General features: G+C 42.6%; 6 protein-coding genes and 1 non-coding gene across 8 annotated transcripts; 2 read left to right on the top strand and 5 right to left on the bottom strand.

The window, feature by feature from the left end:
- Window positions 1–2,044: 2,044 nt before the first annotated feature.
- On the bottom strand, window positions 2,045–2,204 carry LOC116902518. The gene has a single exon (XR_004388127.1). It is a non-coding gene; the product is annotated as a U1 spliceosomal RNA (small nuclear RNA).
- Window positions 2,205–8,827: 6,623 nt separating this feature from the next.
- On the bottom strand, window positions 8,828–15,460 carry LOC116900673 (cystatin-8). Its single transcript, XM_032902377.1, has 4 exons — window positions 15,355–15,460; window positions 14,036–14,354; window positions 9,682–9,795; window positions 8,828–8,982 (listed from the first exon to the last, which is right to left on the bottom strand). Exons 2-4 carry the CDS (start codon window positions 14,264–14,266, stop codon window positions 8,899–8,901), a joined length of 429 nt encoding a protein of 142 aa, XP_032758268.1. The 5' UTR covers window positions 14,267–14,354; window positions 15,355–15,460; the 3' UTR covers window positions 8,828–8,898.
- Window positions 15,461–21,018: 5,558 nt separating this feature from the next.
- On the bottom strand, window positions 21,019–24,860 carry LOC116900672 (cystatin-12). Its single transcript, XM_032902376.1, has 3 exons — window positions 24,636–24,860; window positions 21,981–22,091; window positions 21,019–21,226 (listed from the first exon to the last, which is right to left on the bottom strand). The coding sequence occupies exons 1-3, from the start codon at window positions 24,828–24,830 to the stop codon at window positions 21,146–21,148; spliced, it is 387 nt and encodes a 128-aa protein (XP_032758267.1). The 5' UTR covers window positions 24,831–24,860; the 3' UTR covers window positions 21,019–21,145.
- Window positions 24,861–28,454: 3,594 nt separating this feature from the next.
- LOC116900671 (cystatin-14) lies at window positions 28,455–35,274 on the bottom strand. The gene is made up of 3 exons (XM_032902375.1): window positions 35,038–35,274; window positions 32,092–32,202; window positions 28,455–28,646 (listed from the first exon to the last, which is right to left on the bottom strand). The coding sequence occupies exons 1-3, from the start codon at window positions 35,251–35,253 to the stop codon at window positions 28,566–28,568; spliced, it is 408 nt and encodes a 135-aa protein (XP_032758266.1). The 5' UTR covers window positions 35,254–35,274; the 3' UTR covers window positions 28,455–28,565.
- Window positions 35,275–40,914: 5,640 nt separating this feature from the next.
- Window positions 40,915–41,459, top strand: LOC116900670 (zinc finger protein 431-like; the record flags this gene model as incomplete). Its single annotated transcript, XM_032902374.1, has 1 exon — window positions 40,915–41,459. A coding segment is annotated over exon 1 (468 nt), but the record flags the coding sequence as incomplete, so codon positions are not given.
- A 4,214-nt stretch (window positions 41,460–45,673) lies between these two features.
- On the top strand, window positions 45,674–48,342 carry Cst11 (cystatin 11). Its single transcript, XM_032902373.1, has 3 exons — window positions 45,674–45,914; window positions 46,662–46,766; window positions 48,244–48,342. Exons 1-3 carry the CDS (start codon window positions 45,687–45,689, stop codon window positions 48,328–48,330), a joined length of 420 nt encoding a protein of 139 aa, XP_032758264.1. The 5' UTR covers window positions 45,674–45,686; the 3' UTR covers window positions 48,331–48,342.
- Window positions 48,343–54,667: 6,325 nt separating this feature from the next.
- Window positions 54,668–59,810, bottom strand: Cstl1 (cystatin like 1). Of its 2 annotated transcripts, XM_032902371.1 has the most exons (4): window positions 59,777–59,810; window positions 59,055–59,397; window positions 55,336–55,446; window positions 54,668–54,825 (listed from the first exon to the last, which is right to left on the bottom strand). In XM_032902371.1, the coding sequence occupies exons 2-4, from the start codon at window positions 59,280–59,282 to the stop codon at window positions 54,742–54,744; spliced, it is 423 nt and encodes a 140-aa protein (XP_032758262.1). In that variant the 5' UTR covers window positions 59,283–59,397; window positions 59,777–59,810; the 3' UTR covers window positions 54,668–54,741. The 2 variants fall into 2 exon arrangements, with proteins under 2 accessions (XP_032758262.1, XP_032758263.1); XM_032902372.1 differs by lacking the exon at window positions 59,777–59,810 and having other exon boundaries at window positions 54,731–54,825; window positions 59,211–59,423.
- Between the last annotated feature and the right edge of the window lie 1,138 nt (window positions 59,811–60,948).

The raw sequence follows: 60,948 nt of genomic DNA, 5'->3' as shown, positions 1-60,948 counted from the left end.
GGATGTAGATCTCTCCTGAGAGACACAGCCAGAATACAGCAAACACATAGGCAAATGCCAGCAGCAAACCACTGAACTGAGAACGGGACCCCTGTTGAAGGAATCAGAGAAAGGACTGGAAGAGCTTGATGGGGCTCGAGACACCATATGAACAACAATGCCAACCAAGCAGAACTTCGAGGGACTAAGCCACTACCCAAAGACTATACATGGACTGACCCTGGGCTCCAACCTCATAGGTAGCAATGAATAGCTTAGTAAGGGCACCAGTAGAAGGGGAAGCCCTTGGTCCTGCCAAGACTTAACCCCCAGTGAGGGTGATTGTTGGGGGAGGGTGGTAATGGGGGGAGTATGGGGAGGGGAATACCCATATAGAAGGGGAGGGGGAGGGGTTAAGGGGATGTTGGCCCGGAAACCGGGAAAGGGAATAACATTCGAAATGTAAATAAGAAATACTCAAGTTAATAAAGAAAAAGAGGAAAAAAGTAAATAAATTCGTAACCCAGAATTTAAAAAAAAAAAAAAAAAAGTGGGCTGGGCAGGAACCAACAGCAATGTTCACAAAGTAAAAGCCAATACCCTCACCAGCTGAGTCAGCAAGTTTGACTTACCACATAGAGTTTAGATGAAGGGTCAAAACATACTGTGAGCAATTGGTAGTCAATGTTTCTTTTGTTGTTGTTGTTTTTTGGTTTTTTTGTTTTGTTTTGTTTTTTTGGGGAGCTGGGGACCGAACCCAGGGCCTTGTGCTTCCTAGGCAAGCGTTCTACCACTGAGGTAAATCCCCAACCCTAGTCAATGTTTCTTAATGCATCAAAAAGAATTAAAGAAAATACAGCAGGAGAAAGTAAATAGTGGCTGTAAACATAGCTTTTATTCCTCTGGTGTAATCGTCATCTCGGAGGCTTACTGCCACTGTCTGCTAACCTAGGCCTAGCCCTGGAAGCTTCCAGTCTGTGTACAATCTTATTTAGGTCTACAGCGTTTTCAGCCTCTGAGACTTACTGCTGACTAAGTTCACCCTTTCTGGCTCTTTTTAACTCTGGCTGGCTGGGCAACTCAGCTCTTCTGGCTCAAAATCCCACTCCATGCTGACGGATTCAAACTGGCTTCTTTCAGCTTCTGACTTCTGCTTGGCCTCATACTAACTTTAAGCACTGTGTTCTAATCTTCTGACTTCTCATTCTCTGGCTTATTCCCCTGTATCTAACTTGTTCTCTCTCTGCAACCTGTCTCTGTAAAACTATCCTGGTAAAACTGCTCTCTCTCTCTCTCTCTCTCCCTCCTCCTCCTCCTCCTCCTCCTCTCTTAAGTAGCCTCTGTTTTCTTGCTGTTCTGGTGAGAGCTGTTCATATCATATTCAGTCGAATCTTTTTATGATTCATCACTTTGTCTGCCTCTCAATTAGATATTACTTTCAAACATAGGTGCTTCCTTCTACAAATTAACTTTACCTCATTGTTTGGGATTAGAGGTATGTACTAAGGGCTCATCTGTATTTCAGCCAGAGTAGCCATGTTGCTGGATTAAAATCCCTCTACAGTTGAATGCTTTTATTAAAATTTCCCAGCTGCGTTCAAACCGGGAAGAGAGTACAGCCTAGTGAATTTTATAGGGAACAGGATAGGGTTAAGCTTTAGGTTAGTTGGTCAGGCCATGATTGGCATCCCATCCAACCAAAAAAGGCATGGAAGCATGCTGTCTTATACAACCCAGTGCAAAGTTTTGAATCGGAAAGACAATTGGTTTTGTCTTCCCGAGAGAGATGTGTTTCAAAGGCATCAGATAAATTAAAACCCTGAGTTAGGGTTCCTACTGCTGTAATGAAACACCAAGACCAAAAGCAACCTGGGTGGAAAGAGTATGTTTAGTTTATGCCTCCACTTCACTGTTTATTATTGCAACAAGTCAAGACAGGAACTCAAGCAGGGCTAGAATCTGGAGGCAGGAGCTGATGCAGAGGCCATAGAGGGTTGCTACTTAGTGGCTTGCTTCACATGACTTGTTCAGCCCACTTTCTTTTTCTTCTTTTTATTTCTTCTTCCAGGGGAAAGCGAGAACGCAGACCCCCACTACCACAAATTATGCAGTCGAGTTTCCCGCATTTGGGGAAATGGCAGGGGTCAGCACATCCGGAGTGCAATGGATAAGCCTCGCCCTGGGAAAACCACCTTCGTGATCATGGTATCTCCCCTGCCAAGTATCAGCCCACTTTCTTATAGACCTCAGGACCACCAGCCCAGGGATGGCAACCCCCACAATGGCCTGGCCCCTCCCCCACCAATCACTAATCGAGAAAATGCCCGACAGTCAGATCTCATGGAAGCATTTTCTCAATTGAGAGTCTTCCATTTCTATGACTCTATCTTGTGTCAAGTTAATATAAAACAGGGATCTGTAAGTACCTGGTCTTCATAGGCTGAGACAAAACAGCATCACCAATGTTAAACCCTGTCAAAGGGGAACGATGTAGAAATGGCGAGTCAGTAGTGTGGTGGAGTCTAAGGTGGAGTCTGGGCCCTGGTCTTTCCTATGTTTTTGCCGTCTTTCTGTTTCTGTTTTGTTTTGTTTTGTTTTGTTTCTCTTTCTTTCTTCTTTTGTACTTTCATTTTTATTTTTGAAAACAGGGTTTCTGTGTAGCTCTGGTTATCCCAGAACTCTCTTTCTCCGTAAATTAAGCTAACATCAAACTTAGAAAGCCACCTGCCTCTGCCCCCCAAATGCTGGGATTGAAGGATGTGTGCCACCCCACCTAACCCTTCTTTCTTAATTTCTCTTTGTCTCCAGCCCCTCCATTTCTTTACATGAGCAACTGAAACATTTCCATTTTTATATAAAATGTGGAGCGATGCATGAAAACAAGACCTATCGTTTCTTCTTAGCAGGGCACTATGGGGAATTTTCTCCTTTGCAAATGTTAAAGCTCCTGACACGAGTCATTGCTATTTATGTCTACCTCTCCACATAGGTCAATCCCCTCTGATGACAGAAACTAGGGCTCTAGATCAGCAAGCTGCCATTCTTCTCAACCAGCTCTATAGAGCAGACTAGATTATATGATTTATAAACCCATCTGGACACAGAATACAATCATAGAACCCATCTTAACAATGGGGCAAATTCTGAGAACTCTATCTTTAGGTGATCTCATTGTGTGAACATTCTAAAAAACCTGGGGTTTGTCAGTCCATTACCCATGGTACATGTCAATGATGAGGCAATCAGATGTGTGAGGTGGCTGTCAGTGTCACAAGGCAGGCCATTTTACCTAAATTTCCTTTTAACAAATGGGAGACTCTGAAGTAATGGTAACCTACTAAATGCAGAAACCAGTGGCAGTCATTCACCCCATTATTGAGTATGCACAAGACCAGGGCCAGCATCACTACAAACATGAGTACAATGAGTGTGTGGTGTTACAAGGTTCTGAAAAGCTATTATCACTAAACAGGAGAAAATTTTCAGCTTCATTAAAGTGACTAAAGAGACGACCATTCCATGTGGGGTCTACCGTATACATAAACATCTGTATGTGGTGCATGAATGAACTCTAGTTCATTTGTTCTTCTAGATAGACTCAAAATCTTGCTACAGGTATTGCTGAGTTGAGAAAAATCCTTAGAAATGTTCATTTTATCATGAACTTCCTTCACTAGAAAGAGGCAAGAGGGTCAGGAGGGGTCCACGCTCTAGGACTTCAGAGCATTCTCTGACCTGCAGACTGGATCATCTTTTAAGGGTGAAGCTCACCCCACAAAGTCAATTTGCTCACCTTAGCTCTACAGGGCAATGTACTGGTCTACAAAAAAAATGCTATCCACCCATTTTTTTACCAACAAAATGAGGCTGCAAGTGGATGTGTAGAGCCCCTCCAATCTGTCTGCTGAGGGCCCTGTTTAACATCAGCAAGGATGTAGTAATCTATGTTCACTGACTTCTGTGAGAGACCTGAAGTTTTTGGCCAGGAGGGCAAGCATGGTTATAAAAACAAGGTGTACTGTTCTGTCCATGATGAAGTAAATCTACCTGTCAGAAAATCTAGGGAGGGAATGTATCTGCCACTGCCACTGTATGGGGAGAGAAGAGGGCTGTGACAAGAAAAGGGTATCTGCATGATTTCCCTCCAGTGACCACCTTTCTGACACCTGCCTCAGATTTGCATTCCTGGTAAGAATGATACAACGGCATATGCTGTAGATATTCAACTGTGGAACACATTGGTCAGTACACTTCCCATCATCCAGCCAGAATCTTCTGTTCTTTGGCCAGAATCTTTACAAGTCTCAGTTTTGCCCTTGACCTTGCCCTACTTGTGCGTTGTAAAACAAAATGAAGCAAAAACAAAACAAAACAAAAACCACTATGTCACCTCAAGAATAAAAATGACTACAGAACAAACATTTCAACTTTGAATAGGACAAGGACTCCTGTTGCAATGGGAGGATGTAGCAGAAACCAAGATTCTTTTCCTGCCCACTCTGCCATCTGTCCACATCGCCTTCCCCAATTGCATCATTAACTCATGGGTGCAAATATACACAGATAGCTGTAACTCAGACTCAGAACCCCACCCTCACCTGAAGGGCACTAGAAGCTGTTCAGTACCCCAGAACTAGAGCTGTTCACTATACCCCTTTCCCAAGCCCCAGTTTCCCTACCTGGGCCAAGCATATATGATGCTCCTGAAAGATGTCAGAAAGTTCTGGGTGTTGAGGAACTTGGTCAAAAATCAGGAAGCTAGAAAAAGAATTGAGACCTTATCTCACACCTTATGAGCTAATTTTGACCTGGCTTTTGAGGTATTTGCCCTGAACACATGAAAATCCTGTGCTTGAGGTTCCCACAGAACCTTCCCACTGGTCAGCCTTAACTCTCATCACTTGGCCTGAATCAGCCATCTTCTGTAGCCAGGATAGTCCTCCAGCAGCCACAAAGCCTGTGACCCACAGCCTGACCTGCCTGTAAGATATGCTGGTCCAATTGTGCCTCAGAACTTGTGGGAACGGACAACCAATAACTGGTCTAACTTGAGGCCCATGCCATGAGAGGGAGTCCATGCCTGACACTTCCTAGATAGCCAGGATCTGTAAGCTGGAAGGCTCAGTGACCTGTGGTTGAACCAAACACAACAAGGAAAAAAGTCAATGAAATGATTCCTAATGCTTTACTACTGTTCTATTGGGATCTGTGCTCAGCCCATCATCATCAGAGAGGCTTCCTCTAGTAGTTGATGAGAACAGAGACCCACAGCCAAACATTAGGTAGACCTCAGGGAACCCTGCAGAAGAAGAGGGGAAAGATTGTAGGGGTGAGACAGGTTGTGGATACCATGAGAACATGGAGAAGAAAGCGATAATCATGAAGCCTGCATGGGTCTGGGCTAGGCCCTCTGCATACATGCTGTTGTTTAGCCTGGAGATTTTTGTTAAGACTCCTAACAATGAGAATGAGGGTATCTCTCTTTTCCTGTTCCTGGTCTTTCTTTTCTTTTGCTGGGTTGCCTCATGAAGCCTCTATATAAGGGTGTATGCTTAGTCTCATGATCTTGTCATGAAAAGTTGGGTTAATTTCACTGGGAGGCCTGCTTTTTTCTGAAGGGAGCAGTGGATCTGGGGAGAAGGGAGGTGGAGGGGAACTTGGAGAGAAGCACGGAAGGCTTCAGTTGGGATGTATTATATGAGACAAGAATAACTTTTTTAAAAAAGGGAAAAAAAGAAGTTTGGCTAATGATATAGACAAAGTCAACAAAGCAATTTTGAAATTAAACAATTATTATAACCCAACTGACAGGATGTTGCTAAATTTTACAGAATAACTGCAAGATATGTACTATCATAATATGGCACATTCTCAATCATAAATCAGGACCCCAAAATGATTCTCACGCAAGTTCTAAAAAAATCTAAACATCAATGGACAATTTCAACAAAATAGCCACTCTTTATTTTGAAGTATCCTGATGATTTTGCAGCTGGGAGAAAGCTAATAGGTGAAATCAAAACCTTGTGAGATTGGGAATATTCCATGTGGCACCAGCAGATCCCATACAGACTGTAATGTTTATTAAGCAAACAGCAGAGGTTTGGAGTTCCGGCCTTTTGAATTCTGCCCTCTGTTGTCCTAGAGATCATTTCCATGATTTTAAGGTCTCCCAATACATTGTCTTTCCTTTGGTGACAGTGCAAATTATTTTTATAATTACAATTATGAAGAATTACGTGTCTTTTTATATGTAATTCACTGTTCTTCCTTGCTTACCGCCTCTAGCTCTGTATAGCATGTGGGTACATTTGAGACATTGGCTACCATGTAATCTTCAGAGAAATACCTTAAAGAGGCCATTCTTTAATAACCAGTGTAACTAAGTAAAATTTGATGTTAAAGAGAGGAGAAGTGGAGGGGAGTCTGTGAAGGACTGGGACGGGAAGCAGCATTTGGGATGTAAATAAATTAGTAAATGAATAAAAAAAGATACTTAGATGCTTTTCTTTCTCCTTTCATCTTGATTTTTACTTCCTTGTCTATCTGTTTATTTTGCTGCCCTAGTAGTTGAGGAATAGAGATACAATGGTGATTCCCCTATAGCACCAACAGCAGGTGACTTCTTAGTACATGTGTCACATGTGCCCTAAAAATCACAGTAGCTTTTAAAACAGATTCTATTTCTACTCTTATTTTATGGACCAAATTCTGAAGTGCATTGAACTTGAATCTGTCCACTGCAGACATATTAGAACAGAAACTGTTTTTATCATTACAAATTGTACTATCTAAAAACATGTAACAGTTTTTCTAAAAAGCAAAATCCTATAAAAACAATAAGCAATTATCTCTATAAAATAATTATGGTAGGGATGTCTTTGTTCCTTGTTCTTTGGGCTGCATACTCTTTGAGTTCACCAACATTGGAGCAGTTCCTATGAATAACTTAGATTTCAGACTTCAGATTCCATGTTTATATTAAATGTAGGTAGGCAATTTCATTTTGTAAATTTGGTTTTTATTTATTTATAAAGCAGAACTGAAAAACTGTTTCCTTTGAAGGAGGAAAGAAAAACACACTTTTATTATATTATTGTGTTATCATTATAGATACAATTTCTATTTCACAAACATCTCATGCCCTTCCTTGCTTATTCTCTGGTTTTTAAGATGAGAAAGTTTTCAGCCATCCATGGTAATGCTATTTAATGGAGACGTGGTCAGTTTCACAAAGCAGCCCATGAACCACGTTACTGCTGTGGCAATGACAATCTTCTGGAATTTTCACTGTTGAATCTTTTAGTCATCTGAATCTGGATCTTTTTAAACTGCCAACATGGCTCAGCAAAATGTATTACCTGACTTATGATTGTACAATGGCAGTTTAAGAAGACAGAAATACTCAGACTGACCCTAGCAGACTATAGCTCTGAATTCCTTGTTTATTTTAATTTTGCTTTATATCATATGTAGACATACCCTTCTCTCTGAATTTGAAAATATACATTTATATATATATATATATATTAAATAAGTAACTTTGAAAAATTATCTCTACTATTTTTCAGATTATAAAATATTCATATCACACACACCCATTTCACTGCATATGCCCATCTTTGAACCTTTTCAAATTTATGGCCTTCTAAATTAATCGTTGTTATATATTTAGTAATATGTAAAAACACATGCAAAAACATATAACAGTGTATGTAACTACCAAAAAAAGAAGGAGGAGGAGGAGGAAGAGGAGGAGGAAGAAGAAGAGGAGGAGGAAGAGGAGGAGGAGGAGGAGGAGGAGGAGAGAAGGAAATAGATGTGTCACTCAAAACAGTGGGTTTCATCCCCATAACTACAGAAATGAAATAAAAATGAAAAGGACATTTAATTTTTTTAAATGGTGGTAAAATATAACACAAAATTTATCATCTTAACCAGTCAAGCAAAATAACGTTAACTTCGTTATTTTGAAATTATTACCAATTAGAAATGTGGTTTTTTGGACTTATTTTTATTTTCTGGTTATGAGAGTTTTGCCTACATACTTGTGTGTGTGTACATGCATGGTCATGCTCAATGTGCAGCACTGCACATATAGTATCCATAGAAACCAAAAGAGGATGTTGAGGTGTTGAATTCTCTAGGCCTGGAGTTCAGATGGTTTTGTGAGTTGCCATTGGGTTCTGGCAATCCAACTTAGGCCCTCCAAAAAAAAAAAAGTAGCAAGTGCTCTTAATCACTGAGCCACCTATCCAACCTCAGTATGTTACTTTCTGCCAAGGAACTCTACCTCCTGCCATCACCCATGCTTGCCCACTTCTATCTTTCCCACTCCCTTTCTTCTGTCCTCACTCTCTGCGGAATTCTCTTTCTCCCCACACATGCACAAACACATTCAGACAACAGAGTTCACTTCTGTCTCTCACTTTCTCTTTCTGACCATTTCCCACATCAAAAGAAAGAACAAATGTCCTCCAATTCATAAATCACTGTCCGCCCCAGGGATGGGCTGCTCCCCCTGACACAATATCACACCTAGAACTCTTAGATAGAAAGAAGCCTCAGGTCCAGTGAGGCATCTACAAGAAATCTGTTGAACAATACTCACCAGGTTCAGGTCTCTGTAAGGGATTATTACTGAAAGAAAATAAATTCTTTCTTCCATTGGCCATGGAAAACAAGTGTAGTCCACATTCTGGTGGACCTTCAATCTGGCTGCAGCTGAGGATTTATCTTTGGCGCCTGAGCAGAGCCCGTATTTTACCCCTTCCCTATATTATAAACCTAAGAAATAAAAAAGCAAGTGGACAGGAGCACACATGAGGAAAGTGTGTTGGTGACAGACTTGAACCAGATGTTGCTCTTTATTACAGAGAAAAGCAGACCCAGAAGTGGGAGGCGCACTCCAAGACACCCTTAGACATCTTTGCATTCTTTGCTCAACAGGTCGAACTCACCATTCCAGGGAAGTGCTCCTACCAGAAAGCTGCAACTTAATTTCTGAAAAAGACAGCAGCAAAGAACATCAGTAGCATGTCAAGAGAAAAGGAACTGCCCTGTTCTTAGGCATCAACCTAGGAATATGCTAGAAGACATGTTACCAACTGTCCTAAAACTTCTAGGAGCCAAGCAGGAGATATAAACATAAAATAATCACCATCTACCAAGCAACAATAAATGACAAAGCAGATAGGTGAGATGGCCTCAGGACATGCTGAGGGCTGACATATTTGTCCTTTCGGGTACCTACTACTGCCTGGATGTGATAGCCCCTTTAAATCTTGAGTGTGCACAGAAAGCTTGAGATGCTGTCTGTTCTAGATATTGCCTAATCCTTAGCATTTGGAATAAGCCTGCTGCAGATAAATAGTACCTGTGCTCTAAGTGAGGATGGCTATCTCCCAACAGACTTCCTTCATACCTGCACAGCATGAGTGAGTCCTCACCAGCTGGACTAGTCTCAGTCTGAGAGGACAGACTTTCAGAAAACATATTTCAATAGTTTCTCCTGCATCAAAAGTCCAGAGCTGATGGGAGCCTTGCGGTTGGGGGTGACTTTGATGATATGCTGCATCTTCTAGGCTGATGGTGGCAAAGTGGGCTTTCTGGAACCCCACATGGCAGGCAATCCAGACCCCCTAGGAAGTCAGGGCAGCCTTGAAGTTTTGATAACCCTAGATGGGATTTGAAGTCACTTACCTTTTCCAGTTTGGGATTTTTTTGAGGGATGCAGTTTTCAGTATTGTTTGAAGGTTTTCTGCAATTGCTGCGGGAGATCTGAACATCAATGTGGTATTCCATGCGGTCTGTGATCTGTCAATAAACAATGGGGCAATTTGGGTTAAAAATGTTTTGAGAAATATGCAAATCCTTCTCTCTGTGACCTTTCTACTTTTCTCTCTCCACAGACATGTGGTCAGGGAAAGGACAGTACCATTGCTGAATTCCATTGTTGCAAAGATTTGCATTATAGAATGGTACTTGAAGTGAAACACTGTTAAAAGCCACCTGAAGGCAGGTCCTTCTAAGGTCATCTCCTGTTTCAGAGTCTAGAACATAGGTTCCCAACCTGGGGGTCATGACCCATGTGAGGGTAAACTGACCCTTTCACAGGGGTTGCCTAAGACCATCACAAAACACCAATATTTACATTACAATTCATAGCAATAGCAAAATTATAGTTACAAAGTAGCAAATGAGGAACTGTATTAAAGGGTAACAGCATTAGAAAGGTCGAGAACTGCTGGTCTAGACCCAAAAAAGAGCAAGGCAGAAAGGGAAAGGCAGTTCCCAGAATCAGTCCCAATGAAGATAGCCCCTAGGCATAAGGGCCCAAGTGCTTTTCCCATATGCCCCATTCAGAGCTCTGTGAATTTTCCATGTTTGGAACCTCTCTGGACTAAATCCCTCACTCCGGCTCAGCACAGGGGCTTTAGTGTGGGTTTAATGAAAGAAATGGATATCAACTCATTCATTAGTATTTGAATTCACCAAAGGTTCCTTCTGATGTTCATTTAAACCTCTGTGTTTGCTTTGAAAGGACTACAGAAGTTATTTGGATCTTTATCAGGTCTCTCTACAAACCTCTATTAGGTCAAATTTATTTTTGCTGTGCTCTAAACATTAGCAAAAGTGACTCTGGCCTGTGTTAGAGGAAAGAACCTGGCCACAAGATACCATCCCTGACACAGCTACACATTGGGTTTGGGAGTTAGTGATGGACTTGAGAAAGCTGACAATACTGTGGAACAGATAGTCTTGTTCATGAAATCCTTATCTGAAAATCTGAACTCATACATACTCCAAAATATGAAACTTTTAAATAATCAACAGGATGCCATGAGTAGAAAATTTCACAAGTGACCTTATGCCACAGGTTTCAGTCATGATCCAAGTACATCCTCTAAACATTTATTTTATAGCCATAGATTAGCACAGCTCATAGCCTGGGCCAGAGACACTTCTGTCTACAGTGACTGAGAGCTAATAGAGACCCATCAGTGTGCTGAGAATAAATGGTTCTTCAGTACTCAGCCCTAAACAGGACGACTACATCACCCCTACAAAAGCTTAGGGAATGTCAAGGAAAACACAGAAAGAAAGTAGGAGCCAGAGGAAAGGGAGGAGTGTTGTGAAGTGTTATCTTCTGGATGTGACAGTCACAGCTATTGTACCCATGAACTCATAGCAGTCGTAGCTACCAGCACAAGGCTAGGTCCATTCATATTCTGTCATGTAGAGCTCATAAGGTCCCACCCCTCCCTGGAGAGCTATGGGCAGTTAATGGCTAATAGAAGAGGAAGCATATTCCTCGGAGGTGTAACTTCTGCTAAGTTGTCTTTGCTCCAACAACTCTCCATCCTTGTTTATACTCAGTAGGACCCAAGAACAAAAAGGGATGAAGATAGGAAGGGCATTGAAGGAGGAGCAAAAATGATAATGGGGGATACAATCAAAGTACATTATACACACATATGAGGTTGTAAAACAATAAACAGAAAAAATTAATGCAGGCATAGTAAAAATAGTGTGCAGTTACCTTCATGCTATATGTATGAGATGTGTATGGACAATAAAGTCATTTGGTTTTCGATTTGGAACCTGTTTCCAAAATATCTTCTAACATGTGGACAAATATTACAAAATCCAAAAGACCTGAAATTCATCTTGTCCCCAGCATTTGAGGTAGGAGCTCCTCAATCTGTAATGGTTTTTTGCCAACTCTTAGCATGCTGGCTCTGCTCGCCTCAAGTTTTAAAGTCTCTGCAGAGCGGGAAGAACTCAGAGAATCCTCAGTCCTCAGTAAGGGTGTCACTCCCTTTTTATTTCCAAGGGCAAAAAAGGCACAGAGAAAATGAGTGTGCATCTTGTAACTGATTCTGTTTTTTGAAAGAAAACAGTCAGCACTAGGGCTTGCATGACATGCCCATCAGGCTCACACATCTGCCATCTTTGCTAAGCCAGCCTGGAATAGTGAGGGCTTTCTTATTGTTGGATACAAAGAAAGGAGAACTAGCCAAGAGGCTAGACCATGCTGTCATGTGGATATCCTGGCTGTATCTTCCACGACTTCTTTTTTAAAATATGTTAACCGGGATGCTATTTTTAAAACTCAAATTTTGGAGCTTAGGACATAGCAAAAGATATGGGTGGATCATCATGAAGATGCTTGGTTCAACCGCCAACACAACAACAACAATAACAATGACGGAGAAAGAAAAAGAACCTTGAAACTCAAATTTAATCACAAGGCTCCTAAGGGCTTCCTAACTTAATATGTGTGTGTTCCTACAACAAGTTAAAAATCGTGATCCTCTCTTAAAGCCAGGCATGGCACTGTGCCATACTGGAAGCCTCTCTGAAGGAGTCTAGAGTGCCTGGCTGCACTCTCCACCCTCTCATCCCTGATCCTTCCTGCTTTCCTCTCAAAGCAGATGCTATCAGTATTGTTCCCAAATACTGTGCCAGGTTCCTGTGGTTATTGCCTGAGACTTCCTGTTTCAAACAGGGACCAAGGGCTCCTGTAGCAGCTCTCAACCATGGACAGAAGGGAACTGGGAGATGCCCAATCACCCACATGGTGGACCCTGCTCTGAGTGCACTCTGTATATCTTCCCAAGGTCAGGAAGATCAATTCTATCACTCTTATTAACTCACCCTTGTGTCAACCGCCTACTACTGCCCTGTCTCCCTTCTGCTCTACCTCTCCAGTGCTTCCTGGATGGCATCCAAAATATACTACCTGATTTCAAATCCTACCATGGTTCTCTGTTTCTGGGGAGATGCACCTCCCAACAGCCTCCCCTACACCATTAACTCTTGCTCTGACTTCAGGCCATATCGTCAGGGTCACCCTGGAAAGTGACAGCTCTTTCCAACACTATGTACTAACATCATCTGGAAGAGTTGAACACCTACTGACTCCTGGATTCCACTCAAAGACTCTCATTTTATTATATTTGGTGTGTTCAGGAGGGTATTTACACATTCTGTGGGGGGAAAGCATTGTCTAAGAGGAGTTCCCCTGGTATGCTGCTCCTCTGCGCTGTACTACAGCACAGAATGAGAGGTTTTCCTTTCCTGACTCCCTAAGGTCCATGATGAATGCTGGCCATTTCACCATCTCACCTCCAGTAGCTAAAACAAAATGGCTTCTTGAAGCTAATGAGAAACTTACTACTAATCAATGTATGTGCTGCGTAAACACCAATGAAAGGGAAGCAGTGGGCTGTGGGCTATGACCAGTCAGTAAAAGGTGCTGCATCAGCAGCATCACATCCTAGAAGTACTATGTTAATGACACATTTTTCTGAGGTAGAGAGGGCGTAAGTTCTGACAACAATGACCTGGTTGTTGAAAAACTTCTTCAACTCAGTCACATCATCAACTGATGCTGCTATTTTTAACTCCTGAAAGTCAACACTGGAGAAGCTTTCTACTACTAAACAGAGCAGTAAACGTTGTGCTGAAAACTCCAGGAAGCACTGTGCCCATTGGATTTCACACGCACAGTGCTCCCTAGAGCTGGGCAGTGCATGGCGTTGTGAAAAGAGACACGCCTTTATGATAAAACCAGAATATCTTTTCTTCTACCAATGTACATTGGATTAAAACATTAGTGCACATAGCTCAGCAGCTAAAAGCACACACCACTCTTGAAGTGGTGCCGATTTCAGCTTCCAGAACCCATTTTGGTGACTCCCAACTGCTGTAACTGTAGATTCAGGGGATCCAAAGTCCTCTTCTGGACTGAACACACAACTCCCCACCCCAGCACACACATCCATGCACATAATTAAGAATAAATTTAAAAAAATTTAAATAAATAAATTTTTAAAAAATTAAAAAAAAGAAAATAGGACAGGCCAGTAGGAGTCCAGCACATGTAGAAAGTACATGTGTACATATTGCTTTTGTCACCATGAGTTTGTGCATAACAAGTCATACATTTAGGATTGTACTGTCACCTTTTGTCTCATTTGTCTACTTTTGCAACCTGTCCTCCACCCTTGCCACGTTATGTAGACATGCTGCACAAATGGAACTTTCTTACCTGAAGTGTGGCATGGAGTGTCTTGTCCAGAAGGAAGATGTATTTGTCCTCACTTCCTTTGTTGTATTCTTTCATGGCAAACCAAACACATTGCTTCACATTGGCATTGGAGGTACTAATAGATCCAAAGTACCTCTGTGCCTTCACTTCATTCTTAGACTGATCCACATCAACTGCCAGGGCCGCTGGAATGATGAAGAAGATCAAGGAGAGCCACAAGGGTTTTGTCATGGTCCCTCAGTCAAAAGGTACAAGCAATGTCCTCCACGTCTCCTTGGGGCTTGAGCTGCAGTGAAGCAGCCACTGTAGGTCTGTCAAACTAAATAGCAAGAGAAATAAATACTAGAGAAAAGCTCTCTGAAGATTATGTGTAGGTCCAAGGGGATAACTCAGAGGGTTAAGACACGTGTTGTTGAATCTGAAGACTTGAATTCAATACCCGGGACCCACGTGTTGGAAGAAGAGAAACAGCTCCTGCAAGCTGTCCTCTGACCCCCAAAAGTATGCTGTGACACATCATGTGACACACACACACACACACACACACACACACACACACACACACACACACACCGTCATATACAGAAAATATGCAAAAAAAATACATTTACTTAGAAACAGCAGAGCCTTACAAGGGCAAAATGTGTCCCTTAAGAAACAATGGTCACATTCAAGGACACTGAGATAAATGTTTAAAGTTAAAATGAGGAGGATTTTATGAAATGAAGCCGTAGCTGCAAGAATCAGTAATGAAGGTAGCGTCAGTCCAAGGTTAAATACACACTAGTGGGTAGCTGTCCTTGCAGGTTTATCTTCTGTGGAAGGTCGAATGGCTTTTGTACAAGATTATGGTCCTTGGAGAGTTTTTGAGAACTGTTTTTGTTCTCAAGGCACATAGCACAAGGTCACTCTCAGCATCAGAGTCTCTGGCTTTATGTTTCATTTATATAATCTCGTTAAAGCACAACAAAATGATTCCATTTGATTCTGATACATTTTGCAGTTCAAGGATCTTACAAGAACCTACCTTCCCAGTATCAGCATAGCTGGGTTCAAGACATAACTCTTTGGGACACCTATATGAGCCATCTCTCTCCTTGTCAAAAAATGACCCTATCAATAGCAACCCCGATTAAAGAGACTCTGCCACTTGCCTTTGCCTCTTGCCTTCATTAAGGGAACAATCCACTCATCAAGAGAAACATCCCTCCAGGAAGACCCTGATGTATTTTCACATGGCTCAAGCCTGTTAAGTATCTACTCTGTTCTGTACATTGGAGCTATAAAAGGTGGTGTATCCCAGTGTTCTCTGGCCCTACCTTTCTGTGACTGTCCAACTTGCTCTTCCTGCTGGGCTCGTTCCTCACTCAGGCCACCCCAGCTTGTGGTTCTTCTGGGTCTCCAGCACTCTCAGTTCACATTTATGCCCTAGTCAGGCAGATATGTAAGTCCTGGCCTTGAAGCCCCAGCTCTTCAGGGAGGTAATGCTTTGTGATGCAATATAGCACATGTGACCCCGCCTCATAGCAGCGCCTTTCATCTTCTGGCCTAGAGCCTTTGGGTCCAGGCTGTTCAGTGGGCTGGAGACAACAGGCAAGCACCTTCCACTTGGGGAAATCATGTGCCTACCTGTGTCTACCTCACTCTAACAAACAGCTGGTCCCTGGGCTCCTGTGCTTAAGCCATCAGCCTCTTCCTCCACTGTTCGACCAGAGCTGAGCCTGAGAGGGTGGAAGCAGGCTGCACATGTGTGACATTGTAGATGTCCAAAATTCATGTCTAGTAAATTCCTGGGTGTGATTACTTACCACCAATTGCAAAGATTGATAGCATTTTGGCCATAGAGTGTAGGTAGGTTATAAAACACTGGAGTATATACACCAGACTCGAAACACTCTACCAGTGTGTTACTTGGTGATTTTCCATTCTCTGCTGTGGCCAACAGTAAAGTAGTGAGTGCTTCCTCAGTATCTGTGAGAACTCATGCAAAGAACTAGATGGGGAATTGTTTATAATAGCTGCATAGAGATGGGCATTTCCTATTCATTACCAAATCTCTGAGTCACTGGAAATATATTCACGGTTTTTCTAATTTTACTCCATATAAAAAGCAAATGTGGGGCTGGAGAGCTCTCAAAAGTTGAGTACTTGTTGCTCTTCTTGAAGACCCAGGTTGAATTCCCAACATGCACATGGTAACTCACTACTGTAACACTAATCCTAGGGGATCCAATGCTATCTTCTGATTTTCTCACGCACCAAGCACATAGGTGGTACAGAAACATCCATGCATGTAAAAGACTCAAACATGTAAAATAAAAAATTAATAAATCTTTAAGCCACTGAAGAACTTGGGGGAACCTTGGTGTGCCAGGTTTCTCTTTACCAGTAAAATCAGAGGACCTGGAAGTAGAGTCAGAAAATGAGTGGTTTTTATGTTTCACCAGTGGTGCCAATATGTTGCCAACTTTGAGAACTGGTAAAGTGCATCTAATATGCATCTAATTTTAGGGGTGTTGATATGAGACCAAAGTCCTGAAGACCCAAGCCAGACCAGATCACATTTTGAGAAGGGAGATAGTGAGTCGTGTCAATCCTCAACCTCTTACATTCAGCCTACTTAAACTTTCACAGTTGTCTATAAGTTATTGACTTGATATCTTCGATGTTATTTGTATTATTTCCAAGGATAGGCATGATTTTCACAGTATGCCTTCTGCTGTTAATGCCTTAATCATTTTAGCCACTTTCCAAGTGTAGTCTTTGTTATTTTTTATAAATTAATATTAAGAACCCATGGAGGAATTAATAATATAATTAATGTTACATTTTAAATATACTGAGTAGGTCTGTCGTCCATCATCTGTCTGTCTTATTAATTTATCCATCTTTCCAATTTTTATCAGTATTTCCCATTAGAACTTTAATTTTTCAAAAATAACACTTAACTTATTTTTAAATATTTTATCATGCATATGATGTATTTTGATATTATCCACCTCCACTGTCTCCTTCAACTCCCCCGGAACCCACCAATTCATCTCTTTCCCAACTTCGTGCCACTTATCAGCAGCAGCAGCAGCAGCAGCAGCAGCAGCAGCAGCAGCAGCAGCAGCAGCAGCAGCAGCAGCAGCAGCAGTAGCAGCATCATTTTTATGTGGACAACTTTATCTACCTCAATTTTTGTAGCCTCTGTCATTTGTGACATTTTTAAAACTATTTGTAACTTAAAACAATAACTGATTTCTTTCACATTTAAATAACAAGATTATCAATTATATGCTCAATATACTTTGAGATTGTAAAGTGGTACAATCGTTTTTGGAAAGCAACTTGACAAAATACTTAGAGCTCTTAAAATCATCCATGTTTTCAATATTTGCCTGAACAATACCAATTCAAGTCATGAAGCAAAAAAAAAGTTTTTTACCTTGAAAGGCATTCAATACAGCCTTGTATCCAACAATGGAAGCCTGGCAACCATCACTTCTACACACAAATTACCTATTTCCCTCTGTGGCAAGAGCAGCTATAATCTAGAGTCTAGATTATAGTTTAAATTCTATACATTCAGCAAAACTCTGTAACACAATACAGTTGTTTACTCCAGTGTTCATGTTTAGCACAGAATCACTGGTCTCTGGATATACTCATCTTTCAGGTCCATTTTGTATCTTTGACTTATATTCATCCTAAAGATCCATTTTGTATATTTGACTCAAAACTCTCCATTTTCTGCCTCCTCCCCTACTGCACATGTGTCTTGGTTACTTTTCTATTGCTATGACGAAGACCATATACCAAGGAAATTTATTATAGAAATCATTTAATTTGGGGGCTCGGGGATCCAGAGGGATAGAGTGCAGGAATCATCATAGCCAGAAATTTGGCAGTAAGATGGGGACATGACACTGGGGCAGTAACTGAGAGCTTAGAACATCTGATCCACAAACAGGAGGCAGAGAGAGGAAATAAGAGGGAATGAGAGAGATTGAGGGGGAGGAGAAAGGGAGAGAGAAATGAGCTTTCATAGAAACCTATGGGGGCCATCTCGTTCAAATCATCCACGTTTTCAATATCTGTCTCAACAATGCCAATTGGGTAACTACCATCTTATCACCTTTCCTCAGCATGGCTGTCCTTCCATCTATCTATGTTGTGGCAAATGGTACAATCTCTTCCTAAGGCTGAATACTATTCCTTTGTGTACATGGTACAACATTTTCTTGATCTATTGACTCATTCACAGACATTTCAATTATTTCCATTTCAGCTATTATGAATAATGCTTCAATGAGCAAGGAAGTGCAAGAACTTCAATAGGTAGTTATTTTATCTCCTTTGTGCACATATCCAGAGAAGTGATTTCAGTGGAAAACCGTTTCAAAGTTCCTAACAACGTTTAAAATAAAGCTACTGTACAACTGAAGCCGTTTCTTATGCAGCTGTGGCTGACTTTGTTCTTTTAATCTTAGAAAACATATCTCCAATTTTTAATTTCTATCATTTTTACCACTCCTTTGAGGATTACTGTATTTTTATGTGATGAAGGATAGTTGCAGTGTTTATGTTCTTTATTTTCATTCCTAGCTCTCTTGAGATATTGTTGATAGCAATAATATACTTTTAGAGGGAAGATATTTTGTTGTAATCTTACATCATGAAATAACTATGTGAGGTGATATATACAACAGTGAAATAGAGTATTCATCACCTCACATAGTTACTTTTTCTTGTAATAAAAACACCTTCAAATTTACTGTTAGTGGATTTCCACAAGAGAATAAAGTATTACAATATGACCATCCTGAAAATTTGTCCTTTTTGAACAATATATCCTGCCTTGTAATCTCTACCACTCCCTCTCAGTGTGGATTTGAGTTTTCATTAAATTCCATCTGTGAGTTAGGTCTTGCTGTATTTGTTATTATATGTCTGTTCTATCTCTTCAGGATCCATCCACCCTGTCAAAAATGGCAGTATTTTCTTTTTTCATGACTAAAAAACATTTTGGTATTCATGGCACATAATCCCTTAAGCATTCATCTGTCATGAGCATTTAGGTTGTTCCCACATCTTGGCTACTAGGAGCAGTGCTGCCATGATTGTGGGAATGCAGATGGCCTTTGAACAAACTTATTTCATTACAAAGCTAAGTTGAGTTGATCAGAAGACAAGGGTGACAGATATAACATTAGAAGCCCTAGCAATGAGCCCTGAGTGCTGACTCAAGGAAGTTGACAAGATGATCTTGTTTTACATACTATGAAGGCTAGGATCAGTCAAATGGAGACCACAGACAAAACACTCCTTGCAATTAATTTGATTTCTTGAATTCTTTGGAGAACCATCCTGCAACTTTACCTGTGAAAACCGAACAACAAATGTATTGTGTCCTGGGGACACAGAATCTACTTGATGTTTGTTTGTTTTGCTTTTTTACTGTAGTAGAGACATATTTTGGTTAATCTTTCAGAGAAATGTAAAATGAACCAAGGAGGATTTTGTGTATTGAAGCAGAATGCAATATTCATATCATGAAAACGAAGCAGGTCAGGAACCTTCCTGAAGTGAAATAGGAGTTGGGGAAATGTTCCTGCCTAAGAACAATGCTGATCAGAAGGACATTGGGTCCATGAACAAGAGCCATTGGGTCCATGGACAAGAGGCTCTTATAATAAGATTCCAGCTGTGCTGACCACATAGCTGTAACATAGTAATAGAAGCCAGATGTTGAGATGTTCTAAATCCTATACACATGTCAAAGGGCCAAAGCCAGCCACTGTGCTACATTCAAGGAGCTGCAGAGATAGTTCTAATAACTTTGACCCATGAGCACTGTGACAAACTCACAGGAATGGGAAGGCCGAGAAAGAATTGATTCTTCTCCATAGATCAATGAAATTGAAATTCCAGAGGCCCAAGACACAAAAGACCACTAAGCCTCCCATTCTGAGTATTCTTCCAGATAATATTACCATCGCCTTCCCTTCTCTGTAGTGTTCCACCCCCCACTTGCCTATCTTTTGTCCTTCCAAAGCCATTCCCAGAATCTGAGGAGGTAGACTGCAGTATTTCTTGGCCTAAAAGCAAAACTGTGCCTCTCTTGGGGCAGTGAATGGTGCTGACAACCATAAAAGCCCATACTGGGACCTGGGTGAGAAACATGGAGTTCAGCGAATAGGTAAAAACACTGAGACTAATCTATCAGGAAAATGTGAAAATGTTCTTGTCAGCAGCCACCAGTGTACACAGGGGTAGAATTTTGTCATTGTTAATTCTAATCACACACACACACACACACACACACACACACACACACACAGAGGGAGAGAGAGACAGACAAACAGACAGACAGACACACACACACACACACACACACACACACACACACAGAGGAGTCTGTCTCCAATGCTCTGCAGAAAGATCATCCACTGTGATTCAGCTGACTGCTCCTAGTCAGCTCTGCCTTTCTTTTGAACATGTGAATGAGGGATAGGAAGGAAGGAAGGAAGGAAGGAAGGAAGAAAGAAAGAAAGAAAGAAAGAAAGAAAGGAGAAAGAAACAAAGAAACAAAGAAAGGAGGAAACAAACAAAGAAACAAAGGGAGAGAGAAACAAAGAAAGAAAGAAAGGAGGAAACAAAGAAACAAAGAAGCAAAGGGAGAGAGAAACAAAGAAAGAAAGAAAGAGAGAGAGAGAGAGAAAGGAAGGAAGGAAGGAAGGAAGAAAGAAAGAAAGAAAGAAAGAAAGAAAGAAAGCAAGGAAGAAAGAAAGAAAGAACTACATACACTACATACAAATATGAGATGATGGAAAAATGAATGAATGAAAATTTGAAATAAACAGTGAACTACTTCATAAAATCTACTCCATACTCTGCACCTTCACATAGGGTGATAATATAGATTATAGAATCTCTATTGCTTGTCACTGAGTGTGGCTTCTGTGGCAAACAGTCAATACAGAAAACTCTACATACTATTTAAGGACTCAAAATGGTTTGTAAGACTTTAATTGTGCTGGTACTAAAAAGACCCAAGGACACAGACAGTCACCCTCTAGAGGAAAGGGGCCTTCAGCTACAGGCACAGAAAGACTCTTGCCCCACTTAAGTCTGCACACAGGTGCTGTTCAAGATGGTGAACTCAGTGAGCCATACTCTAGTCTCCACAATGTAAGTGCAGCGTACCTGAAAAAAAAAAAGTCACAAAGCATAAATTGGAAAAATGCAATGCATTAAAGCTATTTAGATTATAAAAACTATGTTTAAAAAAAACAAGAAAAGTTAAAACACAGTAACCTATAGCAAGACTCATGAAGCTCAAAGCTCTACAAGAACAAATAACAGAATTTGTAACAATTCCCCCACCTAAGCCCAGGATCTCCTGAAAAAGCACCTTGCTGGGGTAGTCGCTCATGTTAAGCATTCTGTCCTCACAGCTTCCCTAACACCTAGGGTGATAGGTGAACTTCTACCCCTTCCCAAGGGTCCTTAAAGACAGGGAAATGCTTGAGAAATTGTTTAGGAATTTCCCAAGAGAACAGCAGTACAAACTCACATGTCAGATATAGGACAAGGTTGTCCCCAGGAACCACCCTTACCAGCCAGGAGCTAAAGGGAAAGGCTGAGCAAGCAGACAGACTAAAGCGTTCTCACTCCCCAAAAAGCAAACAGTGGAAGACTGGTGACTAAAAGGAGAACATGAACCCCTTGTTTTCCTGAACCTCAGAGGTCTCTGATGGCATAGGGCTGGAACCACAGGGAAGATTCCATCACAGATGGAGACCACGTGGGTGCCTGGCGGTTGCCTGTGGCCAGGCAGCTGGGATAGGAGCAGAGGACTGCCCCGGCCTTGAGAGGCAGGCTCTGTCTGCCTAAAAGAGTCCTTTCTGCATTCTTTCCCAAAAGATTGTCGATAGATGGGGTTGATTTAATCCCAAACCTTTTTCTCTCCTGGGCCTTCCTGCAATGGACAATTGTCAATGTCTTCATCATATTTCCCACAAAGTGTACGGCCCATCTCCAGGTCTACTAAATACCTCTGCGTATATTTCTGTCAAGAAGAAATTGCAAAACTGTTAGAAAATATTTAATTGGAAATAAGTGAGAGAACTCAATAGAAAAACAAGCAGAAAATGTAAAAGTTAAACAGACAGAAAATAAATAGCACAGAGCACTTACTATCTTGTTTCTCTGATTTGTGGGGGGGGTAGGTAGGGTTTTTTTTTTCTTTGTTGCTGTCATTTTGGCTTTTTAAGACAGTCAGTATAGTGCAAGATGACGTCTAACTTTCGATCTTACTGCTCCTCAGCCTCCCAAGCACTAGGGTTACAGGGATACTCTTCCACAGCCAGCCGTCTTTTAATCTACTTTTTTCAAAATTTCCTTTTAATTCTACACAAAAGATAATGTCCATTTATCTGGGGATATAGCTTAGTTGGGGAGTATGTGCTTGGCATGCTCAAAGCACAAAGTTTGATCCCCAGAGCTCCCAATGTCTATTAAGTACAATAGGGGAAACATTGAGTCTTCTTTCAGTCTATTTTCCCCTGGTAAATGCCCCGTAGTTCTTAGTAACAGAGTAGCAACTATCCGGGGTACAACATATTCACACAATTAAATCCACAGCAGCCACACACAGGACACTATGACAATTATCAAATGTTCACCCAAGCAGTATCAGAGGTAACTGCTGAGTGACTCCTTGACCTAGAATAGGTGAGCCAATCTGTCATGAGCAGGTAGAACATATGTCTCACTCAGCAGACCTGGAAATTCTGGGGTTCAGGGGTTCAGGAATCTACACAGATGACAGCAATATGAACTCATGTGAAGCACAAGGCAATATTCTCATACTCATTACTAACCAACAACACTCTTGAGCCAGACACACAACAACACCAATTACCCATTAACAGTCTCATTCATACACATGCCTCAACTCATGCCAACGACACTGTCATACACTTACATCTGACACACACTAACAGCATACAGGTACTGTCTCATATATCTTTCCTACATAGTATACACAGTGAGTCAGGCTTGGGACCCCTGCCTGGAAGCAGCAGGAAGAATTCTAGTAAGGAGGAACACTATGGTTCAGAGCCCAAGATTGGAATCAGCTTTAAGAAGTGGAATCATCAAAGGACAGGAAATAAAGACCAGAGAGTATCGTATCCCTGGGCAATAGGGGGTATTCCCAGACCTTCAACTATAAAATTATGCCACAAATCTGTGACCTTCTGCAATTCTACCTGCCTCATAGATCTTCATGCGGGGGCCATGATGTGAGAAAGAAACATCATTCTATCCAAAGGAAGCCAATAGAAAGACTGGTCTCAGTGGTAACACTTCCCATCAATACATGATATCATCTGAATTTATGCAGGCTTTAACAGCTTTATGAACACTTCCCTGAGGTCAGTCCCATGAGGCTACTTCAGAACTACAATAATGTTACATGTCAATTCAGATTGCTTCAGTCTTTCCTCAAATCCTCTTATTCTATTTCTGTTGTTGTTTGCTTGTTGATTTGATAGTGTTCCTGCCCCCTTTGGCCCAGAAAAACACCTTATAGTGTCCCTCCTTGGACCTACTCACTTTTCAACCAGGCCAGCACACACATCTGCTCCAACTCCCACTTACTGGTGACCAAATCACCACTCTCTTCGTCTTGTCCAGAGGCTGTGTGGGCCACTACGCTTAGGAAGACTCGAGTGAAAGGTTTGGGAGTTCACCAGAGGAGCACTACCTAGTGGAATCCCAGTACTCCCAGCTTGGCATCCTGCCTCCTTGCTGCCACTCCTCTTCTGCACCCCTACTCCTCAGTATTTCCCCTCACCTCAAATCATAGAGTCACAGTACCTCCTTCCAGGAGACTTGGATATCCTGAGTATGCTTGCTTCATCCTCTTCTGTGAGTGTATCTGTGACAACTACACTTTCTACCCACCCAAAGAGTCATCACTTTCTTACCTTCTCCAGCTCCCATGATCCTGTTTCACCACATTCACTCTGACTGGCCTAGTATTTTACTCATGGAATTGGAGCTAGCATAGTAGTGTGAAAGAGTGAGCCCCTGTCTAACTCCACAGCCAATTGCCTACACAAACGTCATCCCAGCAGTGATACTCATAACACCAGGAACCCAGTACACGTTCCCACCCTACTGAACAATGCCCAGTTCACCTGGCTCCCCAAAGGTACCTGTCATCACGTCACATTTGCTGCCAACTGTCTGCTGTGGGAAACCTTGTACTGCTAGTTCCGGTGCCACCTTCTCTCATCACCTGGCTCTCTACTGTTCTAATATCCCTCAGTACTGATTCGATTTCCTTCACCCGGAACTCAGATTGAGACATTGGTGCCTCCCTTCTCCCCTACTTTTTAGAGGCTACACTCACTTTAAAATAAGTCCAAAGTCTGGAGCTTTTTCTAGCACTAAATTAAGGGTTTTTTTTAATTCTATCAAATAAAAGCCTTGGTTTTAACTTACTACAAACCCAGAGGTCCCCTAGTCCTGCCAGGTATTGGAATGAATGCAGGCACCAGGCAGGAAGCAGGCTATTGCACCAGGCAGGAAGCAGGCTATTCACCTTACGAAGACTTCTCCGGACTCTCAGGAACTTGTAGGCAAAATCATCATTCTGGTTTTCATTGAAGTGGAACAGGACATGCTCCATAGACATGACAAAATCATTATCATTCTTGTCGATCTCTATAAACTTGAAGTTGCAATCATGAATCCCCAGCACAATGAGTGCCACGGGCAGGACCGACTTCCACAACATAGCTGTCTTCAGAATCCGCACCGAGAGCTGAGGATGCTTGGGTGGAGGGGTGGCGCAGCCGCAAATGGTGCATCCCACATGGCCCTGCCCACCAGAGGCCCTGGAGTGCTAAGAGCCTCACTTTGACTAGGGCATCTTGCCAGTGGCATCTCTACTCCTCCACCTTGACCCATTCTTTGTCTCAAAGCCGAAGGCAGAAGAGGAGCCTACATTTTCAAGACCTTGGGAACATAAGCCACAGGCTCATGGGTATTATGTAACATATCCTCTGCTTGTACATCTCCCAGTCTGCTTCCTCCTACCCTCACCCACCCCCCCACTCTGCCCATCCCTGATATGAACTGATGTGGAGTTCGGGATTATAAATCTAACCAATTTACCCTTACTACTCTGAATTTCAGAACTGGTGGGGTCACAGAAACTCTCATGAGGTAAGGTAGGGTCTTGCATATTTGGAATTAAAAACCAGATGCCCATGGTCTTGGAGCCTCAGAGGACCCCAATGAGAGAGGTCAGAGTCACTACTGGGAGATCATCTTCTCTACTATATCGACCAATCTGGTGGTCAACTCATCACTCCTCTACTTCCTACCTAAGGTCCTGCCCCGTCTGTGCTTTGCAGCCCAGTGCCTAGGAGAATCAGAATGGCATGAAATGGGTCTGTAGAAATGAACACAAATGGCAGTCATGGGCCTAGAAGCTGATTGGACTCATAAAGGGGCATCTGCAGATATGCATCCACACCCACCTCTATTATTTGCCCCTATGCCAGATTTCTCAGGAGAAATGCTCTACACTCTGTCTCACTTCTGGGACTACTGATGAGAAGTAAATAAGGCAAGGGGATGAATAAGCTGAAACACTCTGAAAATTACCAGCATGGAAAAAAGAACTCATGCTCAAATGGTCCGCCATGCCTTGGGAGACCAAGACATTTAAACTTTGAAGGTTCAAAAAAAAAAGAAAGAAAAAGAAAAAAAAAGACCCGGAACCTAACTGTTGCCTTGGGGACAGTGTAGAAGCAGAACTATCGATCTGGCATCATGGAAAGGGACAGGACTGTGGACACGATTGAAAACCCCTTCCTAGAGCTTCCATGTGGGAGGAAATGATCTCTCAAGACAGCATGATGATGAATGCTGTCTTAGTTAGGTTTCTATTGCCTTGATAAAGCACCACGACAGAGAGCATTTTGAGGAGGAAAGGCCTTTATCTTACAGTTTGTAATCCAATATCCAGAGAAGTCAGAGCAGGAACTCAAAGGCAGGAACTGACAAAGAGGCCATTGGTGAACACTGCTTACTGAGTTGCTCCTCATGGCTTCCTCAATCTGTTTTCTTATACAACTAGAGAGCACCTAAAAGGGATGGTGCCACCTACAGAGGGCTGGGCCCTCCCACATCAATCATTAATCAAGAAAATGTCCTTCAGATTTCCTACAGGAAATGTAATGGAAGCGTTTTCTCAACCTAGACTCCCCTTTTCAGCTAACTCCAGCTTGTGTCCAGTGGACAAAAACAAACAAGCAAAAGCAAAAATGATGATGGCCAGAGGTCCTAAAAACAAAGATATCCTTTCCCCCAGCAGACTTCAAAACTTGCCTAAGCCCTTTGCATCCCTACCAAAGTAGGCTTCTACGTCTGTTTACATTCATCCTTCCTAGTAGCAGACTCATCATATCTTACCATCATCTCTCTGAGGTCTCCAGATCTGTATTGTGGTCCCTTCTCACTGAAGCTTGTGAGTTATCTGTCTTCTCCAAAGTTATAATTAGTTTACTAAAGGTTAGCAACTGTTTTATCCCTAAGGAAGTGTTTGTTTTCTTTTATGTATTTTTGTTACAATCCACTACCCCTACACTGTTTTTTTTTTCTGGATTCAAACAAGAATTTAGGAAGAGGGAAGTCTTGATCTAGAATCCAATGTAATCACCTGCTGTCTTGTCTGCTCTCTAGAGTGCACACTCCCACATGTACAATATGTCTCTTGAAGGTCTATAGCAGCAGAATCCACTGTTTGTTACTTCAGGATGTATTGAGGGTTGGGAAGATGGTACAGCACTAGCCCCACCAGCGTAAGGATCTGAATTCAAATCCTCAGAGCCCACATGAATCTAAGGTGTGGAACTTTATATCAGCAATACCAGTGTTCCTATGACAGGATGGAAAGCAAAGACAGGACAATCCTTGGCAGCTCACGAGCCATTTAACCTGGCACAGCAACCAGTAAGCAACAAAAGACGGCCTGTCTCAAAAAAGGTGCAAAGTGAGCCCCAACACCCAAGGACCTCCATACATGTGCCATGGCACACACAAACCAGTGTTTACACACATGAACACACACATACATACACATCATATATTCAATGTTTTCTTTTCATTAAATAAATAAGAATGGGGTCCAGAAAGATGGATGGCTTGGTGATTGAGAGTGTGTACTGCTCTTCCAGAGGACTGAGTTTGGTTCCCAGCACCTATGCCAGTTAGCTCTGCAGGCACATGTACTCCTATGTACGTACTCACATTCAAACCAACCCACAGCCCCCAACACGCACACACAGCTTACGCATGCATGAACACATGAACATAAACATACAGACAGAAATACATGCGTAGCTTTAATAATTAAAAACAAAAAATAAACCTTTTAAAAAAGAACTAAGAATGTTTTAAGTATGTGTTTTCAAAACATCCTATTCTACATTGGGTTCACTTTACTGGCGCTTAGAGATAAAAAGCTAAATGTTCGAGTATTTCCCTCCTTAATTTCTAGATGCATTTCACTGTGGTCAAAGAGCACAACCTACATGATACTCATTCTCTGAAGTTCATTAAGATGTAGATTACGGAGCAAAATGTGGTTATCCACAGGTTCAAAACAGAGCATATACTGAACTTAGGTGAATATATATATATATATTGACATCAAATTTGTTTAATAAATTCTCACATTTTGTGTGTCTTTGGTGATTTTGACTCTGTGGATCTGTCAGTTACTGAGAAAGATACCTGAAACTCTCCCATTAGAGCCATGCATTTACTTCTAGCCCTATCAGGCAGCCTGTGCTGTTTAGGAGGGCAAGGTCTTCTAGCCTATCATTTACTCCTTCCCTCCACCCCTGAGTCTGAGCCTGGTCCCACTGCCGAATGAACACTACTATGAGCCTAGGTCCTGGCATAGAAGCATGAAGAGACAAATGACTATTCTTGGGGAAAAGTGTTCTGTATTCTTTCATGTGCTTCTCTTTCATTTTCTTTGTGAGTTTTCACATCACCGTGCTGCCTAAGCTGATCTCCAGCTTGTAGGCTTCTTCAACCTCCTGTATAGTACTAGACTATAGGTGGGCACCACCATGCCTGGCTTCTGCATTCCTTATGAATGCATAGGCAAGGGGGCATAGAGAAATTAAAGAATAAGTGAATATATAAATGAATGAAAAAGAACACAAATCAACCAAATCCAGCCCATACATGAGCTGCTTCACATGAACTAAGGAGTCTGATTTACTCCAAAATCTATACTTGCAGTCAGGGCAATAAAAAAAGGATGCTTATCAGTGAACATGGTATCCTTAGCAAATAAACAACATAGAAGACCCCAAGCACTGTTCAGGAATCCAGAAGATGCTGTGAGATGCTTTTAATTGCATTAGCACTACACAGACCTTGGGCTACAGGTGGTCATACACCAGAGGAAGGGAGAATACAATACGTAGCCAAAGCCCCTCCCCTCTGCTTATGTCGGCACACAGGTGCTAGTCAGGACTGTGAAGCGGGAAAACCAAGGTCGTGCATCTACTTGGAAAACACAGTGCACCTGAAAAAAACCATAATACATAGGTTAGAACATTTTAATGATTGAAATAATGTAGCATGCAAGACGAAGAAAAACTTTTTGTTCAAAAATAAAGGTGAAACATCTATTTTATAGAAGCAAGGAGCATAAAACTCAAACCCCAACTAGGACAATGGACACAAGTCACAAAATCCCTCCACCTGAGAGAAAGGGCTACTGAAACAGCACCCTGAGGCATCCTGCCCTTACAGCTCCCCACCCTACAACCTATGATGATGGATGGACTTCCCACCCAAAGGATCCTGAGGAATGAAGGGAGCACTTGAAAGAAGGCATCAGGCACTCCCCAACAGAACAGTAGTACAAACTAGCCCAAATGAATCTGTTCCAAGGCCATTAGTTTAACAAACCCTGACAGAGTCCCTCGATGGAAAGCCATCCTCAAGGTCCCAGATGCCATGGATTACATATCAGACAGGACAAAAATGTCACTGAAAACAACCCAGAATCTATCAGTAAAGTCAGAGTAAGTGAATAAATTACATAATTCCTAATCCCAAAACATGAGCAAAAGAGGACTGATGACCACAGAAAGAATTTCATCTTCCCGAATCCTGATGGTCTCTAAAGGCCAAATGAGGGCCACAGTCACAGTTTATCATAGACAGAAGCCATATGGGCATCTGCAGTAGAGGGGTATGTTAGGCTTGCTTAAGATGACCCCTTCTGACACATATACCACTATGTTCATAGCAGCTCTATTCCCAATAGCCAGAAACTGGAAGCAACACAAATGCCCCTCTACCAAAGAATGGATACAGAAAACATGGTACATTTACACAATGGAATACTATTCATCTAGTAAGAACAAGGACATCATGAATTTTGCAGATAAATTGGAGAAACTAGAAAATATCATCTTGAGTGAGGTAACCCAGACCTGAAAGGCCATGCATGGTGTGGACTCAGTGATAAACGCATAGTAGCCATAAAGAGAATACCCGTGGTACACCCCCACAGACCTAAGACATTAAACAAGAAGGAAGAACCAAACAAGGATGTTTGAATCTCGCTTCGAAAGAGAAACAAAATAATCATAGGAAGCAGAGGGAGGGAAATGGGTGAGCGAGAGCACAGGGGGAGGGCAATGGGGAAACAGGATAAGGAGCAGAGAGACAGGAGAGAGGCACAAAGGGCCAGGAGAATGAATGGAAAGCTGTAGTTCACTGGGGTGCTGGAGGGGAGTCTCTAGGAAGTCTCAGAGACCTGAGATAGTACAGACTCCCAGGAGTCAATGCAGGTGACCTTAACCAAGATGTTTATCATTGAGGACATGAAACCTGAAGAGGCTACCTTTTGTAAGCAGGAAGGACCCCCAGAAGACGGATAGGGACATGAACACACTCATAAAACTTTTGACCCAAAACTTATCCTGTCTAAAAATAAATGCAGGGATGGAGCAGAGACCGAATGAAAGGCCAACTAATAACCAGCCCAACTCAAAACAAAGAGGTAAGAAGTAGATGGAAACCCCACAGAAAGACCAAAAGAATCAACAAACCTCAACCACTGGAAACTCTCAATAGTCTGAACTATCAACGGAAGGATAAACACGGGCGGAAATGAGGCCCCTGCATATTTGTAGCAGTCAGGCAGTTCGGCCTTCATGGCTATCTTGTCTGTCCTCAGCGGGAGAGGATGTGCCTAATCAGGCTGAGGCTTGATGTGCCTGAGGGGGTAGATACCCAAGAGAGGTCTATCCTCTCAGAGGAGAAGGGGAGGGAGGTGGAGGGAGGTACCCTGTGAGGGAGGGGCCTGGAGGGGGAACAGTGTTTGGGATGTAAATAAATAAATTACTTAATAAAACAATTAAAATTTTTAAAAAAGAAAGAAAAGTGCTGCCTTCTATGTAGTTCCTGGTAGGTCAAGTGCATCCAATTAATCACCCATACCCAGGAATAGATACGTAGCACAAACTAGACTCAATAGATTAATAAAAAATTAGGACATGAAGTTGGGCAGTGAACATAGATATGGAGTTACAGGAGAAAAAGAATTGTATAAAATTCTCAAAGAATTAATACAAATTTTTTTCCATCTTTATTAATTTTAGTAGTTCTTATTTACATTTCAATTGTTATTCCCCTTCCCGGTTTCCGGGCCAACATCCCCCTAACCCCTCCCCCTCCTCTTCTGTAGGGGTTTTCCCCTCCCCATCCTCCCCCCATTACCACCCTCCCCCCAACAATCACATTCACTGGGGGCTCAGTCTTGGCAGAACCAAGGGCTTCCCCTTCCACTGGTGCCCTTACTAGGCTATTCATTGCTACCCATGAGGTTGGAGCCCAGGGTCAGTCCATGTATAGTCTTTGGGTAGTGGTTTAATCCTGGAAGCTCTGGTTGGTTGGCATTGTTGTTCATATGGGGTCTCAAGCCCCTGCAAGCTCTTTCAGTCCTTCTAAGATTCCTTCAATGGGGTTCCTGTTCTCAGTTCAGTGGTTTGCTGCTGGCATTCGCCTATGTATTTGCTGTATTCTGGCTGTGTCTCTCAGGAGAGATCTACATCCAGTTCCTGTCAGCTTGCACTTCTTTGCTTCATCCATCTTATCTAATTGGGTGGCTGTATATGTATGGGCCACATGTAGGGCAGGCTCTGAATGGGTGTTCCTTCTGCCTCTGTTCTAAACTTTCCCTCCCTATTCCCTCCCAAGGGTATTCTTGTTCCCCTTTTAAAGAAGGAGTGAAGCATTCGCATTTCGGTCATCCTTCCTGAGTTTCATGTGTTCTGTGCATCTCGGGTAATTCAAGCATTTGGGCTAATAGCCACTTATCAATGAATGCATACCATGTGTGTTTTTCTGTGATTGGGTTACCTCACTCAGGATAATATTTTCCTGTTCCCTCCATTTGCCTATGAATTTCTTAAAGTCATTGTTTTTGATAGCTGAGTAATATTTCATTGTGTAGATGTACCACGTTTTCTGTATCCATTCCTCTGTTGAAGGGCATCTGGGTTCTTTCCAGCTTCTGGTTATTATAAATAAGGCTGCTATGAACGTAGTGGAGCATCTGTCTTTGTTATATGTTGGGGCATCTTTTGGGTATATGCCCAAGAGAAGTATAGTTGGGTCCTCAGGTAGTTCAATGTCCAATTTTCTGAGGAACCTCCAGACCGATTTCCAGAATGGTTGTATCAGTCTGCAATCCCACCAACAATGGAGGAGTGTTCCTCTTTCTCCACATCCTCGCCAGCATTTGCTGTCACCTGAGTTTTTGATCTTAGCCATAAATAAATGAATGTGGGGGAACGAAGGTCCTTTCCGTTTCCAGTGAGGGAGCCCTGAGATGTCTCCTCACTCTACCTGGATTTTCTCATACCCTCCCTAACCCCTGTCCCAGGCTTTGCCTGATTATCTTTTTATTCCCAAAAGATTAGTCATAAATGGAAGTAGTTTGATTCTCTAACCTTCTTTTCTCCTGAGCCTTGTAGCAATGGGCAATTATGGATATTTTCATCATGTTTCTTACAAATCGTACGGCCCATCTCCAAATCCATTAAAAAAATCATTGTCCATGTCTGTAGAAAAGAAATTATGCAAAAAGTTGATAAATAATTGTTTTTTTATAAAAACAAAAACATGGGAAGAAGATCAAGTAGAAAATGGGCAAATACTTGGAAAATGCATTTGCTTATAAATAGTCTTCTATATGACTGGGCTATCAATGTTTGCTAACAGAAATGTGCCTTTGAGAGCCACAAGACACTGACCAGTCTTCCTTCACACTTCCTGCTGAACTCTGGCCCTCTATAGGGGCATGGACATGTAGGATATGGCGTATTCACAGGATCACAATCAAACTCTACACAAAAAGGAACCTGCACACACTGTAGCCACACAGGATGATGTGACAACTCTCACTAAGCCACTCCTTTGATATAGAACAAGAAGCAGGCAGGACTCCACCTTTGCTGAGGTATGAGGAATCTATTGTCTTTCACATGCGCAATGACTGCATGCAAGTGCCCCTCTTACAGATACACTGTGGTGAATGCATGGTCTCACCATCCAGGTTTAAAATCTGCTCAAGATGCCTTATTGAGTTATTGAGAATGATTGTCATATCCTTAAACAAATACACATGAAAACTCAGAGGGTGCCTAAGCAGGAAATCCTACCATAGAAGAATACTCATCATGGTGGACTGATGGGGAGATTGCCAAAAAAGCTGACTAAACTGGGCACGTAGGAATCTATACAGGTAATAGTACACCTATCTTTGCACAACACACGTCAAATATATAACATACCTTAACAAAACACACTAGAAGTCTTTGTCTATATTTATACTGGGAACAACATATGATGACAGGGACTGACAGCAGTAGGCGGGGATGGAGACATCTCAGAAGCCTGCTCCTTGTAAAGTAGGGTGGCACCTGGGACCCTGGGAAGCAGGAGACACATCCCTCCAGGGGACCCACCATCTGAAATAAGAGGCTGCCTGCAGTAGGCTGGGATGAAGACATCTCAGTAGCCCACAGCAGCTCTTTGTAAAAATTGGTTGTTCCCATTTCTCCTAACCTTAGCCCTGGACAACAGCTGTATAAATTTCATTTGTGTGTGACTATCTTTCAGTTGGCCTTGGTGTGCATAATTATTCTATTATATCTGACTTTCCTATTTCTTTCTCCTTTTGCTCTGGTGAATTCTGTGAAACTAGATGTTCCTTGATGTTATGATTCTTAAACAATTGGACATTGAGGCATAGGGGCACAGCACAGCACAGCACAGCCCTAATGGCCCAGGTGCATGCTGCGTGTTCTTATCTTGGAATAACTGCACAATAGTAGTTCCAGATTAATGCTTGACTTGCAAAGAAACTTTAAAGAAATTATTAGAAAATGAATTAGAGCTAACATTGGGACCCTAAGAAAGGAAAAAGTTATTGAAGTTAGGAAATAAGTTAGAAATATAGAATATATAAAACTATAAACTAGTAAAACTAAGTCAAAATACTGGGACTCTTACGAGAGTCATTGTGTGCAAGGAACAGAAAGCTAGCGGAACCACTGAGTTAAGGGTTAACTTGATTCTTTCTGGTCACTACCTGGCAGTTTTGCCTATGTCATTTATCATTAGAGCTTCACAGGAAAATGCAAGTAGCTGAACTCGGAGAGTTTGAGCTCTGAAATATAATAAGTTAGAAGTTAAAGTTTAAATAATGATAAGTTTACAATTATTATTATTATTTTGGCCATAGGCCTGGGAATAGGGGAAGCTTTAAACTTTGGGAAAAATTGTAATTCTTAGTTCTTTGTAGGACGTGGTTATTCCTTTGAATTTGATTTGGCAATGATTATACAATGTCTTTTTTCTACCTACTTTTGAGTTATCAATAAAAGACTGGGGCAAGAGAAAGGCTAGAGAGCATGAGAAGAGTATGTGAAGAGTGAATGAGAGAGCGCATGGGGAAGCGAATGAGAGAGCAAGTCTGAGAACAAATGTGAGAGCGAGTGACAGAGCATGAGAAGAGCATGTGAAGAGTGAGTGGAGAGAGAATGTGATAGTGAATGAGGGAGCTAATGAGAGAGCGAGTCTGAGAACAAATGTGAGAGCCAGGGAGAGAGCATGAGAAGAGAATGTGAAGAGTGAGTGAGGAGAGAATGTATGAGGTGTGTATGAAGATTGTGTGTGTGCGTGAAAGGAGAGTGCATGTGGTGTGTGTGAGATATGTATGAGGTGTGTATGAAGAGTGTGTGTGAGAGTGAAAAGGTAATGAACAGAGGTGTGAATGAGTGTGGGAGTTGGAGAAAAGAAAACCCCAATAAAAAAGCAGAGTGAGCAAGAGAATGCAGAGTGTATGCAGCCTCAAACTTCGAGAGAGAGAGAGAGAGAGAGAGAGAGAGAGAGAGAGAGACTTTAAGCCTTGAAGTTGCCTGTCAGTTTGTACCCAAAGAGTAGTCTGTGTATATTTATTATGTGCCTTCCAGATATCCCTGCTTCCAGTTCACAACTCCGATCCTGTGTCGAGGCTGGACCCCGGCACATTTATGCTTGGCACATACTAAGAATATACTCACTCCATCACATCTGTTTCACACCTCCATGTCCAGTCCCAGATTATGAGCAAGACCTGCATCTCCACAGCTGTGAGGTAGCTAGAGGTGGTAAAGTGTTTGATACCAAGGGTTCTTAGGGCCCAGGGCCCAAGTCTAACAAGAGCCCAAGACAGAATCACACAGGGAAGAGGCAAATGTGTCTTTGGTCAGGGAGTGTCTCCAGGTTTGCGACTACAAAGTATTCTGCAGGCCCAGTACTCTCCTCACGAGTCCCTGCTGATGCCCATCCGCCCCCCTACCCCCCAGCCTACAGCTCTTCATGAAGAGATAATGCTCTGCATCTGGACTCACCTTTTTCTGGGCTCTCCCAACTTCTAGCAACCTGTATGTGTTCTCTTCTGAGTTGTTGTCATTGAACTGAGCCACAGCAAACTCCACTGATGCCACAAAATAATCTAGATCCTTAGTAACATCTAAAAATTCTTTGTCAATGGTCCACATATGGGTGCCTAACACAATCAGTCCTACAAGCATGGGCATCTTCCACAACATGACTGTCTTTAGCATCAGCCTAGGGACTGGGGTCACAAGGGTAAAGCGATGGTAATGTAAAAGTTAAAAAAAAAAAAAAAAAAAGTTTGGACTCAAGGCTGTACATGGCCCTGCCCACCACAGCCCTGTGCTCCTGACTGCCTCCTTTGTTCTTTTGAGCCTTTATCTCCACTCCCCTGCCTTATCCTTTTTCACTACCCCCAAATAGAAGGAGACAGGAGACGTCCCCCAACCTGTGGTGACACAAACCCTGGCATAACAAACATCCATAAAAATATCCTCTGCATGCACATCTCTGGGGCTGTCCCCCCAACTTTGCCAAGGCAAGTGGCACTTACATTCCAGCCTAGAGGCACTGTGCTTGTTCCTTTTGTCCTTACACAATGCTAGAAAGAGTTCCCAGAGTCAGAGGAACTCCTGAGAAATCTGGTGAACTCATTCCTGGGAAATGGAATCAGCGGTTGCCTGCAGCAGACACCACCTGCCAAGTTCAAGGCCAACAGTTGGGGGAGGGGGTATGCATGTGATGCCACCTTCCTCATTGTCCTGACCGTCTTTGGCCAGCGTTATGTCTGGCTCCGTTCTCCTGGCTTCCTATGTTAATTCTCACTTGCCCTCCATTCTGACATGCTCTGTCTTCTCTGACATCTCTTCTGACCTTTTGGCTCTAATTACTGAATTCCTTGTTAGAATCACAGCTGATTCATATCATCTTTCACTTACCAACTTCTAACTCAAGTAGACCATAGTCATAGACCATCTATTGCATCTTCCCTGTCTTTGAAATCCATTGAGATTTCTTTTTGTTTTTATTGTTGGATGTGGACAATATTCTCTGTGCTTTAGAACAGTTCATTTTGTAGGCACAGTGTTAAATTTGCACATGGGAAGTCTCTGCTCACTGGACTGTATGTTCAACATTCGTGGTTTCAGACAATCTCCGACCTGGTGTCAAATTCTTGTGCCCCATTTGAGATCAGTCACTCCTGAATTCACTGAGACACAACACAACATAATAGAGTTACCGTCTGACCTAGAATATTTCATCCTTTGAATAATCTGAATAGTACGTACACGTGGAAAATATCTCCACACTTCCACTCCAGTCATTCATTCATAAAAACTTTATATATCCTGAGACTCAGGATGAAGCCCCCCAGTCATTCATCCATTAATGGTTAGTGTATCTCAGACATAGGATAAAGCCCTCCCCTGCCCCCAGTCATTCATCTTTAAGTGATTAGTAGTGTATCCTCATCAGACTCACGATCAATTTACTGGAAAACAGCAAGAATCCTCTTATTAGCAGTTGGCAAAATACTTTTGTGTGTCTTGAGAACTCTAACAGCCAAGTGTCTATTAGAAAAACAAAGGCCCAAAGTGAGGCTGCTCTTGGCTTCCAGTACCTGAAGAAGGATGAATTCTGAGGCAGGACGGGGCTCTCCTTTTCTTTCTTGTCCCTCTGTGACCTTTGAATTAGTTTATGAATAGCAAACCTTTGGATGGACACATTTTATTTAGAGATAGTCCTAGGCTCTGAGTCTCAAAATGTCTGAGTGTTTCTACTTAAGAAGTCAGGAGGAACTAGGATGGTGGCATGTCCCATCAAACAAAACATAACTTTTATCAGGAAATGCATGTTCACTTAGACCACTATGTACAACGGAACAGAGAGGCCCAGACTGGCCTCTGTGGTAGTATAGTTCCTATACACAGATGCCACCCCCATACGCAAATTGGGAAAACAGGAGAATTCTAATATATTAGAATACTTTTCAATGGCATCAAGTTCGTGAAGATCAAGGAACGAATAGGAAGCTAGTTCTGATGAGAGAAGGTCAGTATAGCGGGTGACTCTTGTCGTTTAGAAAGAGCACTTGGAGTAAGTTCCCTTGGGTGCCCATTCCTAGAAGACTCAGAACACACTTCAGGACTCCACTATGACTGAGGTAAGGCTATGTCCTGCTCCTGGGTTCCTGGCAACATCTGAGGGTAGCTAGAGGTGTGATGCCCTGAACGCAGTGGTTGCCCTGGGTTAGGAAGATCACACCCATTTGTAGGAATCGGTAATAAGTTTGAGAGCGATGAGGCAGTTACATAGTCAAGTTTTTCTCTGAGGTTTCAGAGGGAAAAGCTCTTTACACAGAAACCCTATCACAGTGTGGGATTCTTTTAAAATAAAACCTTTAAAAAAATCTTCAGCCATTCCAAAATACAGCAGAACATTTGACATGTAGAGATGGATGAGAGAAGGGACACGTGAGCTGTCTGAGTGACGAATGCAGGGATGAGTGTGTCCCTGCTGCAGTGCTGTGGGCCCACTCTGTGGTTTCAGCAACAGGAAAGTATTTTGCTTTTTCAGAAGAAGGATCACATGTTACTGTGGCTAGGAGTCTCCTACGTCCAAGGTCACTACTTTGTAGAAGACACAGAGAGATGTGGCAACTCTGTTACTCAGCTTAAGTCTCCCAAGGCCAACAGAAGGAAACACCAGCACAGCTCCAGCTGTCCTTACTCAGGCAGGTGAAAGTCTTGTAGTCCATCAAGAGCGGGTACTGGAGATGCCAGGAAGCACAAGAGGGCAGGCAAAGAGGTCATTTTCAGTGTGTTGATGAGCGGGTGAGTGTGTGGGTATCTAGGATTCTACCTACACTGGGGGCCTCAAAAAGATATGAGGAACCTGTCATAAAGCCTAGGAAGATAAATAAGTCCCTATCTCCTGCTTGTCACATGCACCCTAGCTATATTTACATATACTTGTGTGTGTGTGTGTGTGTGTGTGTGTGTGTGTGTGTGTGTGTGTGTGTGATTTTAGAGGATGTGGGGGAGCATGGGAAGTCTTGGAGGAGGAATGGATGGTACAAATGATATAAACAAGTACTCATGTATGAAACTCTCAAAAAAAAACTTTTTAATTAAAGAAACATAACACACCAATTTAGAAAGAGAGCTTTTTGGCCTATCCCAACTGTGGGAAAACTTGTCCTGTGATCAGAGAAAGTATCAAATAATGGTGCCACTGGGGTTGCCTTATGGCACGTGTTCATCGCTGAAGGTGTGTTTGTCTAAAAGTCAGGGAGAGCGAACATGTCTCATCCCTCTTCAAGGATGAAGGTCCAGAGAGTGACTGAGTCATCTAACATCAGCTTTTTCACAGTCCTGTTCTAGTTCAGGAAAGGAGCCTGAAATTCTCTAGTCACTGGCTTCCAAGATCTGCCAAGCCTCACAGACAGCTCACCTGACATGAAGTTGTCCCCTCCCCAAGGAGGAGCGATCATCTCCAGAGCATCATATTGTCCCCTCAAGCAATAGCACTTCTCTAGTGCACCTCATAGAGCCAGACTGCGATAAGCATGAAGAAGACCTCACCTTGATTATGACTGCCTAATGACATATACCTCATTTCTCGTTCCCACAATCCAAGTTTTTTCCTTTGTTTAAGTTCATGTCAGTACTCTAAAGACAAGCTGAAATTGCCATCTTTCTAATATAACCATTTTACTTAAAATCCTTTCCTGTCCTTTTGCCACCACTCCGGTCTGCTTTCTTTGGGGCTATTGGCTGAGTGTGATGTGCTGGTCTCTGCTAGAATTCCAGGCTTAGGGCTGTGGTAATAGGAGGAGCTAAGCAAAGAGCTCTTAGGATGTTCCCTGAGCTATAGTGTGAACCTAACCTTAAACTGCATGACAAGGCCTTCAAAATGAATAAAGGGATAAACTACACCAGTCAGACTGACCCCCTAAGCCACTAGGCACAGATCCAAACAGCACTGCAAATGCCGTGACCAACACTGAATGTTCAGAATCTGCAGGCTAAATGCAGCTGTGATCAACTGCCTATCAAAAAAAAAAAAAAAAAAGCTATCATGTTCCCTCAGACAATTTTCAGAATGCCTGAACTGCAATTCAAATTTATTGTATATTTGCAAAAGCAAGAAAATTTCAACTCCCATAAGAGAAAAAAATAATGAGAAACTTTCTAATACAGATGTTGGAAACAACAGAAACTTTACCACAGACATTAGGAAAATGTTCTAGAAAAATGAATAAAGTCTTATCATTAATTTTGTGACCCCTATACTGCCACAGTACAGCAGGACTCATTCCTCATAAATACTATTTTAAGTTAAAATTAAATATTTTGTGAACCATCAAAATGAGTGAAGATGTTTTCTGATGATGTTTAGGCCATGTGTTCCAAGGATAGTGGCTTAAAAAAGATCAGATTTATTACATAAAGGGAAGAGTCTAACATAGTTTTTACTGGACTAAAATGAAATGCCAGCAAGGCTGTTTTCTTCCTTAAGGCTCTAGGGTGACAGGCTACTCCCTTCTCTTTTCAGCTTCTAGGGCCACCTGTACTTCTTGTCTCTTGGTCCTTTCCTCCAGAGGCAGAATACTCTTCAAAGCTGCTCCCATGATCTTCTTGTGGTTCTCTGGCTCTTTACATCCTCTACCCATTCTTACAGGGACCTTTATGACTATATAGGATCTACCCAGATTACCCCCAAAGTGATCTCTCACTTTTTCTCTCTCTATCAAATTCTTATACAAGCAAAGATGCTCTTGCCATGTGTGGTGGTGTGAATATGCTCTGCCCAGAGAGTGGCACTATTAGGAGGTATAGCCTTGTTGGAGTGGGTGTGGCCTTGTTGGAATAGATGTGGCCTTGTTGGAGGAAGTGTGTCACTATGAGAGTAGGCAATGGGACCCTCCTCCTAACAGCCTTCAGATGAAGATGTAGAACTCTCAGCTCCCCTGTACCATTCTTGCCTGGATGCTGTCATGCACTGGTCTTGATGATAATGGACTGAACCTCTGGACCTGTAAGCCATCCCCAATTAATTGTTGTCTTTATAAGAGTTGCTTTGGTCATGGTGTCTGTTCACAGCAGTAAAGCCCTAACGTAAGAATAGTCACAGGATCTGAAAATTGAGGACATGGTGCCATCACTTACTTATCTTACATATACTATATCACTTACTTTTCTTGTTACTGTGACAAAATACATTGCAAACATAACCTAAAGTAGGAAAGGTTTATTTGGGCTCATACCCTGAGGAACAGTCCAACATGGCAGAGAAGGCATGGTGGCAGGAGCAGGAGGTAACTGGTTGTACTGTGTCTGCAGTCAGAAAGTAGAGAGAGATGGCTTTCTCCTTATTATCCAGTTAAGGTTCCCAGTGCAATTGTAACCACACTCAGGATGAGTTTTCTTCTCTCAGTTAAATCTTTTTGGAGAGATTCACATTTCCACAGTAATTCTACTTGCGATGAACTTGAAAATGGAGGTTAACCTTCACATGAGCCTTACTTAGCTCAGGCCTCAATGCATAAAAGAACCCAACCCAGATCAGCAAGGTCACCTGGCTGACCAACAAGCAAAATATATATGAAAACTTTGAATGTCTTCTGAAAGGAATCAAAAGGAATGAATAAAAAGTATAGTAAACATAACTCTCAGTAGGACACAAATTTAATCATAGATGTTTGAGCCTTGTACTCAGGACCTAGAGTCAGACTGAGGAAAGGGGCAGAAAATAGGCCAGAGCAGCACTCTCTGAGAGTGGGACAGAACTTAAGCACAAAAGTGAGTCACACACTCAGGGAATATTGTGTTGGATCAAGGTTGAGTTTCAAGTTAGTGGGTTTTTAAAAATAATGGTTCGAATCTTAAATGGTCCTGGCTGCTGTGCTCTCTGTCCTGCCGTTGGATTCTCTGAGGCATGCTCAGGCAAGCTCCAAAGTTGCGACATGGATGCATTGACCTATGATGATGTGCATGTGAACTTCACTCGAGAAGAGTGGGCTTTGCTGGATCCTTCACAGAAGAGTCTCTACAAAGATGTGATGCTGGAGACCTACAGGAACCTCACTGCTATAGGTTACAATTGGGAAGACCATACTATTGAAGAACATTGTCAAAGTTTCAGAAGACATGGAAGACATGAAAGATGGCATACTGGAGAGAAACCCTCTGAAAATACTCAGTGTGGTAAAGCCTTTGTACAACATAGTCATCTCCAAAGACATAAGAGCACACATACTGGAGAGAAACTCTATGAATGTAAGCCACATGATAAAGCCTTTACATACGATCCTCAGCTTCAAAATCTTGAAAGAATTCATACTGGAGAAAAACCCTACAAATGTAATCAATGTGGTAAAGCCTTTGAACGTCATTGTAATCTTGGAAGGCATAAAATAATACATACTAGAAGAAAATCCTAAAAAAAAATAATAATGGTTCAACAACTGAGGCTGATGGAAGTAAACAGTCATCTGCTAGATAGACAGCTATAGGTAAATGATAGGTAGGTAGGTAGGAGATAGATAGATAGATAGATAGATAGATAGATAGATAGATAGATAGATAGATAGATAGATAGACAGACATATAGAAGATAGATAGATAGATAGATAGATAGATAGATAGATAGATAGATAGATGGATAAGTGCTAAATATACAACTTTAGATAGATAGACAGATTTAGATAAACAGAAATCTGCTAAGGGACAGGCAGATATGAGGTGAGGGGGTTGGGGGAGAGAACAACACAGAAAGATAGTGCCAGCTTATGCATCCCAAGTGGTGTCAACGGGTAAAAGGAATACATCTAAATACATGACAGTCAGGACAGCCACCCACAGCTACCCTGCTAAAACTCCAGTATTACACCTAGGAAATACTGACTGTTCTGCGAGAAGGAGTTAGACTTCCTGTCAGTGTGGGTATTTGGAGAGTTGGCTAATAAGGTGTTTGATTTCAAAGCTGTGAGGCAAGACTTGGTATGTTTGTCCTACAATTAGTATAAATATGTATGAGGAATTTGGGGCAACCAGCAGAGTTTGTGGGATGAGTATTCTCATATACTGTTGACAGTATATAAACCAGGAAGTATAGCCAAAGCTAAAATCAGAGTAATGCTTGAACAGGGTGCTGTACAAGATTATCCTCCAAGTGGAACAGCCATCATCTTCATCAGATACACTAATGCCCCCTTAGAAAAGATCATCATAGCTGGGCCTTGTTGACTATCGTTCTTCTCTCATAGAAGGAGGAAAGGAGGGGGCCATGGAACATGGGCACAAAGCCCTAAACTCACAGAGAGCCATCGGCTGTGTCTCCCTAGCACTAGAATTAAAGATGTGCACTATTATGCCCAGCTATGGTTGCTGACGTTCTTGCTTTAAATCAGAGAACTTACAAATACTCCAGGATTGGAGGCTGTGTGAGAAATTTTAGATGCCACTAGCTGAACTCCTACACATTTATCTACCTCAAGTGACAGACGGCCAGCAGATCAACCCCAAGCTCATATCTTCAAACATTAGGCAAGTCCCTTCAACCTTGAGGATAAGTTACAATGGAGTCTTTGTTACTTTGGAAGACAGGAATCAAGCTGGGTGCCAGAAAACAACTCAAGCTTTTCACAGTAGGTGGAAAGGCTACCTTCCGCTCCTTGCTGATGTTTTACAAAGGGAAATGGCCAGAGGTTGAAGAACGGGGGAGCAGTAAAAGGAAATGGTCTCTGGCTCATTACTCTCCTTTTTGGATGTCTGGACATCTAAGAAGGAGTTGGATTGAAGTCATCCTATAGTAGGAGAGACACCAAAAAGGGACCATAAATTCCAGTCCAAAATAAATTAATGAATAAACAAACAAATAAATAAATAAATAGGAGTCTCAGAAGTAAGAAAAGATCCCAAGCAGCAGAGCAGAGGAGAAACCCTCTGTACTGCTGTGACAGACAGCAACATCCTGACGCAAGCTGCCTCAGTCCAAGCTTTTAAACCTGTGAATACACTGCTTACATGCAAAAGAGACTGGACCTGTAGAGAGAAGTCCGGAGGTGGTGGACTGCCTCAGTGGTAAGGTATCATGCATTCACAGGGTCCTCCTTAGAGAGAGATGGGGAGTCATAGGAGAAATAACAAGAGTATTGGAGGTTGAAGAACTGAGATAGCAAACTTCCTTTGCTGTAAACTGTTTATGGTAACGTGAGAGATCATCATGGGAAACCCATCCAGCATCCAGGAGTACAACACAAGAGTGAATCCTGGCAGTGAGAAGGAGAAGCAGGAGGACACTCCCAAGGATGTCAGCTTTCCGTTTCTGCAAAAACCAGGAGTCCTAGAACCAGAACCAAATGGCATTTTCAGTCCCCACTTCTTTCACTCGTGGGTCTGGTAACAGAACAATCTTGGAAACCGTGGCTGCTGAGGTGAGGAACACAGCAGAAGCAGTAGGTGGGATGAAGGAAGAGAAGACATCACCTCCACAGATACAGACCCAGAGGTGGGAAAAATACAGTGTATTATTTGGGCTTTAAATATCCCCTGAGGGCTCACATATGGTCCTAGCCTGTGGCACTCCTAGGAGGTCGTAATGCCCTTAAGTAGTAAAACCACTGGAAGAAGTTGAATCACACGAGGCAGGTCCTTGAAGGGGAGAGACAAACCCCAGTCCCTTTCTGTCTGTCTCACTCTGCCTCACATCTGTCAGGCAGTGAGCAAACTCCTCTACCAGGCATTCTCTTCATGACATCAACCTTGCTATTGAGCCCTCTGGGAAATTATCAAGCAGACCCAAAGCCCAGGCAGATCTCTTCTGCAACACTATAATGAAACCAGGAATGACAGGTGAGGTCCAACCTTCTATTTCCTCTCTCCTATTTCGTGAGTGCTCTTAGTAGTGAAGGTATCAACAGATTGTTCTTCAAATGACACAAAATAGGTATGGAGATTTAATGGTGCAAGTCTTAGACCCCAGACCCTTCCATATGAGAAAGACTCTCACCCAGTGGGGCCTTGGATAAGTTAGCAATGATGTGTGGCCGAAGAAAGAGATCTTGGATTCAACTCTGATTTTAGCTTTGTGAACCAGTGACTTTATTGGAGTTACCTTCAGGAGTATGTGTGTGGGTTACTTATAGAAGTATGGGTGAGCTAAAGGCAACTCCATCCTTGAAAATCCTACTCCAGCATAAGCATTGACTCAAGAGATTTCTACAACTGTTTGAACAACTTGTAAGCAATGAGGCTGGGGAGGACTGCTTATAGATCCTTGGGGAGGTACTTGAAGAATTTCCTGAGACTTCTACGTTTTTATTACTTCCTTAGTCTTAATGAATCTCCTCCACTAAGAAGAGGATGTTCCAATTCAGAAGAAATAGCTACACAATGATCAATGGGAAGATGTACTTGGAGATGCATATGTAAATGGAGGTGCATATGTTCGTAGGTAGATGCATATATCAATGTGAATGCATACTTATGGCATAGGTGTGGATGCGTCTTGCGTATATGTGCATGTCAGTGTGAGCAAAGGTAAATAGGTATTGTGTACTCACTCCTCTCTTCTAGGAGCTTTCACTACCTGTTTTGGTTTGTACCCTTCTGAAAAATACCCTACTGCAGTGGTTCTCAACCTCGTTAATGCTGTGACCTCATGTTGTGGTAACCCCAACCATAAAGTTGGTTTTGTCGCTACTTTATAACTGCAATTTTGCTACTGTTATATTTTATCCTAAAAATATTTTTGAATAAAGGCTTGCCGAAGGGGTTGCAACCCACAGGTTGAGAACCACCGGCCTATAGACTTCCTCTTACCATCTCATAAGCTTGTACCATACAGAGTGCTGCATCCTGCCAGAATCACATGCCTGTGTCCTTGCCTTTTCATGCCAATCTATGGCAGGGCTCCTTTGGGGTCTTATTTTGTTGAAACCTAGCTTGTAAGGCAGGAAACTCTTGGCATCCCCCTCCCTCGACTTTCTACTCACATGTAAAACATGAAGTCAGCCACACTTAGGCGTCACCAGCTTTCCAAAGTGAGGCTTTCCAGATCCTTGCTGCTCTCTCTCCTCCTAGCCCCCTTCTCTTTCAACGTATCTCATGGAAACAATGTCCAAGAGCCAGGCCAAGGAGAGGGCTTCCTCAGATCCAGTCCCTCCTGATAAGCTCCTCACACAGTCCTGCTGACTATGTTATACTTCCCGAGATCCAATCCCTAATGTCTCCTCCATTGCTCATCCCTCAAGTGTTCTGTGGCCCCTCATGACATAAGCTCAGTGGAAAGAGTCCTCTAGCTTGACTTCCAGTAAGGGAGTCACAGGCCACAGAAGTATGCATTTAGAGAGGGGGGGGGGAGAGAGAGAGAGAGAGAGAGAGAGAGAGAGAGAGAGAGAAAGACAGAGAGAAAGAGACAGAGAGACAGACAGAGAGACAGAGAGACAGAGATTCATGAGCTTTGCAAAAAGATTGAGAGTAGGAGTGAACTTGCCAGTCATTGCAAAGTGTTCCTAGAGTAGGCAAATAGGAGGAAGAAGAGAGGACAGCTGTGGGTGTGAATACATGCTTCCCTTAAGTCTGACCCCAGACAGCCGTGGTCAGTTTGACCCAACAGATGAAGTGGGAGGATCTTTTCAATCTCATCCAGCTGAAAGATGATGGCCAGATTGTGGAAGGCAGCATGGTTCCTGTTGGCCATTCTGGTGGCGCTGGTGGCCTTCAGCTACCAAGTAAAGAGGAAAACATTTATACGGGTTGAAGAAGTCAACGCATTGGAGTCATCTGTGAAGGAAACATTGGAATATGTTACAGAAGAATACAACAAGAAAAGTGAAGACTTGTACAACTTCAGGATCCTTCGAATCTTGAAGATTGAGAAGCAGGTGAGTGTGTGGCTCCCCTGTCTCTCCTCCACAGAGGGACCCAGTGCTCCTGTAAAATTCCAGAGTTTTGTTTTAATAAGATCTCACTATCCAGACTAGGTTAGGCTCAACGTTGCAGTCTTCCTGTGCCAACCTCCACAGTGCTGTAATTACAGGTATATGTTACCATCCCCAACTGAAAATGGGTGTTTTAAAAGAAATGTACATTTACTAGAGTGGATGATCTGTCCTTTCACCAATAACTAAAAATTACCCACCCAGGACCAACTGTCCTACTTGTGTGCCTTTTAAAACAGAGATATCACAGCTAGCTATGGGGCTGCTATGCTGCCATGGGTAGTTTGAAAAGTTACAACACAGGACACATGGTCTACAGAGATTAACCTGTTTAGTCTCTAGCCTTTCCCAGAAAACTTGACACTATCCTGTCTGGAACAATTTAATGCTAGTTGGTCCAGAAAACTTGACACCATCCTGTCTGGAACAATTTAATGCTAGTTGGTCCAGAAAACTTGACACCATCCTGTCTGGAACAATTTAATGCTGGTTGGTCCCATAGAGAAAAATGGGTAGTTTTGGTGATGTCTCAGTGGGTGACTAAAAAAGAACTGGAGTCTGACAGGAAGAAGAGCAAGAATCCCAGGCTCTTGCCACGGTGCAAGATGTAAAGCTGCCCTGCCCATATAGAAGCCATAATGGAGAGAAGAGGAGATTACTCACCATTCGCCTTCCCCTCACTACGCACAGATGACGAATCACATGGAGTTGCACATCACGGTGGAAATGCAGCGGACCACCTGCCTGAAGACAGAGAATAACCTCTGCAATGTCCAAGAAGGGGAACTTCACAAGGTGCTGGGCAAACTCATTCACATAAAGCGGGGTTCCCTGCACACACGTGTTTTTAGCATAAGAGAAGGCAGATCTGTTCGGAATCTACTCAAGGTTGTTTGAAAGAAAACCTTATGAATAGTATCTCCTCTTTCAAAGAGGAAGCTAGAAATGGAAAAGGCTAAGTCATCATTTGTTGATGCTAGAAGAATCACAAGGAGGAGAAAGGGGTCCAAAGGGAGAAACCGAGTGACCAAACTACAAGAGGACAGCCCAGGTCAAGGAAAGCAGTTAATTATTAACTGTATTTTAGCCAGAAGTTGGAATGTACATTTGAAAATAAGTTGACTGGTGTATGGGTAGACTAAGGAAAACAAATTCATGTGGGTGGCCTGCTGAGGGACCTGCTGAGAGACATTCAACCCCAAAGGCACCTCAGTCCCCAGCAGACTTCATTTTGATCCAGCAGAAGGCTGCCTTAATGCTGCCCCACACCATTACCACTTCTATGTGCATAGACATAATGTGTCCAATACACAGAGGATTCTTTAGGCTGGGAGTCCTAACAGCCCTGTAACTTACTCTTAACATTCCCCAAGTGAATTTGATCAAGGATGGCCATATGTCCCTCCTTGCCCAGCATCACCCTGGTCAATGTCTACATTTTTAAGGTAATCATTATTAGCCTCATCTTTTACTTATAACATGTCCCTGTTCAGTTCATAAACTACATGGTCAACCTGTAACAATGACTTGGAGGTTCTCAACACACAAATGTGTCCTTTCCTGGGCTCCCTCTTCATATTATGACATAAAATTATTGGTTTGGGCAAATGACAGGAAGTGTAGATAAAAGAAAGGATGGAAGGACAAATGTGAATGGAATTAGAAGGACAGATTGTGAGTGGGTGGGCAGAGACGGAAGGGAGGGAGGGAGGAAAGGAGGAAGGAAGGAAGGGAGGAGGGAGGGAGGGAGGGAGGAGGGAGGAGGAGGAAGGAAACAATGAAGAGGAAGGGAGGCAGGGAAAAAAGAAAGGAGATGTGGATCCAACAGAAGCCCAGAGAAAGAAGACGTGATAAATACCATGTGAATGACAATGGTAAGATAATGGAATCAGTAATTCCCACAGTGAGTATGGGTTGGTGGCCCCTATTCCTACTCCATATCTGACCACAAACATGACCTTTCCCAGAATAGTATTAGCAGCCCTTTTGTCACATGAAATGAAATGACATAAATATCAGGATTGGAGGGGTAATGAGGCAGCGCTATTTATCCAGCCTCATGTTTAATATTCTCTTCCTTAAACTTTCCATTTTGGCCTTTATCTTATTTTTTTGTTTGGCTTGTTTTGTAGAAAAAGTCTAACTATGCAGCCCATTTCTCACTGAAAACCTCTCACCTCAGATTCCCAGATGCTGGGATTACAGGGTACTACCAGGCCCAGCTCTTGTTCACCTTTTAAAATACATGTATTGGTCCTTTGTTTTGTTTTAGCAAATCCAGTGCTACTTCTCAGTGTATGTCATTCCCTGGCTTGAAGTATTCAAAATGCTCAAGAAGAACTGTACCAATAGCAGCTGAGTGTCCTGGAGCACATGCTGTGTCCTCCATGCTTCTGATCACCCTGCAATCAATAGTAATTCTCAATTTGCCCAATAAAAAGGTTAGCCTATTCTCTTCATGGTCTTCATGATGTGATCAAGTTTTCCCCTATAAATTCTCAGTTATTTTAAGAAAATATGGAGGTCTACTGGGAGTTCTAAGGTGACGATACAGATACTTTCTAAACCCATTGCTTACAACCACTACTAGCAGAGCTTCATTTTTGTCTTCGTAAAAAGTAGGAGACTTTAGGATTTTTTTTTTTGTCTGATGGTTTGGTTTGGATTGCATTGGTTTGGTTTGGTTTGATTTGGTTTCCTTTTAAAATCAGGTCTCAGGTAGCCTCAGGCTGGTCTTGAACTCACTATGAAGCTGAGAATGACTTTGAACTTCTGATCTTCCTCCACTTCCCAAGTACAGGGCTAACAGGCACGCTCAGCTTTATGCAGCAGTGGGTTTCAAACACAGGACTTCATGCAGGCTAAACAAGGATTCCATGAACTGAGCAATATTCCCAGGCCCAGTAGACTGAGTTTTAAGATAAGTTGGAGAAGATGGGATAAAAGAAAATGAAGGAGGTGGAGAGATGATGACAGTAGGTAACTGAACAACAGAGATGTTTACAGGGGACTCCTATGATGGGATCCCTTGGGAACCTGACAAAGAGCCCCTCTCTCCTCTACTGAAGTATGAATGAAGAAAAAAAAAGTACTAAGAAAGACAAGGACTTGCTCCTGGTCCATAGTTGAAAGATTCCCTCTGTTTCTGTAAGTGCATGATCTTGTAGAGACTTGATGCCCCAGGGAAGAGAAATGTGGAGGGTGTCGAGGGAGTGGGGGTGGATAAGTGGGCGAGGGGTGGGAAGAGCACCCTCTCAGAGGGGAGACGGGGTGAAGAACTCTTGAAGGGTGGACAAGGAAGGGTGGCAACACTTGGAATGGAAATAAATAAAAACAATTTAAAAAGAATAAAATATTGTTTAAAAGTAAAGAAAAGAAAGAAAAAGAAAACACTAAACCCAAGTCCAGACTCCCACCACGTTATACCAGCAGTCAGGACTAGAGCCGAGTGCATCTCAGATTCTGGCAGATTTTATCTACAAGACAAAGAAATGCATGTGCCCTATGGGAAGGAGGACATAGGCCACATGTCACTTTATTCTTCCCATATCAGCAATTGGATCAACTCCACTAGGTGAGAAAGGAGTGTAGACAGGGAAAAACCCTGTCACAGGGATGGCACTTTCTGCCTTGCTCTGTTTCCTATTGCTAGCAACACAATACTACAAATGAGGTAGATTATTTTTAATATTAGTCTAATTATATATTAAAATTTTAGCTCAAAGGGGGAAAACACAAACAAATCATGAAATCCCTTAATTTTCAACCAGACGTGTTTAGCATACTAAATATAATAATTAATATAATTAAGTATACTGATGTCTTCATATAAATTTGAAATACATATGAAAAGGAGACGGCTTAGAAAATATAAGAATGGGGAAAGAGATGCAAAATATCAAAACAAAATATAAATTACAGAGTAGATAGTGAGTATAGAATTGCTCTTTGCAAAGTTCTTTTGACTTAAAATTAAGTTTGAAGATATTCACCAGTATTCTGGTTAAACAATGAATGTATACATTAAGTTACTCAGTCAGACTTTAAGTAACTTCTCAGATGTGCTTGTATTGTTTAAAACATCTCAAACTGGGACCAAAGAAATGGCTCAAAGGGTTTTGTACCCAGGACCTGTGTCAGGCAACTCATGACCACCTGTAATTCCAGCTCCTGAGGGATCCACGGCCTCTGGCCTCAGTGGGCACCAGTACACATACATACACATGCACATGGGCACACACACAAATAAACAATAAAATAAAAATATCTCACGTTAAGTGTGATAAACATGTGAAATTAATCATGGCATCGGTTGCAATTTATCCTGTGCTCATTATACATAAGGAACTAACAAAATACTAAACAATTGTTATAAAACTTAACATTCACCGGTATCATTTAAAATTTGTATTATGTTCCTTATTTAACAAATTAGAGAATAAAAAGTAGACAATTACATCATTTGTAGAGGAACCAAAAGGTGAAATTAATGTTAGCCACTGCGTTCTAAAAAAGGGACATTTGGATGGAGATTGTTAAGAGTTTCTATGTCTGTTTCTTCACTTCTTATTACAAATGACAAAAACTCCCTCTATCACTAGAATTCCAGAATTTTTACTCTAACAAAGGTATTTTACACTTACATAGGATTTAAATGTAGTTGTAAAATACATGTTCATTAATTCTCTAGTAATTTTATACATGCATCCAATGTATTTTGGTCATATTCACCTCTCACCCCTCCTAATAACTCCTCCCGAGAATACCCAACCCCTTCCAACATCATGTTCTCTTTATGAGTGTGGCTGTTGTTGGGATCACCATACTCCAGTGGATGTTCCTACACTTGTGAAAAATAACGAGTCTGTAGGCTATAGAATAAATAGACTGGTAAATCATAAAGAGAACTTTATTTGAGCTCATGGTTCTGGTCTAAGGTTAAAGAGCACCCTCTAGTGATCGTCTCCTGTTTGACAGAGTCCTGTGGCAGGAAGTGGCTCTCAAGATAATGCAGTAAGTCATTAACCCATTAACTCATGTACACACGAGTTCATCCACTGATGAGTACAGAGACCCAGTAACATCCTAAATGTCCCGGCAGTCTTCTCATGATGTAGATGTATGTCTCCACGGGAGTTTGGAAGCATTTTTGGCATGATGGCACATTAACAGTGGGGCCACCACAACTTTAATGTTCCCAGGTTCCTACCATACAACTTCATCCTTGTTCTGCCCTAGAGCTACCTCAACTCAGAGGAGCCTGGAAATCATGGTTCTTAGAGCCATCCCTAGCAAATCCTAACTGGGTAAATACCTTAACTCTGCTGTTCTCCCCACCCCCCACTGCGTGCATCCATATATTCTACAATGCACAATGCCAGCAGATTCTACCAATGGTATTAAGCCCTAGACTCCTGCTGAAAATTTTGGTTCATTTTAAATAAATTTATTTATCTGTCTATATGTCCCTGTTTTATGTATGTATGCCAATGTCCTTGGAGGCCAGAAGAGGGTGTTGGGTCTCCTGGAGCTGGACAGTGATGGTTGTGACCTTGGGATTGTACTCTAGTCCTCTGGAAGAGCACACATGCATTCACACTCACACATTGACATACATGCACACATCGCAACAAATAAAATTAAAACAAAAAGGAATCGTGTCAATATTAAATGACATAAAGTAAAAAGAGAAGCTGAACGCAAGTCCCACCATGTAAACATGAAATCATAGCAGCTGAATGCAGCTCAAATTAATACTATAGTTTGTTTCCTTAATACTCATTCATTGATCTTGCGGAACTATATCTTTCTATAGCTCAGAATAGCCTCTCCCACAGCAATTCCAATAACTCAACCTGTGAATGCTGAGATGATAAGCCTGAATCACTATGCCCATGTCTAAAGTAAGTGACAATAGAAAGTCAGAGTAAGTTGGGAAAAGTGAAAACAAATTCAGAACCAAAGTAGCTTATGCTGTGCAAATGCACACCCCATGGCCTCAGTGAATACCAGAGACATAAGTGCAGGTCTACCTTTTATGTAGCTACACACATGCTAAAAGGTATTATTAGAAACTGACAACTAGATGGGTATTGTGGTGCACGACTATAATCCCAGTACTCAGGAAACTGGAGCAGAAGAATCTCAAATTCAAAACCAACTTGAGCTACTTACCTGAACACTACCTTAAAAAAATCAAAATTAAAAAATCCTGAAAACCTCTCACAGGTCCATTATTAAAGAATGAACAAGAATGGTGTGTTTAGAGACTGAAGAGATGATTCTGGGGACAGAGAGAAAGTAGAGGGCTATATAGGGCATCAGAGGCCCCTGGGGCATTGGATTTGCACGGCAGGGTGCTTTGGGCTCTCTGTACAAATGTATCACCTTCCAAATGCCCCCTTCTCCTCCAGGCATTTTGGTTAACGTGAGGCTCTTGCTTAGGGATCTATATTCTTCTCGTTCCCCTCCAACTGAGACAGTGCCTATTCAAGGAGGAGGCCAAGCATCACATGGTCCACTCAATGTGCTCTCAGCTCAAAGCTGTGTCCTCTCTACTGAACTGTAAGTCATGGGAAGGAGGGAGCTATAGGAAAGGGAGAATATAGTCTCACTGAATCTGGAGACCTAGAGGGTAACTAAGTACATTGATAGAAATTCTACCAAAGAGTCTCCGTATGTCCATACTACACAAACAAGTGAGGCCTGTGCCTGGTACCTCTCTCCTTCTAGAATCTAGAACTTGACACATGCCTATGGTACCAACCCCAAACATGAGCACTGAGTCTCTGATTGATCCCTGACAGATAGTATGTCACAGATGCCCTCATAGCTTGTTGCTGGGGATTAAGTGCACCCTGTGGCTTCGATGACAAGGACTCTGAGAGTTTCTATCTTCCCTCGGGACACCACCATCTATCTCCTTGTGTTGGTTTGAATGAAAATAGTCCTCCACATGCTCATAAGGAGTGACACTATTAGGAGATGTGGCCTTGAAGGAGTAGGAGTGGCCTTGTTGGAGGAAGTGTCTCTGGGGGTGTGCTTTGAGGTTTCAAATGCTCAAGCCAGGCCTTGCTGCTAAGGATCTGGATGGAGAAATCTAAGCTACTTCTCCAGCACTGTGTCTGCCTGCATGTCACCATGCTTCCCGCCATGACAAGTGTCAGAACATGGTCAAAAGGAGGACGCATGGTGAACAATGCCTTGGGGAACTGTGAGAGAAGCTCCAGGAAAAAGGCAGAGGGCCCTTTACCTCAAGTGCATTTTGTTCCCTGAATTGTTCTTGAACGTGATTCCATGCCTCCTGCAACAAAATTTGCATTCACTTTATAAGACATGCTTATCCCTGCTGAGTGTTGGGACCTAGCTACAGAACCCAATCAGGTGAAAGGGTAAGCTGAGTGCTGTTCTCAGTGTGACTTAAATCTGGAAATGGCCTCTGACCTTGCTTTCATGCTTTCTCAGATAAAATCTGTAGTATATACCAGGAATTGTGTTTAAATTGGTCTGTCCGGAGAAAGTTCTGGGAAAGGGCTGCCCTGTTAATATTTATTTTGTCCTTGCTGGTGTTTGTGTACATGTTTTTCTGATGTTTTTCTGAACTCAGACATTCTTTGGATCATAGCTTTCTTTGTTTTTAAGATTTATTTATTATATATAAGTACACTGTAGCTGTCTTCAGACACACCAGATCAGGGCATCAGATCCCATTACAGATGGTTGTGAGCCACCATGTGCTTGCTGGGATTTGAACTCAGGACCTCTGGAAGAGCAGTCAGTGCTCTTAACCACTGAGCCGTCTCTCCAGCCTGATCATAGCTTTCTTTGTCACATCCATGTATAAAAAAGTACACTGAAACTGAAGTATTGTTGTCTACAACATTAGACTATAGCTCACTCTTTTTCTTAAGGTCTTCAAATCCCAGGTCCTGCAGACAGATCTGCATAGGTCGATGAAAGCAGACAGACAAAAGAGTAAACCTCTGAACTGTAAGCCAGTCCTAATTAAATGTTTGCCTTTGTAAGAATTGCTGAGGTCATGGTGTCTGTTCACTGCAATCAAAACCATAAGACACTCCTGCTGCTGTGGCTTTGGTGGCTGTGGCAGGGCTGCCACATCTTGACATTTTTCTGTCATAAGTCACAGCCTTGGTATAATTATACCGAATCTACACTGGTTACTCGGCCTTGTATGGTCACAGGACTTCAGACATGCTCGCTGTGACATATGTGCGTCACAGTGTTGTGTGTACTGGCAGGATATAAAGCTCCCCATCCTGGACCCAGAGAAAGCAGAAGCATGGGGCTGAGAAAGAATGGTGAGACTTCCTAAGGGGATATCAGCATCCTATTCAAAGTACAGCAGTCCTGGTGACCACCACATTTCTGTGAGGTGTCTGTGAGCTGCAAGGGCAGGAAGGCACAGGGGTTCAGGTATTGGAGTGTTTGCATAAGTTTGTGTGGTGGGGGTTCATGTTAAGTATATGAGTGCAGGTGTGTAGTGTGTAGTGTGTAGTGTGTGTGTGTGTGTGTGTGTGTGTGTGTGTAAAGTACAATAAAGGGGCTGTTACTATGCATGTTGTTGAGTGTCAATGTTATGAGCTTGTGTGTGTGTGCTTGTGTGTGTCTGTGTGCGTTTGTGTGTGTGTCTCTGTGTGCTTGTGTGTGTGTAGAAACACCCCAGAGAGGGGCACAAGTCCTCTTATAACTTTACAAAAACCAGTACACAACACAGGCATCTGGGTGTCAGCAGAGCTCTTTACACAGGCACTCAGCTCTCCTGACAGGAGTTGTTCCAGAGCTGGTAGTAGTTCATCCAGGGTACAGTGTATATCAGTGATGTGCAAATCAGGCTCTGTGGAATAAGAAAAAAATGAGATAATCAGCTTTGGGGAAAAGAGTCTTCAAAGTGAGGGGAAAAAAATCTCCTGCTCCTCAGGCCCTGGGGCACAGAGAAAGGAACTGTCCCTCTGAGACCCAAAGCAGCTGACTCTGGAACCCTCAGTTCCAGGACGGGGTACAGAGTTTCCTCCTCTCCTCCCACTCCTGTACCCACACCCTGGAATAGCCATCTGGCCGGAGAAGGACCAGGCAACATAGAACGGGACAAGGTGGGACACTGAGGGACAGCAGAACTGAGAAGACACAGGTGATAAGACAGTCCTCAGTGACCTAGAGAGTGAGAGCAAAACCACAACAAGAGCCCCAAGGAGAAGTCAATAACACTTGCACCCTGGGACTCTGCACCAAGAAGTGTGAGCTAGCCCTAGGGCTGGGCATCTGCTGGCCCCGACTCTCACAGCTTGGGAATATTCGCTCGCTATCCTTGGCCTTGAGGCACGCTGAGAGAACTCCCACCACACACCTTTTTCAGCTTGTTGCTTTGCAGGTGGCAGGAGGTTTTCTTCGTCTCGTTTTTCTTACATTTGGTCCTGCCAATCTTCACAGTAACCAAATACTCCACTCCTGTGGTCAACTGCAGAGAAGCAATTAATCGCATTTCTAGTTTCCACTTTGAGTGTCTAGTGGGTGACCTTCTCCACAAGGAACAAAGTCATGACTCCTGTTCCCAGAAATCGTGCACCAAAACTCAACTCCTTCCTCCCTGCCCACTGAGTAAGTCTCAATGGCAACTGAGAGCTCTGATCAGCCACAACCCTGTGCCCTCAACTTTACTGTGGTAGCCACATAGTGGCCTCTATTTTGCACCCCCCCCCATCCTCATGCTAAGACAAGCTGGGTTGACTGGTAACCACAGACCTCCATGGTTCTCATATTGCCCTATTTCTACCACGTCTGTGCAGTTATTCACTCCTTCCTTACTCTTCTTTCCAGTCAATCAGAAAGTAGACAATTTAGCAACACATCTAAATATGAATTAGAGAGATGGCTCAGCAGTTAAAAGCACTTGTTGCTCTTGCAGAGGACTAAGTAAGGGTTGGTTCCCAGAACCCATGCGGCAGTTCACAACCATCTGTAACTCCAGTTCCTGGGGATCCAGTACTCTCTACGGGCCTCTGCAAGCACTGTGTGGATGTGGTACGCTTCTATACAAACCCTTGAAGGCAGAAGAACACTGATACACATAAAAAATATAAGTCTTTAAAATGTTATAGCTTAGGAGTCAAACTGATTCTAGGCATTCGCTCCCCATGTATTAGCTCTGAAACCTTGAGAAAATAACCTAGCAGCCTGCTTGTAAGGTCCACGTAAGCATTCAAAGCTGTTTCTGGAGTCTGTGGGCAAAAAACAGAAGCATTTCCACTAATGCATTAACAAAAAAAAAAAAAAAAAAAAAAAAAAACAAGTTATTATGTAGATATTTCCTCCCGATCGAAGCATTTCCTCTGGAGAGTGGAGGTTAGCTTCTAAGATTCAGGAACCAAATGAAGTAAGATCAGAAGGCTTCCTACCCAAGGTGATTAAGGAGAGTTTGGGGCTTGGCGAGCTATCTGTACCACCTGCGGGAACTTCTGACATACCATCATAGTCCCGAGTCATCACCCTTACTAGAGTAAGCTTTTCAGTGATACAACTGTCACTGAGTCATCCATGTTCCCCTTAAGAGTCCCCCATAAACTCATTAGTAAACTAAGCTAGACGTTCTTGGAATCATTGCTTTGGTCTGTTGTTGGCTCCCTATCTGTAGTAAGTAGATGTTTGCTGCTCAGGTCCCCACACACACACCAGGAAAAGCCACACAAGGATATCCTAAGGATTTTTAAGTGATTAAATGTTTCTGCCAAAGTGTGTGGAGCAGCTATGACACCTGGAGAGCCAAGGACAGAAGAACAGCTTGTGCGGAAGCCCTTGCTTTCTCTCCCAGGAGTTTTCCACTTGATATGATACCCCCTGTTCTCTGAATCTGTTTTCTCCTGGGGCAGTGGACAGTGTGAAATGATGATGTGCTGACTAGGTAAGGTAGAGAGAATACCAGCCAGGGCCAGCTCCCAGGGTGCATCTGTCTTCTTTTACTCATGTTCAAACCTAAGGCTGTGAAGACTAAGAAGGCAGCGAGGTGGTGGTGGTGGAGGGGCTGGGAAGTCTTGTGTGGAGAAGAAGCCCTACACATGGAATAAAACGCTAAGGAAATATGGTGGCTATTGACCCAGGTCTGGCACCTCAGAAGAATGTATACATTAGAGGGATCTACGTATAGTGGAGAGAAACTCTTGGGAGCCTGCTGATTCTTGTGCCCAAATGTCAGTGGTTCAACCTAATGAGACAGTAAGTCTGTCTAGGGAAAATGCAGGCAGAAAATTCACCTTGATCCTGGTTGAAAGATTCCCATAAAAAATCTAAGGCCAGATCCCAGGGCAATTGCTCATGACTGCACTGTGAACACAATCTCAGTACTAGCCTGGAAATCCCTAGAGTGTGGGTGCTCCTCTGCTGTCATCAAGGGGCTATTCTATTTGTGCACCGGGATGTTGTAGAACTGTGCCAACCACTGTCACACTGCCTGGCCATCGGCAGGTTTATGCATGCTAAAACATGCATGTCTATTAAACTTCCTCTTAGTCTCGATGACTCACTTAGAACACAAATCAGTAAATTTTTAACATATGCCACGGGTTGGGGATTTAGCTCAGTGGTAGAGTGCTTGCCTAGCAAGCGCAAGGTCCTGGGTTCGGTCCCCAGCTTCGGAAAAAAAAAAGAAAAAAGAAAAAAAACAAAAAACAAAACACAACATATGCCACTAGGTGGCAGCATTGTGCTAAATTGTTACTGTTCTGACTCATTTTGCCTCTGAAGAAGCAACACGAAAGAGTCTAGATAACGTCTAACCAAGATTCCCACGACTGGGAACAACTGAAAGGTGAAACCAGGCCCATAGCTTACTATACATGTCTACTACTCCCCCTTGGCAGTATTGAGACTTTCGAAGTCACATCTAGATATTGAGATATCGGGAAACCTGTGTCCATGATCCTCTCTTTCCAAGTGACAAGCCCATATTGCTCGCTTATCACTTTGAATAACTTCAAGTTTTCACATAACATTTAAAAACTTTTCTTGACTAGTTAACTGTTAATGGTAGAAGGTTGATTTCACAGGTTATCTCGGTATCTCAATTAGAGCTTAAGGAAACCGATCAAAGTGAAGACAAATGAGAACAGTGCCACCTTGTGGTCATAGCACAAAATACCAAGAAAGCCCGTGGACTGTCTGTGTCAGGATTAAGGAATCCATTGTCCTGGTTATCAAACTTTGCCCACCCTGCCGCATGCATTCCCCCTCTTGCTGTTAACTCCTGTTCCATCTGCCTCCCATTGTCTCTGACTAGTAGCCTTTTCTCATAGTGAACGATTTCTTCTCCAAACTGTCTAGCTGAGATGCAATATTGTTTCCATAGTTTACTATCTGACCTTGAGGAAACATTGGATCAATAGTTTTCAAGCAACTGCTTTCCTCTACCGCCTTTCAGCTAATATGGTAAGTCACAAGAATGCTGTGTGTAAAACGAAAAAGAAGGTGCAATGACACAGAAGTGTAATCCTAGCACTCACAAGCCAGGAGCCTGAGGGTGGATAGGTACGGGCCAGCCAAGGCTAACTACAGGGACTGTGCCTCAAACGGAGTAGAACTGATCTGACTGAAGCTGCTTGCCCATTCCCTGTCCCTACCACTCTCACCAAAGACTTGTTGTTCTAAATGTCTCAAATCCTAATTTACAGTCCTAGACACTGGGGGTGTGGGGGGGGGACGCTGTTGGAAATAAGAAATCTACAGAGAGTGTTTATGGTTTTTCCAGATAATATCATTAAAAAGAAAGCAAAGACATCCCCATGCTGCCCTCTGGTATGCAAAACGAAATGCAATTTCTCCCATAGAACAATGGAGAATGGCAACAGGTCAACTTTTGGTCAAGAAGAAGGGTGTAAGGGTTAGCCTCCAGCCTAAGGCCAGCCTATGTCACATGGCTGTGGTGACCAAGTGAGCTGCTTAACTCAGAGATATCATGTGCACCCATTGCATGTGAAGCTACCTAGGGAGTTGCCGGTACTTGGTTATAGAAAATCCCCACATGTCTCAAGGAGCAGGATGGGGCTTGTGTCGATGTCTGGGAAGGAAAGCACAAACCTGCATATGACTGTGAATTAGCTTCTGAACTTGAAACAAGTAGGAGTCATTGCTTGCGTTGTTGTAAGACTGGATGAAGAAATGGAGTGTCGAGTTGATGTTTTTCTGGCTCGTGGCCTTCTCCTTGAAGCCTCCCCACCTCTGGATGTGATTCACCTTGGCCATGACAACCACAGTCACCAGCAGTAGCAGCAAGGGAATCCTCAAGCCTCTAACCTTCATCTCCATGGCTACAGAAGGCACTTCTGTATAGTGTTGCCAGTTTGGGAGTGCAGCAACAGTTCTCTCAGTCTTCCACAGCAGTCTTCCGGCATTGGCTTCCTGGGAGAGAGCTTCACGTAGGCTAAAGCAGAGATTAAGACACTGAGGTCATTCTTCCAAGGTGCTAAGGACACTCTCCGTGGAAAGCTTCCCAAGGGCCACAACAGTGTTCTTTAGCAGTGCAGGTTAAGGGGTTGTCTCTGCACACATGCCAAGTCATGAGAGAATCCCTATCCTTGACTGCTCATGCAGTATGATCCCAAGAACAGACTTCAGAGCTACATAATAAAAAATGCTGTAGTGGACAGAGGGCACTATGTATGGGAGCAGTTGAAAGTTTATGGAATAAGTCATATTTGAACTGAGACAAAGGACAATGTGGAACCTGGAGTAGTACATTCTAAACTACCTTACCAAGCCACCAGCATCCCCTGTTTCCTCAGCGAGGTCCCCTTACTCACCTGCCTCCCACCAGCCACAGATTTCTCTCTGCTCTTTCCCACTGTGCTGGCAGGTTCCCAGGCTATCCCTTGTAATCCTGTTGTGACCCAGCAGAGCTTTGTGAGGTAACCCCAAGCTCCCCATGTGAAATCAGCCAAGAGTCTTACTCAGAAATTAACGCTGCAGGGGTGCGACCTATATGTAGAACCTCATTACAATACCCTAGTTTTTTGCACCAGAAAAAGAATAGTAGTAAAAGAATCAACAAAATCGTGGACTAGAGAGATGTCCCAGTGCCAGCATAAGGGTCTGAGCTTAGATCCTCAGCACCCACATAAAAGTCAGATTTGGCAGTGAAGCCTAGTAGCCGTGGTGCTGGAAAGCAAATGTGGGTGGGTCCCAGGGCCTCGCCTGTCAGTCAGTACAGCCAAAATGCTAAGTCTAGCTTCATTAAGAAACCTAGTCTCAAAAATAATACAGTAATGCCATAAAACATTCCAGTAGCAACCTCTACGCAAGTGCGCGCACACACACATGCATGCACACACACACACATGCATGCCCATACACAACAATCCGAATGAAGTCTAGTGATTGTATTGTCAAATGCTAACTTTTTAGTTTTACATTTGTACTGGGATTATGTCCATGTTTCAGGAGGTTAAAGGCCTAGTAGATGTTCTATGGGCTTTCTGTTTGTTTGAGATCTTTTCAGCCTTTTCATAAGTCTCATTATTTCCAAATTAAAATGTTAAAAATGAAAACTAGTCATTGAGAAACAGAGTGATATGGCAGACAACACACATAATCTTATTATCCAGCTGTACTCTGGAGATTCTGGGCTAGTTAATCTCCCCGAGCCTACATTTTTTCATCTCCCTTTTTTTGAAAGATTTATTTATTTCTTATATGAAAGTACACTGTAGCTGTCTTCACACACACCAGAAGAGGGTATCAGATCCCATTACAGATGGTTGTGGGCCACCATGTGGCGCTGGGATTTGAATTCAGGACCTCTGGAAGAGCAGTGAGAGCTCTTAACCAGTGAGCCATCTCTCCAGCCCTTCACCTCCCTTTTTGAAACAGAATCTCATTGTGTAGGTCTAGCTAGCCTGGAACTCACAGAGATCTGCCTCCTATGTACTGGGATTAAAGTTGTGCGCCCCACATCTAAATCTCTATATATGAAACG

This window comes from Rattus rattus, chromosome 5 (assembly GCF_011064425.1).
Source record: "Rattus rattus isolate New Zealand chromosome 5, Rrattus_CSIRO_v1, whole genome shotgun sequence".
NCBI lineage: Eukaryota > Metazoa > Chordata > Mammalia > Rodentia > Muridae > Rattus > Rattus rattus.
The sequence above is the reverse complement of the archived record's forward strand: the minus strand, read 5'-3'. Positions and strand labels throughout refer to the sequence as shown.

Coding starts and splice junctions, on each gene's coding strand:
- LOC116900673 (XM_032902377.1), bottom strand. CDS start 14,266: ATGACAAAACCCTTGTGGCTCTCCTTGATCTTCTTCATCATTCCAGCG. Junction 9,796..14,035: donor CACTCCATGCCACACTTCAG/GTAAGAAAGTTC, acceptor GTTTATTGACAG/ATCACAGACCGCATGGAATA. Junction 8,983..9,681: donor AAAATCCCAAACTGGAAAAG/GTAAGTGACTTC, acceptor TGTCTTTTTCAG/AAATTAAGTTGCAGCTTTCT.
- LOC116900672 (XM_032902376.1), bottom strand. CDS start 24,830: ATGTTGTGGAAGTCGGTCCTGCCCGTGGCACTCATTGTGCTGGGGATT. Junction 22,092..24,635: donor TCCGGAGAAGTCTTCGTAAG/GTGAATAGCCTG, acceptor TCTTCTTGACAG/AAATATACGCAGAGGTATTT. Junction 21,227..21,980: donor AAGGCCCAGGAGAGAAAAAG/GTTTGGGATTAA, acceptor TTTTTTTTTCAG/GTACGCTGCACTTACATTGT.
- LOC116900671 (XM_032902375.1), bottom strand. CDS start 35,253: ATGCTAAAGACAGTCATGTTGTGGAAGATGCCCATGCTTGTAGGACTG. Junction 32,203..35,037: donor TTGGGAGAGCCCAGAAAAAG/GTGAGTCCAGAT, acceptor TCTTTTCTACAG/ACATGGACAATGATTTTTTT. Junction 28,647..32,091: donor AAGGCTCAGGAGAAAAGAAG/GTTAGAGAATCA, acceptor GGTTTTTTTCAG/GTGCACTGTGTTTTCCAAGT.
- Cst11 (XM_032902373.1), top strand. CDS start 45,687: ATGATGGCCAGATTGTGGAAGGCAGCATGGTTCCTGTTGGCCATTCTG. Junction 45,915..46,661: donor TCTTGAAGATTGAGAAGCAG/GTGAGTGTGTGG, acceptor CACTACGCACAG/ATGACGAATCACATGGAGTT. Junction 46,767..48,243: donor AAGAAGGGGAACTTCACAAG/GTGCTGGGCAAA, acceptor GTTTTGTTTTAG/CAAATCCAGTGCTACTTCTC.
- Cstl1 (XM_032902371.1), bottom strand. CDS start 59,282: ATGGAGATGAAGGTTAGAGGCTTGAGGATTCCCTTGCTGCTACTGCTG. Junction 55,447..59,054: donor TAATTCACAGTCATATGCAG/GTTTGTGCTTTC, acceptor GCTTCTCTGCAG/TTGACCACAGGAGTGGAGTA. Junction 54,826..55,335: donor AAAGCAACAAGCTGAAAAAG/GTGTGTGGTGGG, acceptor CTTATTCCACAG/AGCCTGATTTGCACATCACT.